General features: G+C 44.1%; 1 long non-coding RNA gene and 1 pseudogene across 1 annotated transcript; both read left to right on the top strand.

Annotated features, from left to right (window-relative positions):
- The first annotated feature begins 5,764 nt into the window (after positions 1-5,764).
- Positions 5,765-8,855, top strand: LOC130682715 (uncharacterized). Its single transcript, XR_008996007.1, has 3 exons — positions 5,765-5,915; positions 6,815-6,935; positions 8,530-8,855. It is a non-coding gene; the product is annotated as an uncharacterized LOC130682715 (long non-coding RNA).
- Positions 8,856-29,032: 20,177 nt separating this feature from the next.
- On the top strand, positions 29,033-66,614 carry LOC118929535 (sulfotransferase 1C4-like; annotated as a pseudogene).
- Positions 66,615-72,089: the final 5,475 nt, after the last annotated feature.

The following is a 72,089-nucleotide window of genomic DNA, read 5'->3' as shown; positions in this document are numbered from 1 at the left end:
TTGTAGGTTAAGAGATCCTTTAGGTGATGTGGGGACAGAATGGTAAGGGGTGCCCCGAATGTCAGTTTATGAGCTTCTTTCTGCAAGAGCTGTCCAGCGGCTAATGCCCATAGGCAGGAGGCCCATCCCCGAACTGTGGGGTCTAATTGCTTGGAAAGATAAGCTAATGGGGCAAAGGATGGGCCATAATGTTGGCCTAGGACTCCTAGAGCTTGACTGGACCTCTCATGAATATATAATGAGAAGGGCTTCAACAAATCAGGAAGATGGAGAGCTGGGGCTTCCACAAGGGTTTGACGGAGCTTAATTAAGGAGTGTCGGGGTGAGGAGGATAATGGTTCTTCAGGGGAGCCCTTGCTGAGGTCGTATAGGGGTCTTGTCAACAGGGAGAAGTTAGGGATCCATGCTCTAAAATACCCAGCCAGGCCTAGAAAGGAAAGGATTTCTGTCTTGGTTTTGGGAATGGGCAGGTCAGAGAGGAGCCGTTTTCTGTCTAAGGTAATACACTTTCTTTGTTGAGATAGAAGAAAAACGAGGTAAGTGACAGAGGGGGAAGAGATTTGAGCTTTGATAGGGGATACCCGGTAACCTCTGGAAGCTAGAAGGTTAAGTAGGGAGGCAGTGTCAAGTTGAGACTGTTCCCATGAGGTACTACAGAGTAGAAGATCATCCACATATTGTAATAAGGTGGACTCAGAGTGATCATGATGAAACTGTTTGAGGTCCTGAGCTAGGACCTGTCCAAAAATATGGGGACTATCTCGGAAGCCTTGTGGCAAAACTGTCCAAGTGAGTTGTTCAGAATGTCTTGTGTATGGGTCCATCCAGGTGAAGGTGAAAAAATCTTGGGAGGAGGGGTCCAGAGGGATAGAAAAAAATGCATCCTTGAGATCTAGGACTGAGAAGTGGGAGGATGAGGCAGGGATCTGCGATAAAAGGGTGTATGGATTTGGGACTAAGGGATGGATAGGGACGATGGCCATGTTGATGAGGCGAAGGTCTTGGACAAGGCGGAAAGATCTGTTGGTTTTGTTAACAGCTAATATGGGGGTATTAAACGGGGAGTGAGTGGGTCTGAGGTAATTTTTGTTTAAAAGATCTTGAATGATGGGTTGGAGGCCTATGAGGGCTGAAGTGGTTAGGGGGTATTGGGCCTGACAGATATACTGAGAGGGGTCACGTAATTTGATAGAGGCAGGAGGACATAGAGCCACGGAGGGGCTTGTAATGTCCCAAACTTTGGGATTTACAGGATGTATGAGGGCAGAACTGGAGCTTTCATTGGGTAGAGGGGTGTCGTCGGCTATGAGGGCCATTAGAAAGGGAGTACTGGGGGCTGTGGGAGTGGATATAGTTATGGAAACATGGAGGAGAGAAAGGATGTCCTGTCCTAGTAAGGGGATGGGACACTGGGGCATAACCAGGAAGGAGTGGGAGAAAGGTATGGGATTGTCCTGGATTGTGCATAAAAGGGGGGCGGGGTTTAATGGGAAAATCTGTTTACCTCCTACCCCGACTATAGGAGTAATGGCAGGCGTGGCAGGGCCCCGGTATTCTCGCAAGACTGAGAAGGTGGCTCCTGTATCTAGGAGGAAGGAGATGGGGCGACCGTCTACTATTGAAGTAACCCTGGGCTCCTGTTTGGTGATGGAAATGGTCAGACGAGAAGCTCCTGGGCCCCATCAATCTTCTTCTGCCAGCCCCACTACGGCGGGCTTAGGATGGGGGTTGTTTGTCCAGCCTCCCCTTTGGGTGGCTGGGCAATCAGACCTCCAGTGGCCCTTTTTGTGGCATCTGGGGCATGGGGTGGTAGGAGATCTGGGGTAGGGGCACGCCCTTGACCAATGTCCTTCTTTTCCGCACTTGAAACAAGCTCCTGGGGGGGGCTTCTTTGTAGAGGGGCGCCCAGGTTGTGGTTTTATCAGCTGGGCCAACATTTGGCAATTGGCCTGATCAGCCTTTTGTTTACGGCTTTCTTTCTCCTCCTCCCGGTTATGGAAGACTTTAAAGGCCACTGTTAGGATCTCAGTCTGTGGGGTAGCGGGGCCCTGTTCTAACTTTTTGAATTTAGCTTTAATGTCGGGGTAGCTTTGAGCTAGGAAGTATGTCATAAGGACATGTCTCCCGTCAGGCGTTTCTGGGTCCAGGCTGGTATACTGTAATAGGGCTTGAGTGAGTCTGTCTAAGAACTCGGAGGGAGTTTCCTCCCTCCTTTGAATTATGTCTTGGAGCTTTTGAAAATTGACTACTTTACAAGCTGCCTTTTTCAGACCTGCTATTAAGCAGCAGGCGAAGATATCTCGAGAGTGGAGACCCATGGCGGTGGGGGACTGAAGGGTTCTGGCTCAGTCTGTGGGGGAGAAACAGGTGATGGGGGCAAAGACGGAGGAGGCTCCTGGGACTTAGTTAGAGGGGGGCTGAAAGGCTCAGGCTTGATCTGCAGGGGGGTGAGGTGGGGGAGGAGATGGTGGTGGAGGAAGGGGGAGGGGCTGTTGTAGGAGAGGAGGGGGAAGGGAGTGAATGGGAGGCTTCTGCGGGGGAGAGACGGCTTGCAGGCTAGGAGAACTTGGGGGGAGGGGGGAGGAGGCGGAAAGCTTTGGTATAGGGAATCTCCTTCCATTTTTTCAGGCGCTGGCAGTAAAGAGATCGCGAGTGATGTTGGGATCAAGAGCTCCCCCTGCGGGCCATTGGTTGTTATTGTCTAGGGGGTATGTCGGCCAATCTTGGGAGCAGTATTTGCAGAGAAGTTTTGGTTTTATATCAGGCGTCAGGGAGAGGGTGGCTAGATGCTTGAGCAGGCATTCAAGAGGTGAACTTCCAGGGAGGGATGAGGAGGCTCCCATGGCTAAAGGACAGAGAAGGAGACAAACAGGGGAAGACGAACGGAGATCCTCGGACTGGGAGCAGACCGCAAGGAGACAAAGGGCGTCCCCGATGGTCCTTGGGGGTCTGCGGAAACGCGTATACGAGTCGGTTTCTTAGGAAGTGTGGGTCGTCACCCAGACTTCTCTAAGAAGGCAGAGTGCCGGAGTCCGAGGGACCCAGTACTAGGAGTTTTCGGCGGAAGGAACGGAAGGGGGGGGGGATGGGAGTGTTCTCATCCGCAAAGGAGTCACCTCGTTTATGGCTGTTGGAGGAGGGGCCTGAGGGTCCGCCGCAGCTGTGAAGGCCTAAGGAGGGGAGAATTCCCTCCTCGTCCCCGAGCATCAGGGCCTTGCCGGACGATCACGGTAATGGCGCTGCGATAGCTCAGGGAAGAGTGGCCCGCTCCGGGGGAAAACTTACCCAAAGGCCAAAGAGGAGTGGTGAGTGTGAGGAGCCAGCGCCGGAAAAAGAGGATGAGGGCAAGCTGCTGCTGGTGTCGGGGGGAAGACAGGGCCCAGTTGGGGTGTCCCGTCTCCCGGGTTTCGGCACCGATGAAAGGAAGGAGTGACACACAGCAGCAATTCACCGGAGAATTCCGCTTTATTAGGGAAAGGTGCTGGGTTATATAGGAAGGGGCATGAGCTGTTTGAGGTGTCACTTCTATGGGGCTGGTGGCTATTGGCTAGGTGCTGGGATTGGGAGGGGGGTAAGGGGTGATTGGGCTTCAGGTGGCACCAGCAGGAACCAAGGACCCGGAAGAGAAGCAGGAAGTTCGCCATCTTATGGGTGGGGGCCCTTCAGGCTCCCCTCTGAATGAGATGATTCCTCCAGAGTTACTGCAAAGGTGTGGACAAAGCCACGGCGAGGCCCTCTCTGCAGACACTGCGGCCTCACCTTCCTGCCCGGCTCAGGAAGCAACTACAAGGTAAAACAGCCACCAGTCCTGGGGACAGGAGGGACAGTAAGTCTCCTTCAAGCAAATCCTCCACCCAACCCAGGGTGGCTCACCGTGCTCACTCCTCACTGTGTGCAGCACCCACTGCTTATCAGCACCAAAAGGTAAGTTGGCACACTCAGCAGGATGTCCACCAGGATGGTGCCAAACAAGACGAGACGGCAAAGGCCAGACTGGGTTTTGGAGAGAACTCAAGGCAGAGAAGGCACGAGTGCCTACCCCACTGCCATAAGCTTGGCTCCTACAGGAAGGGGCGTCAATGGGAACCCAGGTCAGGGGCACTGGGGAGACTCACATAATGGAGCAGAGAGGAGAGGGCAAGGAAAACCCTGAAGATTGTTGGAAAGGGTGAACGGATGGAGTGGCGCTCTTGGGGGGCAGTGCATCCCTCTTCATGTCTGTGCCACAGCCTATCGTGTGAATAACACGCAGGTGGGGTCAGGTAACCAGCTCCTTTGGGTCGATTGTCCACCTGACTGAGGAGCCCACCCCTTACCCAGAGCTCCTTGGGGCCGCTTCTCAGAGTAGACAGCTGCAGGTGGACAGTGTCCACGAAGGGGAGCAAGTAAGGCAGGCCTACTCGAACTTCCTAGCCCAGGAAGACCTCTGGTCACATTGTGATACATGCAACTGGGGCACCAACTATCTATGATTAGTGCCAGTATGTGCCAACTTCATTTTTAAAAGGATCATGTCTAGTGTTTATTTCTTCAACCATTCTTTCCAAAGGAAAAAGTAAGATGGCTAAATAAACAAATTAAAATATAAAAACTTGAATACTGCATGGATTTTTAAAATCTCCATTATTCTGAAAAGGGCATTCTAGTTTCCCAGTTTGTAATGTAACAATACCTTGACTATAAGGATGCATTAGAGGACATCTGCTAGTGATAGGAAATGCATTACACCTGGCCCAGCCCACAGGCAGCTGTGCTGGGACCAGGTTGCTCTGGAAGGTCACTGCGGGCAGTCCGGTGCAGCCAGCCCCGAGGAAACGTGTTCTGAGCACCATCCCTGGGGTGAGAAACAAAGGGAAGGGCTAGGGGGGAGATGCCAGAAGAACAAACCTAATTGAGAGTCACCTGCCAGTTCAGATAGCAAGCAGAAAGCCCTTCTGGAAGCCCACAGGGTGTCCTGGTAAAAGCAGAAAATAAGAGGTTGGGGCAGCACCCACAGCCCAGGCACAGTCGTGGGGCCTGGAGCGGGTCTCAAGTCCAGGGTCTCGCTCCCGGGGAGCCCACAGCCAGGCGAGGCGCCCTTCCCACGGCTGCACCCCAGCTGTATCCCTGCCGCCCCCTACTTCCTTGTCACCTCGCTGGTCTACATCTCCCACCGGATGGTACATTCTCCTGCACTTGGTTCAGTGTCTCATTCAACACCTGAGTCTCCTTGCCTAATGCAGCCCCTGGCAAGTGGTGTGGCTCTGGTAAGTACGTTGCTGAATGAGCATAAAACCTGGGCGAGCGACTATAGGAAGGTAGGCATTTTCAGAGCGCAAATGCCCACTTTCAGCCCCAGCCAGTGGTGTGCGGAGGACGGAAGGGGCAGCTGCCCGGGAAGCAGGCACTGAGCACAGTAAGCCAACTGCAATTCTGCTTTTGATCAGCGCCTCCTCTGCAGCGCTCAGCAGGGTCTGGGAAATCCTCTGGGGCAGGGTGGGGAGACCTTCTAGTGGCTTGGTTACTATGCAGTTTTAATTACATGTATTTAGTTTTGATTTTAAAGCTGTTACTCAAAATCAGTAAACTATTTCCATGAATAAAACTTTGCACTTTCTAAACAAAAATTTCAGTTCACATTGTCTTTAAATTTTACTATTGAATTCCAAATACAAAAACTCCGATGAGTCACATAGAATGACAGGATTGAGAAACTCAGGTTCTGCTGTTTTGTCTCTACAATCGCTGTGCTGTCATTGTTTATTCTGAATCTGCTGCTATTTAAACAGGAATACTCCTTTATCACAGGGACAGAAAATATCCTTAAAGTGAGCTGGAAGGATTCTAAACAGATCGAAGCATCCCAGCAGCATCCTTGCGGGTCTGGATGGCTGACTCAGTGCCTGGGGATTCTCTGAATCAACTTCCACACAAAGGTGAGTAACGCAGGAACCAAACAGCAAAAATTTACATCCTAAAATGACAATCTGTGCGGGATTCAGACAACATTTTTACATAATAAAAAGGTGCTAATTTGAAATTGACTCTGTTCCTGAATTATTTGTTTTAAAACTCGTAACTTAATTATTTGTTTTAAAACTCGTAACTTAATTGTTTTAAATGTAAATTTAGATTATTAAATTTTAAAACAAATAACTATTTGTTTTAAAGCTCAAGAATGAATCAAGAAAATGAAACATTACATCAGTGATAGTCTGAATCGCACTTTTTGAAGACAGTTTTATTAAAATTGACTCATTCTGATTTTTTTTACTGGAATGAATCCATACACAAAAATGAATGAAAGAAATGTTTCACTGACTACATTTCTTCACTGACCATTATTACTGTTTCTATTCATGATAAATACCAAAAAAATTGTGTTGTATATGGAAGGGAAGTGATAAAAAATGGTTGTCTCCAAAGTTCACATATGGTCCCAACTCACTACGTCCTGGTTGGTTGGTTGGTTTAAATTCCTTCCTTTATCCTCACTAGCGAGGAACTCAACATACTGAGTTTTAGTATATCAAAGAATTTAAAATCTAATGCTCTGAGATTACATGGAGCTGCAGGTTTTTAAACCAAATCAAGTCTATGTCCAGGCCTCCAACAACCTAATGGAAATCACATGCCATCCAGAACTCATTACAGTAGAGTCAAGGATGAAAATCTGCCCTGCTGGTAAAACGTAGAGTTTCTGTAACTTGAACCAGGGGATTGGGTGATTAAGGAACAAGCTAAGCCAAAGAGGTCATAGCATGACCCTTCCCCTCTATGCCTACATGTGTCAGTATTCAGAAATGTATGATTTTAAGATGTTTTTTCTTCCTAGAAAGAGTTACAACTGTCACTCAGTCTTTATACGCTCAGAATGAAGGCCATCCACGTATCAGGCACTGCTGACCACTGGTGACACGGGGGGCGAGCCGTTCTCCCACGGGCTTCGTGGTCCGGTGAGTGAGAATGGTGCGGACCTGCACACAGGAACTGGAAGAGGAGTGCCATGAGGGAGCCCCCAGTTCTTTGACAAGACGTGGCTGTCAGGGCCCAGAGGTTGCCGGTGAGGTCTTGGGGTGACGCGAAGAGCAAAGGAGATGGGAGTCGTCACAGAGGTTGCTAAAAAGAAGCCACTTTATTCTGCATAAAGCTGTACTTTTTACACTACTATAGTGCTAATTCATGGTTACATAAATATTGAAGACACGCATGTGTGCTGCCTTCATGGCCAGGAGTCTGGCCTTCAAGGCCCTTATCTAGCTCCTTTCTCATGGGTACAAAACACTGTGTTTTCAAAGTTTCTTAAGGCCAGACATATCTGGGGTGAAGCAGCGGGCAGCTGTCCTTATAGAACAGTAGGGAAAGTGCGGGGTGGGGGCTTCCCTACAGTGGCGGGTCAGTGATTAGGGCTTCGGGGGTTCGCTTCCACGGAGGAGAGGTAGCCCTTCCAGGGTGGCAGAGAGAGGGAGAAGCAGAAGAGGTTCAGGGTGGAGAAGGTGGGTGTCTGTTGGAGGACTAGAAGGAAAGGCTGTGAGGGCACAGGGAGCTCCGGGGACAGCCAACAAGAAGGGACAGTGGGTGACCACCACGGGCCTGATGGTTGTACAAGGACATTAGTCTTTATCCTGGGAGCAGTGAGCAGTAGTGCAGCCTTTAAGAAGGAAGGCGAGTCCCACAGACCAGCACCAGCAGGGCTGGAGTGGAGCAGAGGGCAGCTGGCTGAGGAGGCCGGGGAGTGCCGCTGGCAGGGAGGCTTCCAGGGTAAAGGGAGGGAGTTGCTCCACCTTTAGCCTCCAGCGTGCTGTTTACAAAACGGGGAGGTTCAGTGTAAGATGGACTTGTGCAACACTCAGTTCCTTGTAGAGCATTTTTCATTTTAATTGGCAAACATTTCTCCAGGATATATGACACTATTTCCAACTGAAGATGAATGGAACAGAAGAGAATGAAGGCCTGGCTTGTCAGCGGTCCCCTTTTGCGAGCCCAGATCCCGGAGGGGGGGACTGTGTGCTCAGTCACATTTTCCCTGCACGGCTATTTCTCGTATTCAGCAGTACACCTGACCCAAGGGATTCACTTAGTCAGGCGGATGATGGGTGCAGGACTTAACTGGCTCGGGCAGGCTGCTGCAGGACACAGGCTCAAGACTGGGGTCCTGCTGGCCAGGGTGCTGCTGGGCTGCTTGGAGCACTTGCCTGGGCTGTTTCCTCTGTTCTGTTGCATTGGTGACATTGTCAAGGGGCCGGAAAAGAGGCCTGTGGGCCGCTCAGCCTGTCTTTGCCATCCCCTGCCTCCCCTCCCCAGCCCACCTGTCCCTCTGCTCCTTGTCCCAAAATAACAGACTGCTGGCTGGATGCTCACTGGAGGTGAGGGTGCTCAAAACACACCAGAAATGTAGATCAGATTGTCGACAGGATACCATGGTGTGACTGCAGGTGGGGCTGAGGATTCCTTTATACAGAAAGAAAAAGGGGAGGAGGAGAATGAGGGAGGGAGGGAAGATGAAAAGACACAACTACCCAACCCTTGTGACCCATCGAACTCTTTCAGGTCCTTTGATCCAGTTATGGAGAAAGTCAGAAAACAGCACAGCCCAGGCACAAGCACATGTGTCTCCCGGTCGCCTAGAGAGCCACCTCAGCCTTAACATGCAGAGGGCATCGCCCGTGTGCTCACACCACAGCGTGACAGAACCCGCACTGAGGCTGTCATCCACAGCGCTGCACACTGAATCCCATGCCAACTGCCCCCCTGGAAGGGTTTCCTTCCCTCCAGCTGGCAGCCAGACTCTTCCCCAAATAAGATGAGCTTGAACCTTGTTTTACAGCTGCGTTTCTGAAAATCTCTGGTGAAACAGAAATAAAATGCTTTTCCCTCTCTTTTTTCATTTTTTTAAATTTTATTTTAGAATGCCATTTCCCAATAGCCCCAGAGAAGAAAGGCCAGATTCAGCACCCCAAAGCAGATCATGTGGGGGAATTTTGTTGAAAACCATGTATACCTTTTGGGATGAAATCCAGTGCTTCCAGGTCTGCTGATCTCACAGCCACACATCCTAAAGCAGGTGTGTAAAACTGCAGGTGTGGGAAGCCAAACAGCACACCTAGGAGCCAAGCCTTCTCAGTGCCCACCTCACACCCGGGGATAGTGCTTGCATGCACATCACCCCAATGTCCTGCTTACTGCCCAAGGCAGACAGAGCAGCAGCTGGACGGTCCTAGGCAAGCCTCACCAAACGCCGAATCACTGGCACACATATGTGCTCACACACACCCATGTACACACATGCCTCTACATCTGTGCACACATGCACACGTGTGTGGGTTTGGTCTTCTTCATGGGATCAGGAGTTGCCCCTGGAATGTGTCAGTGGAGAAGTACCCCACATTGAGAGCTGGGTTAGAAAAGTGAACAGAAGTGACCCCAGAGCACAGCCAGTAGGCGAAGCCATAGGAGGGGCTGAGAGGGCTGGAGGGAAGGGGGACTGAGAAAGAGGCCCTCTCGTGGAGACGGGGAACATGGACCAGCATTGATCTAAGCTCACAATGAAGGGGAGGGACCTGGAGGAAGGGCTTTGAGAACATCATCAGGAGTTGAGCTGTGATGGACAGAGTCTCAGCTGGAAGACCTTCCAAGGCAGGACAGGGGATGGAAGGGGATGGAGTGGTGAGGAGGGAATCTAGGTGAAGAGAGGCCAGTGAACAGCCTGGTTGGAGCTCTGATGTGGGGCAGCATCTCTCCACAACCACAGCCATGGCAGACGAGGTGAGATGAGTAGGAAGGCTCCTTCATCCTCCAGCAAACAAAACCACAATAGAATATATTCAAATTGTTTCTTAAACAGACATAAATAAAATCAAAATTAATTTTCAGGTTTGGAAAAGGTCAATGCAATGTGTTCCCCCAGATCATTAAATCTCATCTTCCCATTGATGCTGCCATCCATTTAAGAAAAAAGTCTACAAGGTAGAAGCAAAAAAAAAATGTGCTGTTTTATGAAAATTAAACTGCCCACTTAATTGAAATGATCCTGAATTTGTGGAAATTGAGCTCTTTTGATCCTGAAATTGAGGTCTTTTGATTTTTGTAACAGCTAAGAAATTTTTGCTGCGAAACTATTAATCTTGTAAGCAAAATTTCAGAAGGAATGTTTAACCCAGCTACAACACACAGGATTAAATGATATTGAAGTACTCTTCTATGCTGAGTGTTCCTACACAGATTAGTGTCTCCACGTGTTTACTGATACTTGGTGGTGCATGGAGCAATGCCTGTTGCTAACATTTGTGAACACCTAGACTCTTTTAAATCAAACTGGTCAAGACCTCATCTTGGAAAGATTAATTAGCAGCTATCCTAACTCATCAATTGTACTTTAGCATAAAACGTCATTATTGCTTTGAGAAGTAATTCTTTCAGAAGTGATTACTTTCAGAACTAATTCTGAAACCACATTTGCCCTTTAGCCTGTAGGTCCTTCCTCCCCACTAGTTCGGTCTGCGAGGTTTTCCTGTGGTGACTCCTTGTTAAAGAACCCCCGGGAATGGCCTTGGGCACTGGGCTACTGGCTAGTTATAGCTCACAGCACACATATGATGGAATTTAAATCCTCTTGACCATTAGGCCACTGGGCAACCCCAAGTCCAAGTCACAGTGAGACAGGGACCGTGGGTGTAGTCAGAGTAGGGTGAGGGTCTCTGGAAAAAGACCCCTACCAAAACTCTGTATTAAACAATTAAGCAAAATCAGAGTCACATTAATTCTCTAAAGTTAAATACCAAACTAGGAATATAGCATTCTTCAGTGAGAATAGTTAAGACTAAAAAGCCAGGAGTAACTCAGCCTGGAATGTTTGAACATCCCCCAGATAAGAAAGTAGCTCAGCATAGCCCATGTCTTCATTGTGTCAATTAAATGAGGCTATTGTAAAATTTACTTCCACCCACTAAAAGGCCCAGCTTATCTTCTTTAACTTTTCCCAGATGCTGCTTTTCCTCCTCCAGCCTCTAATCAATATATAACCTTGGCAATTAATATAGCAAGCAGGCCCAGTCAAAAACAACATAGTAGAAACAGGAAAGATTCCATCTTAAAGATTGTATTGTAAAACCCAAGGTTCTTAATAAACAGACAATAACTCAGCCCACCTTGGGAGCAGGACAGGCAGTCTTGATTAATGTGCTCCCAAACCAAGAGGCTGCTATTCTGGGAAAGAATCAGAGCAGTAAATTTCTTGTGTTAACTCTGTAAAATAATCCAGAAGACTGTTAAGAAACTTAGTGTCTCTTCAAAGATAAACATTTGGGAACCATTTAACAGGTGTACATCCCTAGCCCTTTGTCTCTCAGCCGTCTATAGATCCTGTAGACAATGCACCACCCAGGCTCTCTTGTCCTCTCCTGGCATGAGCCAGGAGCTCTGTCCTCTCACTGTGTCTCTAAATAAAAGCCTCTCCCTGGCTCTCCTACCTTGGGTGTTTCCTAAATTCGTTCTTCTACTCAGTAAACAAGAACCCCGGCATCAACAGTATTCAGAAATGTGAGTCACAGTAGCTTCCATGGCTGGTGGAGAAACTGGTCCTTTCCTTATTTCATGGAAGGGGAAATTAAATAGAAGCAACCAATAGAAACTATTTCTAAAAATTATCATGAGCTGGATATGGAGGAGCAGCCCCCTTTCCCCAGGGAGAGCCTAGTGGTCTGAGATCAAAGCCACTAGAGCTGTTCATTAAAAAGACTTCAAAGGAATGCCCCCCGCCGCCCCTCCACCCTGGATCAGACCATCTTCACAAGCTCTGGGACCCTTAACGACATGGGAGTGCTGGCAATGACTGGAGAGGATACATCCTTGTCCTGGTAGGTCCCTGGTCAGAGGCCCCTTGAGTAGGACAGAGATGGAGAAGGGATGGTGACTTGCTGTGGGACCTGCCCAAGTTCAGTGTTGCAAGGAAGCCCCAGAAATGACCTTTCCTTCTGAACTGTTTGTGAAGCACACCCCAGAGCAAGTCTTTGAGACTGAAGACCCCTGTTCCAGGTCACAGCAGCCCCAGACAAGCACCCCGATGTCTGCAGGCCAGGACGTGGGCTCTCTGCAGTGGCACACATACTAGCTAGCCTGCATGTCCCTCAGGTCAGCTGGGCTCTCTTCCTACCCTTGACCCCTCATCTGCACAGCAGCACTTCCCCACTGGCTTCACCACCCCAGGGCCTAAACCGCAATCCTTGGTCAGATCAAACGAGTGCCAGCAAGAAAGGAATGTGTTAAAGCAAGAGTAGAAAAGAATGTCAGCAGCCATGCAGGACCCTTGTCCCATTTCCCAGCTCTACCTCAGATAAATATATGATGAATGAATAAATGAATGTAGGAAGCTGAGAGCAGGGGAGTGAATCACAGAGGGAGCAGTCAGTAGGAGAGAGGACAAGAAAGAAGGAAGAAGAAAGGTCTCAGCCTTGGCAAGGAGATGGGCACCACTCACCCCTGCACAGCGCCGCGTGGCTCAGGCCAGTGTGGAGCAGAGGGGCCATGGGACATCCTGCTGACTACACGACTGGAGTTGAAGCAGGAAAGCCCGCAGGAGCTCACCAGTAAAAGGATAGGGCAGCGTTAGCCACAGAGGCTGTCTGAACCTGCGAAGATCTCTTAAATTCTTGTAATTTTTAAGTTGCTTTAATGAACAGCAAATGGCCATTAAAATCCTTACAGGAAAAGCATCCATGTTCTGACCTTTCAGGACCAAGTGCTGGGAGTGATGCCGGGGTTCTTGTTTGCCGAGTCAAAAAATGAACTTAGCAAACACCCAAGGTAGGAGAGTCAGGGAGAGGCTTTTATTTAGAGAAACAGTGAGAGGACAGAGCTCCTAGCTCATGCCAGGAGGGAACAAGAGAGCCCGGGCTGGTGCATTGTCTAGGGAATTTATAGGCAGTTGAGGATTTGGGGGAACTGATAAAGGGCATAGGATGTTTGTGCTTGATGAGACATTAACTCCCATTTAGCATGCTAAAGTCTGTAATCACACGGTCAGGACATGTGTAAAGGATCTTACACATGATTACAAACGATTAGCATAACAAAAACATGGATTACTTTCCTTTATCTGGGGAGTATCAACTGATCTCACTGAAGAATGACTCTAGAACTTCATGTTTAACACAGAGTTTTGGTAGGGGGTTTCCTTGCATGCAGTTACATTGATCTGACTAAATATCCTTGCTTTTTCCGGAGGCCCTCGCCCTATTCTGTCGAAGCCCATGATCCCCGTCTTGTTAAGACGCGAGGGCCTGTCACCCTGGGCATGTGGCCCAGGGACCAGCTCCAGCCCTGCTGCAGGGCTGCCGAGCAGCAGGGTGCCGCCTTGGCGGGTCACCTTACCTCTCCCACCTTACTTTCTGCCCCTGGGAAGCTGGGCCAGCAATCATACCTGTTGTCATACTGTGACTTACATATTTGGTCTTTGTAGCATTCCTGACACAGAGGCACTAAAACCCTTGGGATTTCCTAAGTGATAGGAGCTCAAGGTCTTTTTGTATGTTAACGAGGTGGCTTTGGGAAAGCCCCTAGGTAACCTGAGGATGGGGGCTGGTTACCAGGGAGCCAACCGTGTGATTAGGGACGTGGAACCTTCAACCCCATCCCCATCCTCTGGGGAAGGGTGAGGGCTGGAGATTGAGTTCAATCAGCAATGGCTAATGAGTTAGTCAGTCATGCCTGTGTAATGAAGCCCCTATTAGAATCCAAGAAGGCTGGGCTCAGAGAGCTTCTAGGTTTTGAACACATGGAGATTCAGGGAAAGTGGCTTTCTCAGCAGGGAAGCTCCATGCTGCTTCCTCTGCATCTCCAGCTGGCTGCTTCTGACTTATATCCTTTTATAACAAACTGGTGATCTTTTAAGTAAAATATATGTCTGAGTTATGTGAGCCACTCTAGCAGGTCAAATCCAGGGAGGAGGTCATGGAAACCTCCAGTCTATGGCCAGTGGGTCAGAAGCACAGGTGACAACATGGACCTGCAATCAGCATCTGATAGTGGGGGCAGTCTTGTGGGACTGAGCCCTTCACCTGTGGGGTCTGTGCTATCTCCAGGGAGAGAGTGTCAGAGTGGAGTTGAATCATAGGACACCCCACTGGTGTCAGAGAACTGCCTGGTGGCATGGAAAAAATACACATGGGTCAGAATTACACCTGTCTTATAAAATTCAAAGAATAAATGAGCTGATGCAGATTAGCTTGGGGAAATGCTCAGCTCTAAGTGCTTAGTATGCTTCGTCTGTTCTGGTTTGTTTCACCATAATTAGTACTAGTAGTAAGGGGAGTCATATTAGGATTACCAACACAAAGAGTTAAGTTGGCAACATTAAATTTAAAGAAGAAAGAAAATAGGTTAAGTTCTTGGATCCTATGACAGCCAAAAGGAAGTAAAGATCCAGGCCTAACAACAGCCCTAGGAACTGGTCAGAAGTTTCAGTATTAGCCTGAAGCAAACAAAATGATATTCTATTTACTAAACAAATTTACTAAACTTGCACAAACCAGGAAGAAGAGCATTAAAATATTTCCTGAACCAAATTGCTCCTTGAAGTCTGCTAGAGGCCTTGTGATTTACAGCTCCCTGTGGAAATGCTCTTGTCACTTGCAGACTAGCAATGGAGCAAATAATGGGATTTGCTTTCTCCCACCTCCAGTTCACCTGCTGTTGCAGGTGATCCATGTACAAGGAATGCCAAGGACAGCACAAGTCCAACTGTCACTTCCATGGGATGACTACATCCCTGCCAGCCATGGGACATGCAGTCAGCACTGTGAATGGAGAGGGGCCCAGGGCAGGCCACCCAAACATGTGACACAATGGCATATTGATCAGTGTGGACTAAAGCCACTTAAGAAACAGCCAGGGCCAGATGGATTTACCTCAGAATTTTATCAGACATACAGGGAAGACAATACCCATTCTCCTTAAAGTTTTCCAAGAAATAGAAGAGGAGGGGGTACTCCCAAACTCATTCTATGAAGCTAACATCACCCTAATACCAAAACCAGGCAAAGACACCACCAAAAAAGAAAACTACAGACCAATATCCCTGATGAACGTAGATGCAAAAATACTCAACAAAATTTTAGCAAACCGAATTCAAAAATACATCAAAACGATTGTACACCATGACCAAGTGGGATTCATCCCAGGGATGCAAGGATGGCACAACATTCGAAAGTCCATCAATATCATCCACCACATCAACAAAAAGAAAGACAAAAACCACATGATCATCTCCATAGATGCTGAAAAAGCATTTGACAAAGTTCAACATCCATTCATGATAAAAACTCTCAGCAAAATGGGAATAGAGGGCAAGTACCTCAACATAATAAAGGCCATCTATGAAAAACCCACAGCCAACATTATATTGAACAGAGAGAAGCTGAAAGCATTTCCGCTGAGATCAGGAACTAGACAGGGATGCCCACTCTACCCACTGTTATTTAACATAGTACTGGAGGTCCTAGCCATGGCAATCAGACAAAACAAAAAAATAAAAGGAATCCAGATTGGCAAAGAAGAAGTTAAACTGTCACTATTTGCAGATGACATGATACTGTACATAAAAAACCCTAAATACTCCACCCCAGAACTGCTAGAACTGATATCGGAATACAGCAAAATTGCAGGATACAAAATCAACACACAGAAATCTGTGGCTTTCCTATACACCAACAATGAACCAACAGAAAGAGAAATCAGGAAAACAACTCCATTCACAATTGCATCAAAAAAAATAAAATACCTAGGAATAAACCTAACCAAAGAAGTGAAAGACTTATATTCTGAAAACTACAAGTCACTCTTAAAAGAAATTAAAGGGGACACTAACAGATGGAAACGCATCCCATGCTCATGGCTAGGAAGAATTAATATCGTCAAAATGGCCATCCTGCCCAAAGCAATATACAGATTTGATGCAATCCCTATGAAACTACCAGCAACATTCTTCAATGAACTGGAACAAATAATTCAAAAATTCATATGGAAACACCAAAGACCCTGAAAAGCCAAAGCAATCCTGAGAAAGAAGAATAAAGTAGGGGGGATCTCACTCCCCAACTTCAAGCTCTATTATAAAGCCATAGTAATCAAGACAATTTGGTACTGGCACAAGAACAGAGCCACAGACCAATGGAACAGACTAGACAATCCAGACATTAACCCAGACATATATGGTCAATTAATATTTGATAAAGGAGCCATGGACATACAATGGCGAAATGACAGTCTCTTCAACAGATGGTGCTGGCAAAACTGGACAGCTACATGTAGGAGAATGAAACTGGACCATTGTCTAACCCCATATACAAAAGTAAACTCAAAATGGATCAAAGACCTGAATGTAAGTCACGAAACCATTAAACTCTTGGAAGAAAACATAGGCAAAAACCTCTTAGACATAAACATGAGTGACCTCTTCTTGAACATATCTCCCTGGGCAAGGAAAACAACAGCAAAAATGAACAAGTGAGACTATATTAAGCTGAAAAGCTTCTGTACAGCAAAAGACACCATCAATAGAACAAAAAGGAACCCTACAGTATGGGAGAATATATTTGAAAATGACACATCCGATAAAGGCTTGACGTCCAGAATATATAAAGAGCTCACATGCCTCAACAAACAAAAAACAAATAACCCAATTAAAAAATGGGCAAAGGAACTGAACAGACAGTTCTCCAAAAAAGAAATACAGATGGCCAACAGACACATGAAAAGATGCTCCACATCGCTAATTATCAGAGAAATGCAAATTAAAACTACAATGAGGTATCACCTCACACCAGTAAGGATGGCTGCCATCCAAAAGACAAACAACAACAAATGTTGGCGAGGCTGTGGAGAAAGGGGAACCCTCCTACACTGCTGGTGGGAATGTAAACTTGTTCAACCATTGTGGAAAGCAGTATGGAGGTACATCAAAATGCTCAAAACAGACATACCATTTGACCCAGGAATTGCACTCCTAGGAATTTACCCTAAGAATGCAGCAATCAAGTATGAGAAAGACCAATGTACCCCTATGTTTATCGCAGCACTATTTACAATAGCCAAGAATTGGAAGCAACCTAAATGTCCATCTATAGATGAATGGATAAAGAAGATGTGGTACATATACACAATGGAATACTACTCAGCTATAAGAAAAGGGCAAATCCAACCATTTGCAGCAACATGGATGGAGCTGGAGGGCATTATGCTCAGTGAAACAAGCCAAGCAGAGAAAGAGAAATACCAAATGATTTCACTCATCTGTGGAATATAAGAACAAAGGAAAAACTGAAGGAACAAAACAGCAACAGAATCACAGAACTCAAGAATGGACTAACAGGTACCAAAGGGAAAGGGACTGGGGAGGATGGGTGGGTAGGGAGGGATAAGGGGGGGGAGAAAAAGAGGGGTATTAAGATTAGCATCCATAGCGGGGTGGGAGAAAGGGGAGGGCTGTACAACACAGAGAAGACAAGTAGTGATTCTACAACAGTTTGCTACGCTGATGGACAGTGACTGTAAAGGAGTATATAGGGAGGACCTGGTATAGGGGAGAGCCTAGTAAACAAAGTATTCGTCATGTAAGTGTAGATTAATGATTAAAAAAAAAAAAAAAAGCAGTTCCTGTGTGGTGACCTCCAATGAGTTCTACACAATGATATAAAGGGCATATAAAAGTGTAGACAAAGGGTCTGTTTGTGTTTATACAGAGGATCAAAGCCTAATTTGGCTACCCCAAAAATGAACTAAGATACGATATGAAAAAGAACTTCCAACATCAGCACTCTCGGGAAGACTCATGACAGAAGATGATCAGCAAAAAAAAAAAAAAAACCCCAACAAAGATCCACGCACTGCCACAGGTGTAGATGCACTCATCCCACCAGTTCCTGGACTTGCCATGGGAATGAGGAAGGAGATATCTAAGCTGGCCTGTGCATACAGTAAAACAACAAATTGGACTGGATCTATACTGTTGGAACTCAACCAAGAATTAGGAGAAGTGCAAATTGTAGCACTCCAAAATCTTACAACCACAGACTATTTACTGTTTAAAGAACGTATGGGATGTGAACAGTCCCCAGGAATGGGTTGTTCTAATTTATCTGAATTCTCTCAGACTGTTCAAAGTTCAGTTGGACAATATCCACCATATCATAGATAAGTTTTCACAAATGCCTAAGGTGCCTAACTGGTTTTCTTGGTTTCACTGGAGATGGCTGGTAATTACAGGTATGCTTTGGTTATGTAACTATATTCCTATTATGTTAATGTGTGTGCACAATTTAATTAGTAGTTTAAAACCTATCCATGCTGAAGTTACTCTACAAGAAGATATGTCAAAGAAATAATCAATCTTCCCAGGTTTTCTTCTGTCTGCTACTTCTATAGCTTTTCTTCTTCCTACCTAATCACAACCTTTAAATAGAACTGGTGCCACATGTCGAATTTACCGAGTATCATAATTCTTCCAAGTGGTAAAGACACCTCAAGACAAATGCTGGGCATAGAAGCCACAGGGCATAAATATGCAAAGAAGTAAAAAGCTAACCTTTTCAAACAATAAGGCTTCTCTCTCACTTACCAACTTAACATTTCCCTGTATGGCCCCGGAAGATGACTGGTTAGCCAGAGACGGGTAAGATTCCTCAAGGGAGGAACAACCTAAGACAGGCACAGTCGCAGGGGGCCATCTGGTGAGAAAATGGGGAGCAGCAGAGGTGAGGCTTAGAACCTCCCCCCTCATGTTCTGAGAGAAATCTTCTGCATACATGGATGTTTATTGCCCTCGTCTAGCTCGGATTAACACATAGTCTACAGGCACACACCTGATCATCTACATTTGCTCTCTTACAACACTAAACTCTGTTTTCTACCTTTATCTCGTATCTACCTACCACTTCAGCATTTTATTAAAAATAATAATAATAGAGAAATGTGGTATCCACATATAAATCAAGTTTAAAAATCAAATGAATATTCATATTTGAACTGACTGTTTATAGTTCATAATGCATGAACAAAACCGAAAGCTTCTGTGATGACTGCCCTTGCACTGTTCACCATGTAACTTATTCACTATGTAAGAATTTGTACTCCATGTAAGAACTTGTTCGTTATGCATCAGAAGATTGGAGACTGACGAAAATTAGGCTTGGGGTGGATTAATGATTGTGCATTGAGTATTGACCCCCCTATACAGAAATTTATTGTTGTTAACAACTATTTGATCAATAAATATGAGAGATGCCCTCACAAAAAAAAAAGTATATATATATATATATATATATATATATATATATATATATATATATAAACAGACTTCCAATTGTAAAATAAATAAGTAACCGGGCTGTAATGTATAGCATAAGGAATACAGTCAAAATATTGTAACAACTTGGTATGGTGATAGCTGGTACCTAGAATTATCATGTATATAAATGTTGAATCACTGTGTTGTACACCTGAAACTAATGTAATGTAATACTGTGTGTCAACTACCCTTCAATAAAAAAAAAAAAAAGAAAGAAAAAGAAACAGCCAGGGCAAGGAGCACACCCTGACCTCGTCTGTCTCCCTGAAGGCAGGACATAAACCTCGAATGCGGAAGGCGCCCACCCTGCCCCAGGAGGCAGAGAGACAGCCTTACTGCCAGTGAGGGAATTCAGGGCCCAGAAGGCTGTACAAACAGACCTTGTATTTTTATTAATTTACTGCTCCAGCCCAAATTCTGTTTAGAATTCCTTACTAATTGAGCTCCCAAACATGTTTTCTTTGTCCTGTCAATTCCTCACAGATTTATTGCTTCTTTGTCTAAAAGGATAAAAACTGACTGCTCAGTCATTTCTTTGGGCCTCAGTGTCATCCCTGGGCTTCTGTCTCATGCCGACTTGGCTCCTAGACCAGCTGGAAGAGCTCTGAGGGGTGAAGGGAAATGCCTCCTCCGTGGCTGGCACAGTCAGCAGGACAAACTCGAGCTGACCGTTTGCTTCTGCAAATTTGGCAACTGTGAGATCCTGAGACATCTGACATGCAGGCAGCAGAAGGTAAGATTTCTTACCGTCCCAGCCTTCCAGAGTCTCCGTCTGCAGAGGCTGGTGGAGCCAAGAAAGTGACAGCCCTTTCTTCTATATTTATAAATATTTAGATTGGCAGCACAAAACGTCTGTGGAACTAGCTCCCTAGGTCTAATGACATCTGACAAGTTTGGTTGGTTGACTGTTTTCTTGCTTTACTGATCCATTTCTTCTCAGAGATGGTCACTGTTTTCCTTTGTCCTTTGTGTCATTTGTCATAAGAGGAACTGTCAAAGGGCAGAACTTGGGTGCAGCCCCTAGAAGCCTGCTGTTGGAGCCAGCCTCACAGACTGCTCAGTCCTCAGATCTCAGCAGACCTGTCTAGACAGACTTGTTCTGGGTTAATGTGCATGTGAGGTATACGCTGTCACTAGGGCATCTTGGAAGCCAAAGCCACAGAATTGGTGGGCAGGGCAGAGCACCTAAAGGTTAGAGGGCTCACCACCTAGCTCAAAGATTCTGTGACAGGGTAAGTTGGTCACAGAACAGGTTAGATGGACCAACCTCAATAAAATCCCTGAAACAAGGCAAAAAAAAAATCACCACAGGGTCCCCAGCCATGCCTCCTAGGTGTCCGCTGGGCTCTGAGAGACTGAGGCTTAGCTGAAGCTGTGAACATGCATGTAAGAACCAGGTGAGGTTTCCTGTTTGTCTTGGTCTATGTCTTGAGAGCTTGGCTTTGTGACCAGTGAAAATACTCTCTCTGGTCTCCACCAGCCAGAAGGTTCACATGCCCATGTGCATCTGGCAGCCAAGTAGCCTGGGCTTTATGACAAGGGGTCACAGCAACGCTCTCTGTGCCCAGCTGGGCCAGCTCTCAGGGGCTTGTCACAGGGGTCCCAGCCCACAGAAAGCCTTGGCTTGGCCATCTCAACCTTAGTTGCTGTTAGTTCAAGTCTCATTGCAGTAGCACCTGCCCAGTGTCACAGATGAGCAGGTCTGTGACTGGAGGTGTCTCACGCTGTGGGAGATGGGAGACACCATATACACCACGTCATTCTTACCATCTATGCAACAAAGGCCTTTGTTTCTTAGACTATTTGGGGAGTGAACTTTTGGATCACAGGGGCCCACCATCTGTGCCCTCTCCAGGGTACCTCTGGCATCCATGGTAAAGATTCTACACCTGGGTCTTTCCATGAGAGGTTTATTGGACTGAGTCGCTATTAGAATAAATATACTAATGGAGATCCTACTTGTTAATGGCTGGATGACAGATCTTTTGTATTGGAAAAACTCCTTTATCTGAAAATGTTTTTAGAGAGCTCTCATTCCAAGCAGCTGCCTTCTTGGTATTTGTGGGAGGATCAAACTGAAAGGAAAATACAAAATAGTAGAACAGCTGGCCTCAGGAAATCCCTTATAAAATGAAAGAACAGAAGTCAGACTTAGGATAAAAATTAAAAACTAAGTCTGGCATAAACCTTTACCCAAAGCACCACTCTTATTCAGTATGTTGATGACTCTTTGCTTTGTAGTCAGACTTGGCAGGGCAGCTTCTAGATTCCCTCGTCTTCCAAAGGTCCCTGGCTGAATGAGGCCATAAAGTATAGGGATCTGAACTTCCATGGGTGCAAATAACTGTTGCCTCCTTAGGATCTAAATTGTCTCAGGGCATTCAAGCTTTATATCTCTCTCCCCAGAATGACACAACAGTCACATAACTTTCTAGGAGCAGCTGTTAGAACTTTGAAAGGAAGAAGAAAATTCTTCACCCAATATTCTCATGGGATCTTATGAAAACTCAGCAATGTCAACACTATGTTGAAAAGAAATGAGGTGAGAAGGATAAACTTGAAGAAACCTGGCCATGCACCTGCCCTGGGGAGCTCAGCCCCAGCACAGGGCACCATCACAGGCCAGAGTCAAGGCAGATCAGCCTCTCCCACATCTTCTTTCTTTCAGTGAGCATAGGTTTCCCATAGAACCATGTAAAGGAGCAAGAAAGAAAAAGACAAGCATGCATAAAATTCTCTTCTATGAGGAAATGAAGGAGGGGAGGCCAAGCACCTCCCCACTCATGGCACACAGATTAGCTAACAGGGAGGCCTCCAGGATGGAATATTCCCATGCATGACCTGTGCAATGATGCAGGACCCAGACAGGGATTCCCAGACCCCTGCCACCAGGAAAGCTGGTTGAACCATGGCCTTTGGAAGTCCAAGATTATAGTATTCTGTCCCCATCTGAAAAACAGGGAGGCAAGAATTATGCAAGCAGATTACAGCTTCTCTGGGCCTCAAATTGCCTTTGTTGAATTCTTACTTTGTTCTCAGAGAGGATTTGCTTCTTGCTTTACCAGATTCATGTAAGGTTATTACCTCAAAGTGCCTCCAATCCCATAAAACAGGTTTTTTTCTCCAACTGATGTTTTACCTGGCTCAGACACCACTGACTGACTTGTCCAGCTCCCTGTGGAAGATTCTCTGTCTTTGGTGCAGACAAATATTGCCTAATACTTGGATTACAAAAATCCCTGTCTAGATCATTTGACTGCTTTGTTCCCTCCAATTTCAAAAATTAAGAAACAAAAGTCATCTTCCTCTATGGTTTATGTTTCTCAGAGCATTCACCCTTCTTAGAAACTAAAATAAATATGCAAGGACACACTCATCAGCTAAGAGATATTCCACGTGGCATTGGCCAAATAACTTTGTGATGATGGGGCATCTAATACAGAATCACACTGTAGGTAAGAGGAAAAGATGGGGATGTGGTTGTTCAGAGCTGGAGGTGACTCACGCAGCCACGAGGGGAAGAATGAGGGTCCACATCTGGAGCAAGGAGGAGGGCTGGGGGGTGGAGCCAGAACACAACCTGGCCAGAGCTGGGTAGAAAGGGGCTGGGAAAAGCTCTAGATGCTTCCGGTGCTTTACTGGAAGACACCATGTTTCTGAAAGGAAAGTTACAGGGAAGAAGCTGGCTGGTGAGAAAAGCAGATGAAACAGAGAGAGAGAGGAAATCAAGATACTGTAATATCCCTGAATTTAAAGACAGCACCTCATGTTCTTTAGGAGTAAGGCCAACAATCTCACAAATATTGTGATGGAGCGAATTGAAAGAACTTCTTTCGGGTTTTGTTTCCTTGCTTTCCTTAATCCTGTCACCAAAATCCCCTCATGCCTTTCCCCCCACCCACCCCCACAGAACCCAGAACATGAATTCAAAATGTAGTAGAATCTGTGGGTAAGAAGTGAGATGAAGAGACTGCCAAAGGACTGTTCAGCACACTTCACATCGGCGTAGGAAACAGACCCCAGTGACTAGCTCCACATCACTCACCTTCCAGTATCGTGGGCCTCTCCACCTTTCTCACGTGAGAAAGGGCGCCACCCAGCCTGTGTGATGTCACTGCGAACAATGCTCTTCCGTAACTACTGTTTCAAGAAACAATACTAATGCATTCATTTAATTTTTAACTGTCACTACACTACCCATAATTCTGAGTTTTTCTAGAAATAGTATTCTGTAAATGAAAACACATTGTGATGTATACTTGTAATAAAAAGTCATGCTTTTTAGTTATATCTAAAATTCCACTTGTAGGAGAAAGCATTCAGAATAGACTTCCCACCCAGTCTCTCAGTTATGACTTCACTGTCTCCAGGGCCTGAGGGGGACAAGAAGAACCACTTCAAAGTGCTCAGGAGAAGCTCAGGGAGGATGAGAGAGAAGTGGCTGGCACTTCTCTGACTTCCATGTGGAACTCCAAAGAGGGGGACACAAAATTTAGGCTCCTCAAGGGCAATGTTGTGACCTTCCCTCATGTCTTTTATTTTCTCTATTACTGCTTTTCCCTTAGGAATGACTTTCTGAACTTGTTCAAATTGTTTAGGCACCAACTGGAAGTGATGTGCAGTTTTCCTTTCTACATGCACCTGGAAAATAAAATCATCTCCTAAATTAAAGGGCTGGTCTTGAAGGTCTACGACCCACACTGCGTAATTGTAACAAACAGAGTGGCTCAGCATATTACCTAGTAGGAATTCCAACGGACAAGGGTCAGTTGAAGTGGACTGGGACTTAACAATTTTGTCTTAAGTGTTTTTCTTCAGTGGTTTCCATTTGGTACATTTCCAGCCACCTAAGTCATGTTTAAGAGGGTATTTTGGAACTGTCTGCACCACCCATAGGTGTTCAGCCCTTCCCAGGAAAACCAACATGGTTCCTGATGAGAGCAACAGTGCACACATGCCCTCCAGAGATGGCCCACAGCTGGGAACCACCCCCTTTGCCCTGATGAATATGCATATATTTGCTTGACAAAAACCCATCCCTGACTTCTCCAGAGGAGACAGTCTTAGGGAGCTTGTCTCCTTTACTTGTCACAAGTAAATAAAGCTTCCTTTTAAGTCAACTCTTGCTTGAGTCTGATTATTTGGAAAACACCCCAGATGATGGTCCCATTGTGCCCAGTAACAGGGAGACTGGTTGTCTTGCCAATGGGTTTTAGCCCCAGGCAAATTCGCTATGGATTCAATGTGACCAAAGAAAATTGACAGCAGAACGCTCTTCATGGTACTCAGGTACCATGAAGGCAGCAACTCCAGAATGCAGAACGGCTGAAACTACTCAATTGTGGAAGCCAGGAGGGGGTGCAGACGGGACCTGGTCCCTGGGGAGAAGGCCCTGGTGGGGCTGCTTTCTGTGCCGCAGAAAGGGTTATACCCAACTTTATTTCCAGGTGGCAGGTCAGTCACTAGAATCCCATTCACTCAGAGCGAGTCAGCATGCAGCAAGCCAGCCTCTGCCTCTGGGCCTCTCTGTCCACACAGCCGTCCTCTTGGTCTCTCTGCACAGTCATCCCACACTGCTGTCCTCTGGGCCTCTGTCCTCGGCATTGCCACCACTCCAGCCTCTGCTCTGCTCTCCTGCAGTCTTGCAGCCCTGCCACCATGTCGTGTACAGAGTACTGGGCGGAGCTCTTTATCTAGAGTCAGCAGCCATGTATTGCCCACAGGTGTGCAGTGAGCTAGTCAACCAGGGCCAGGTGAGAATCCTGGCCACAGGAACTCTCATTTTATCCACACTGGTGATGGTCTCTAAAGCAGGGTATAAAGCTCCTGAGTTCAGCAGGGCACATCCTTCCATCCTCTGAAGCAGGCTAGATGGAGAACAGAGGAACTCAGGGTTCAAATCAGAAGGTATGGGACAACAGGATGCTTACAAAGTACAATGTAGCAGGTTGCTCAGGGTTCAAAACAACAGGTACAAAATAACTAGATGCTTGCAGACTGAGACATACCAGAATAAATTCCTGATGGTCTGCCTACCAAGTCAATTTCCTCCCAAGAAAACTATTTTCTCTTTCCTTCACCAGGCATGTGCAACCTAACCAGTTAGGTAAATTACCCATCCATGAATATTCACCCTACAGTTAATCAGACCCTTTTAAACCCCAACCACTACACCCCAGTGCTGCTCACCTGTTGAGCAGACCTGCACTCCCTCCTTGAGTGTGTGCTTTCACTTTAATAAACTGTTGGTTTATGCCTGCTTGACCTGCTCATGAGATCTTTCTCAATGAGAGTGATGAATGCTCTCCACAGTTAAGGTCAGCCTAGCCAGCAAGGAGACCTCCCTGGATTGGATTTCCCAACACCACCTTTACCTGGCCCTAATGAGACAGGGACTGTAGGTTTAGACAGAGTAGGGTGAGGGCCTTCAGAAAAATCAAGGCAAGATAATTGCAGTCAGCAATGTAACAATATGCAAGGAAACCCCCTATCAAAACTCCAATGTTAAACATTAAGCTCTAGAGTCATTCTTCACTGAAATCCATTAATATTCCCCAGATAAAGTAAAGTACCTCAGCATAGCCCATGCTTTTGTTATGCTAATCATTTGTGATCATGTGTAGGATTCACTTTAGCATGCTAAAAGGCCCAGGCCTATGTGCTGTTTTTTCACCTTCAATCCTGGCCAGGTGATTTGCAACCTGGGCAATTAATTTGGCAAGCATGCCCGGCCATAAACAACATAGTGAAAGCAAGAAAAATTCCATCTTAAAGATAAGATTGCCTTTTAAAACCCAGGAAGTTAAGAAGTACAGTCCTTAACAAACTCTTCAGCAAATAGACAATAATTCAGCCCACTTTGAGGGCAGGGCAGGCAGTCTTGGTTGATGTGCTCCCAGACCAAGGGGCTGCAATTCTGGGAAAGAATCTGCAGTAAATTTCTTGTGCTGACTTTGCAGAATTACCTGGAGGACTGATGAGAAAAGAGACTTAATGTCTCATCAAGGATGGACATTCTAAGACCACTTAACAGGTCCACACCCCTAGCCCTTTACCACATTCCTAAAAATCCCCAACCACCTATAAATCCCCCAGACAACACATCACTGTGGGCTCTCTTGTCCCTCCTGGAGTGAGCCAGGAACTCTGTCCTCTCACTTTATCTCTAAATAAAAGCATCTCCCTTGCTCTCCTACCTTGAGTGTTTGCAAATTTCATTCTCGAATTCTATGAACAAGGACCCCAACATCACTAACATTCCCAATAGGAGTATCTCTTTGAATGGTTGACTTCAGCTCAAGAATTCCCCAACAGCTTCTCTAGAAGTTTCTTAGAATTGGACCATGGTCTAAGGCTTTTCCCACTGACCTTCTCTCCCCTCCTCCAGGGGCACCACAATCTACGGCTCCTCCCCATTCCTCTTCCACAAGTACTGTCCCCAGTAATCTCTTATGTGCCAAGTGTCTGCTTCTCACTGGAAAACAGAGCCTTATCGTCCCTTTAAGAATGGCCATGATATTTCTGATGTACTGTTAAATGCAGATGTGCAAGGAAGCATGAGGTTGAGTTATCTGAAACTGGCAGGAAAGGAAAAGCACTCAGGTACCATGAAGGCAGCAACTCCAGAATGCAGAACGGCTGAAACTACTCAATTGTGGAAGCCAGGACGGGGTGCAGACGGGACCTGGTCCCTGGGGAGGAGGCCCTGGTGGGGCTGCTTTCTGTGCCGCAGGCTATGGCTCTGAGACCCTCCGGGCAGGGAACAAACCCACATCCCTGCCTGGCTGTTGAGTCTCCGTCTGGGCAGAGCCTCGGAGGGACCGGCAGCCAGTGGAGACGTGGATGGCAGTGCTGCAGCTCCTGCACCTCTGAGACAACCACAGAGCTGCCTACCTGGGCCTGAGGGGCAGTAACTTCAAAACCAGGCCAGCAGGTAGGTCTGACCATCTTTAATCTCAAAAGTCGCAATTTCATAAAGTTCCAACTGATGTATATGCCTCATGTCAAAAAAAGTGTGTGTGGGGGGATATGTAGACTCACCTAAAAGAAAGGACACAGTCACACAATATAATTAGCAGAGTGTCCTCTCTCCCTGCCTTCTGCTCTCCATCCCAGAGGGCCAGTCTTCTCTGAAGGTGACCCTAAGGGATGTCAGAGGGCTGCAGCAACGCTGAGGCTGAGAAACTACTGTTTACCAGAGGAAACACCTTTCTAATGGTTTGTCTGAGATTTGTAATTGGTGCCAGTACCCAGCATGCCTGAAGAAGATCCTAGAAAACAGGTGAACAGATGGACCCTCAAATCCCCTCCAGGTGACAGAGAGAAGAATCTCCTTGCCTGAGTGCATCAGTCTTGAGGCTGAGAGAAATTCTGGGAGTGGTGACACCCAGGGAAGCCTGACTCTCTGATACGGCACCACAGAGTGACCCAGAGACAAAGCTGGGTTCACCCCAAGTGTCTGCCAGCAGACAGCCACCGGAGCCAGAAGCTGAGAAATAAAAGGCTGCCATTCCTCCCAGGAGCAGAGAGAGAGAGAATCCCAGAATTAAAAGAGGCTTGTGCGACTCCTTCAGACAGGTGGCCAGGTGGCCCTTCTGAAATTAGTGAGCTGTATCTTATCTACATAGGGGGGAACTGCTGGGCAGCTTCTGCTCAAAATAAATATATTTATGACCCAGTTCAGATCCTAGGCATGCACCTGAGAGGATCGAGTGATGTGTCTACACACACCAAAGACATCAAAACAAGCTCACAGACGCTTTATTCATAATCACCAAAACCTGGGATCACCCCCTAGGTCCATCAGAAGAAGAGTGGGTAGGCAAATTGCAGAGTATTCCTTCTGTGATGTAGTGCACAGCCATGGAGATAAATGGTACAGGGCACGGCCACAGAAATACATGGTACAGTGCATGGTCATAGAAATAAATGCTGCAGAGGAAGAGGCAGGAGGCAGGTGATGCAAACATTTCCAGTCATGATGTGGGTAGTAGTTACATGGGTGTCCATATAACTGAAAATTCATCAAGAGGTAAACTTAAAATTTGTGGATTTTACTGTGTTAATTATGCCTTGATTTTTTTAAAAAACTCTGTCTGGTACTAGTCATCAAATAGTAGTCTAACCACCCTCACAGGAAACAAACCCTTGAGCAAATAGCAGCTGTCTAATCCAGCTGGGAAGCTGGGGCAGAATCCCAAGCTGATCTGTCCCCACCAGTGACATCCACACATGCCACAGTTCTTCTCAGTCTGCAGAAGGTGTTTCTCCAAGGATCATCAAGTCCAGAACACAGAATAACTACCTCCAGGTAAAGGGACACAGGAAGGAAGGGTGGTTCTGGAGACCAGACCTTCCCTCAGTGACACCTCTCAGTTCCCCATCCCTGCACAGCCACAGAACCAGGAAAAGGCCTTCTGGCCCCTCAGCTGACCTGCCTTCCCCTGGCCTTCCTTCCTTCCGGCAGCATGAGGTCAGGGCCCTTCCAGAGCCTACCTGTAGGGAAGACCTGTCCTGGCACAGACTGAAGGACCTTGCTCCCATCTTACTCAGGATGGCCGGAGCCATGCAAATGACCCCCTTCTGTTTGCCTGAACACACACACCTGTAACAAATGACTAGAGCTCTGTGCCCAAGGCACTCAAGGATACAAAACCCATGTGAATCCTACCTTTCACTTGCTTTCACTTTCCCCTGCTGGTACCTAAGGACAAGATGGAGGGAAGGGCTAATGCCAGGGTGCAGGAAACAAGGGAGTCAGGATGGACCTTGCTACTCCCTGGAGAAGTTTCCCAAATAGAGGGGATCACTCTACAGAAGGATCTTTGCCCCATCTGGGATAGAGTCTGGGGCTTCCAAGCCTGATGACCTGCTCATTGCTTCTTATCCCAAATCAAGTATGTCAATGGGCATGACAAGGGGAAATGGAACTCAGAGCATCTGTCAGCTCTTTTCAGGACAATGGGGTAAAGGTCAAGGGTGGAGGAAAGCGGTGTCCTCGTCTATAAATCAGACAGAATGGCCAAGGCCCTGAGATTATTCTACAAATCTATACAGTTTGAGGGTTAGAGAGGATAGTTGGTTTATTTAAAATCTATAACTAGCCAAAGCAGATTTTACAGGTCAAAACATCCAGGCTAATGATGTTTTTCTTTCATTCAACAGTAACTTATTAAGAATCTTCTGAGCACCAGAAACCAACACCAGACCTAGTGATAGAAAACATGTTCATCACCTTTGACCTGCTGGCATTGACAGTCCAGTCTGGAGAAGGACATTAAATCATTATCTAGCATGTGATGAGTGCTACGATGAAACACAGAGGGAATCATGAGACCCCTGGTGGGTCCTCATTTAGACGGAGGAAAGCAGAGTGAAGAAACTGAACTACGGTGATTATTATGCAAGGAGTTTGTTAGTCAGCTAGGGCTGCCTCACCGAGCACCACAAACTGGGCAGCTTAAACAGCAGAAATTTATTGTCTCACAGTTCCGGAGGCTGGAGGTCAGAAAGGGTCGATCCTTCTGCGGCTGGGAGGGATGCCCTGTTCCAGGCCTCGCTCCTCGGCTTGTGCCCCGCTGCCCCAGCACTCAAGGGGCACTCTCCCTGTATGCACATCAAATGTCCCCTTTTTATAAGAACACCACACAAATCGGATTAGGTCCCACCATAATACCATCATTTTAACTTTATTGCTTCTCTAAAGACTGTTACTCCAAATAAGGTCACATAAGGTTCCAATCTCCCATCTTCCACTTCCCTCTGTCAGCCTGTCATGATTCTAATTTATGATTTTCACTCTCAAACCAGTCCCTTTTCCAGCCGGGTCGTAGGTCAGTTTCCCAGGAGTCAGACTCTGAGTTGGAAATACTTGTGTGGGAGGTTAACAGGGAGTGCTCTGGGGATCACATCCTCCAGAGAGGAAGGGAGGGAAGCGGGATGGAGTCGAGGGAGAAGCTGAACTTGAACTCAGTCCAGGCAAAGCCTCATGCAATCCCAGGGGAGGCTGTGAAGCTGACACAGCACTTCAGAGCTGATGCCATCCCAGCTGGGGTGAGAAGACGGGATTGTCAGCCCATCATGGGGTGCAAGCACCCTCAGGAAAGGGATGTGACCTCGGTGCAGGAGAGGGGTCCATAGCTGGGGCTGTCAGCAGCACCCCATGCCTGGGAGAATAACCCTTTCCATTCAGAAGGGAAATCTGGGCAGCTTATGCCTCCTCCTTTACGGCCCTGCATCTAATGCTGTGGGGCATAACTGCAGCCACAGCTAGCCTGAGCCATGTCACAGCTTCCTGAGATGCCATTCAGGTCAACACCCATATCTGGAAAGTGCCAGCTAGCAGGTAAAGTCCATGGAAAGGTAAATACATCTGACTGCACCAGGAGTCAGGCAGTAGTGTGATTCTGGGAGCATGGGCAGGCGGGATCCAAGTCTCCTGGGGCTGGTGTGGGTAGTTACTGGTGCGCATGAGTCACAGTGTGAGGGCCCCTGTCAACAGGCTGGGGTGCAGAGCAAGTCTGGAGTGTGAGTGAGGCAGGAAGGTGGGTGGCCTGGACCGACCACTGAGGGAGCCAGGTCTCCTGAGATGCTCACAGCATCTACAAGATCAAGGCCAGATCTGGGGATGGAGTCTGCAGGTAGAGGGCATCCACCTTGGAAGAGAGGAAATGGGGCCGGCCTCTGTGGCGGTCAGGGCTCTCTGCTGCTCCCAAGCAGCTTGGACCCGGCAGAGCCACTGCCTGTGGGGTCAGGACAACAAACTGACAAGAAGGCAACAGAAGTTTCCAGAATGAAATTAGTTCTGATTCCAGGAGGGCAGAAGGGAAAGCTGGCTTTAGTGCAGAGGGGAGCACAGTGTAGCAGGGTTGCCGTGGGGCAGCACCCAGGGACCACCTCCGAGACCCTGGGGAAGGGGAACCGGGATCATGGGAACTGGCTCCTTGCCTCAAAGGCCTCCCCCTACCCTGCACAGGGCAGCCTCACTGCACTGGCCCCAGCCGTCCAGGTGGAAGAGCACCAGCATGGTCAGAAAATGAAGATGCTTGATGTTCACTTAGTGTCCTCTGTAAGCTGGGCTCTGCCTAAATTCTAATTCTCAAAACTATAGGAGAACAACTGATGGCTCAGTGATTTTACATAATTTACCCCCAAACCACTCAATTCATACATTCCAGAGATAGGGTTGGAGTCCATCTGATTCCAGATCCCCACACCCATCCAAACCATGCTTCCTCCCAGCAAAACAAGACCAGGTCAGCCAAGTGTCCCAGAAGCCAGACAGGGAGAGATTTCCTGGGAGGCTAAACACTGTCGAGGTCAAGGGGGCTTGGTGCTGAGAGGAACCGCCCAGAGTCAGGAGGGACATGGTAGGTGAGACCTTAGGGAGAAACAAATATTACCTCCAGAGGTAGCAAAGGTCATTTTTCCATTTAAAAGCAATTCAGCTTTCTTGTAGAAGTTATGGTATTATGACATGGAAGCTCTGTCTTTTAAATAGGAAGTCATTCAATCTGGATTTCTTTGGATTTTTTTATGGATTATTTGGAATTCTTGCTTTTCCATCCTTTTCATATTACTGGCATTGGATCAATTTCATGGTTCTAAAAAAGGTAACCTATAAATAAATAACAACATTATTTATTAGCAGCCAGGGTTTAATAGTCAAAATGAATGTTTGGGGATTTTTGTAGCTTTCTTCAGATGGAAATTTTTTAAATTAATGCTTATTGTTATGCATAATGATTATTTGTATTATCATCATCTAAAAATATGAATGCATATTCATATTTTTTAAATAATATCACTGGAATATAATAATCAGTTCCTCCGATCTTTATTCCACTTTCAGGAACTACTTGGATACAGGAGATTGTAGACCTGATACAGAACGAGGGAGACACTGAGAAGAGCAGACAAGCTCCCATCCACCTTTGACAGCCTTTCTTGGAGTGGGAGAGACCAGAAAACACTGGTAAGTCTCTAATTTTAAAATCATAACCTTCACATAAAAATGGACAATTAGGATTGAAGAACTCAAAAACCTAATATACTGGAAAAAAACAAAACTTCCCTTTGGTCTCTAATTCTAAATACTGCATGAAACTTATCTTTTCTTGTGCAAATCTAGGTGGGTCCCTTCACTTAACACTTATTTAGCCCTAATGCTTAATAGAGAGGTATTATCTACTGAGCGATGTGTTGTGAGTTAAGGTGTCAAGGAATATCTACCTGGTCCTCTCCAGCAGAGTCTCAGCTTTCCCGTGCAAGAGCCCAGTGCCAACTTCAAGAAGCCTGGCACCACGGACCCTCGTGTCCAATGTTAGAGTTTGCAATGCACTTTCCATGGAAAAAAATAATAAATTGTATAGTCATAGTTAAGATTTTTATAGCACACACCATGTGTCAGGCTTTATTCTAAACATTTTCCATGTACTAATGAAGTTAGTCTTCACAACATGTTTGTGAGGTGGCTACTATTTTATACCCATGTTACAGATGAAGAAACTGAGACCAGAGAGGTTATGATTTGCTCAAGGTCTACAATAGGTAACTGAGCCATGATTTGAACTCAGGAATTCTGTTTCTAAAGTCTGTGCTCTAAGCCACTAAGCTTCATCGTCGTGTTTGTGTGTGCCTGTGTATGTATCTGTATGTGTCTGTGTGTGTATCCACGTGTGTATCTCCTGCATGAGCTCACACCACTCACCACATGACAGACCAATAGGTGTTGGGGCAAGAAAAGCGATTTTAGAGCTCCAACTGACTGAGTAGGTGGTGGACTGATGTCCTAAGGAAGCACCTTGCCTTAGGGAAGAAGGACCAGAAGGGTGTTGAGGTCAGGAGGTGACAACTGACCTCAGACATCCAGATGTCAGCGAGGGCCAGAGGAGGGCAGTCAAATGCCCTGTCCGTGGTTAGTTGGCTCCAGCCATTTTGCTGACGTGGGCCTGGCTGTGATGTTCCTGTAAGTCCTTAGCAATCCAGCTGTCATTTTTGTACATAATTCTTTATCTCCTCAGGGAGGCAAGTTTCAGATGAGGGACTGCTTGCATCATTCCTAAGCCATGAGCAAGATTCCTTCTGATGGTTAATGAGCCCCCGTGCAGGGCTGCAGGGCTGAGCAGAGGCTTTATACCCACAGATGAAGCACCAAAGGAGGCAGAGACAATATGGAGGCAGAGATGCCAAGTTTTCCTTCAGTTACAGGTTGGAGTTAAATAGCCTGTGGTGGACCAGCATGGGAACAGGAACCTGGTCATTTTTAATAATGCTGTTTCTACAGGATCTGTTCTAATCTGAAAAAGACTGATTTATAAACTCATCTTGGGAAAATGAATTAACAAATGAATGCTCATCATCTTGTTTTCTTTTTTTTCCTTTTTTGGGTAAGCCTAACATGTTTTCAAAACTGCCCTGTCTGTGTCACACCAGAGTGCCTGGGGAAAGTGGCATGTGTGAGAGTTAGAAACAGTGGGGCAGATTTTGAGATGAGTTCTAGGCTACACTATGTATCTGAGTCTGATCTCAGGAGCCATCTGCCAACGTGTCTTTGGGAGTCCTCAGGACCTCTACAACAGCCCTCACTCATCGCCTTGTTTGCATGGTGATTCAGCACAGAAGGAGGCACGTTCTGGGGGTTCAGGAGAAGCACGGTACAGCCTAAGCCCTGCCCTGTGCCCACTGCCCTCATCTGCTTCTGTGTCTCCACTCCTGATACTAAGTGGTACTACTGTATTCTTAGAGGCTGATGGGGTGGGCAATGGAGGGGGCTCTGTCTTAAATAAGACACCAAGTGAAGGCCAATGTATCAAAGATTTTAACACAAAATGCAACATAAGTACTAAGAACTAAAAATCCCAGAGACAAATGTCTTTTATCTAGAAGTGACAATGGCCTAACCATGACATAAAACCCAGAAACCATAAGTGAAACAAACTGACAAAATTAACTGCATAAAAGAAAAACTTCTCAAAAATTAAAGAATAAGCCAGAACAATTTTTCAGGAATTGACCTGGCTAATACAATGCCCTCCCCAAGGATCTTGAAAACTCATCTTCCTGTGTAACTACTGCCTCCATCCTTCCGGGAGAAAAACTGTAAGGTAAGTTTGAGACAGAAAATATTCAGAGATGGATTTTCCCCATAAGCATATTGATTGCATCAGAACCATTGTCTCGTCACCACCACACTGACTCTGCCAGGAGCACCAAAGGGGAGCCTCTGGGCGCTGTGATCGTCTTCCGTGCCCCCAGTCCCTTGTTGATGAGGACGGGCTCAGTGTGCACCTACACCGAGGAAAGGGAGAGGACAGCCTGCTCTTAGCCTCAGTCCTGAGCATCCTCAGCCCCTCAGTCCTGAGCAGTGCAAGGATGAGCACATACAGTTCAGACATGTTACACAAGCAGTCCAGGAATAAATGCCTGGAGGGTGAGAGAGGTGGGCTGCCAGTCCATATCTTCTTGACCTGCAGGCACATGATCTTTCCCCTGCTCTATGCTGCCTACTCCATGCCTACTACATGTACTCCTACCACGGTAATTTCCAAGCTGACCAGTGCTGGCCCGCTCCTGGTCAGTAGTATTTATTTAAGGAAGCAGAAGATGGCACTGGAGGAATCTTAGAAACAACATGTAGCATTATACTCCACGTTTTTTCACTCTCAATTAAACTGCCTCTTTCAATCATCTAAGGGTGTCTACAAGTTCTATTCATTCTGAGAGATGATTAAAAAAAAAGGTGAGTTGGTCAAAATTTTGTAAACATCAAAATTATTTTCCATATTGATGCAACTTCACATGCATCTTGAGTTGGTCAGTAAGGAATTCATTTCAGCTTTCTGGGAGTCCTCAGAGACCTTTGCTGCCCGTAGTCTAAGGAAGCACTCACCTACAGGCAGCATCTGCAGATGGCCCGGGCGCTGTGCCAGAGCAGCCCCTGGCCTTCCCTTCCATGGACAACCTTGTCAGTAGCTGCCCCTCCTAAACCCCTGCTTCTCTCGAGTGTATCCAGGGCCTTCATCGCCCTACCATGCTGACCCCAGTAGGTCTCGTGTGTCTAGACACCAGGAGAAGAAAAAATGGCTGAAGACAAATGTCAATATGTTGCTAGTGTAGGCAGAGCCAGGCCTGCACTGCGGTAACAGTGACAATCCGAGCACCATAATGAATGGGTGAAGCTGTCCCAGGAGCAGGAATGTAGGAGTACAGGACTTGGTGTCAAGGAGGGCTGGCGAGGGTGACAGGGGAGTAAACAGGAGCTTGCCAAGTGCCAAGGAAAAGAAGGGCACTCCCATCACCAGGAAAGCAGAAGCTAAGGCTCTTGCACTTGAGAAAATACATGCATGACTGAAAGGTGGGCAGAAACAGAGGCAAGGGCCTCATTGCCCTGCTAAGATGTTTGGGCTTTATGCTGTGGGTCCCACTGGCGACTTTAAACACAGAAGTGAAATAACCCATTTGCATTTTAGAAAGCTCCCTTGAGGACATGGTGGTGTGCGGGAGCCATCAGAACTGGGCAAGACTGGAAGCTGGATGTGAACAAGGAAACGGTGGCAGTCATCCAGGGCAGGAGCTGGGAAGACCAGAAGTGAGGCAGAAGCAGAGGCAGGCGGAGAACATCAAACATTTGGAATAGAGCGAATCTGCACGCTGGGTCAGGAACCGGCCATGGGAGAGGTGGAACAGTGGCTTCTAGTATGATTTTGTGATTGTGATTGTGGTGCGGGTGGTTCCCTCAACTGAAAGAGGGAAGGAAAGCAGAAGAGTCAGTCAGTCTGTAGGCAAGTGGGACTTTGAGCCTGTTGAATCTGAAATGCCTGTAAGACAGCCAGGGAGAGGTGCAGACCTAAATCACCTGTCCATAGCCTAGGACAGAGGCATGTATGAGGGACTAATCTGTGCGTTGTCAATATTTGAAATTTAAAGCAATGGAAAAAGACAACAAAAAAGCAGGAAAAGTAACCAAAATGAGGTCAAGCGTAGGCCCCCGACAGAGCCCTAAAGAAAACCAACATGCAAATCGAAGGTTTGAACTTTAGTGACCACAAACCCCACTGAAAATCTGAAGCCATGTCTCCATTTCTGACAAAGTACTATTGTGCATACTATTTCAGGGAGAGTGTTGGTTCACAACCTTCCTGGACACTTCCCAGGCATGATCTGAAACCAGCCCTGTACAAAGAAGGCAAAGAGGAGGGCTGCTCCAGGGTGGTAGGTGGCAGGTTTACTCAGCAGGGGAACTGTCATGGGCACCCCAAGACAAGCAGACCTCTGCACCCACCCACCAAATCTTAAAGTTTACAGAGAAACCTTCCCTGGGTTCATCACATACACTCCCCACAGGCTCATCACCACATCACTGGCTCAAGGCTGCATCATGGGGCCTCTCTGGGAGCAGAGAAAGCAGATGAAAGATACATTCCAAAAACAGGGGAGGGAGGAAGGAGCCTGTTTGCCAGGGTCCAGCTCACTGGTCAGCCAGGGTCATGTCCTCTCATTCGCCAGTTTAAGATCTGCTGATTTAAGAAAAGAATGGCAGTTTTAAGCAGGCACTGAAAAAGGATAGCCAGAAAGATTGCTGGAGAGCCACAAATGAAGGGCTGCTGCAGAAGGAGGGGCCTTGGAGCTGGTTGGGCAGAACCACGCACGGTCTTGTTCACCAGGTCAGAGCTGAGAGCTTGATCCTAACAGCCATGTACACACACTGAGAAGTTTTATACAGGGGAGCAACTTGATCAGATCTGCATCTCCACAAGATTGCACTGGCCACCTGGATGATGAGAGGAAGAGAACAAAGTTGTGTTCATGGCCTTTAGGACTTGGTTCCTATAGACACACGCAGATGTCATGCACATTGCCAATTTCTACCTCCTTCTTTCATTTATGCCCTGTTTCTTCCATTTCTCCTCACCCCCTTAGTTGACCTATGGGGCAAGGAATGCCAAGGACACCATGGTGTCCTACTTCTATTTCAAAGGATCAACAAAGTACTCCCTGCCCCAGGAAGCTGGGATGCGTACTTTGAAGCATTCATGGTAGGCAAAGGTAAGCCAGGAGAACAGAACCAAGCAAACTGAAAGGGTGGGGGATGCAGGCAACGTGCCTGAGACGTGGGTGGCCCTGGCTGGCTCTCATCGGAGGTCAGCGGATCTGCTTCCAATGATGACACATCATCCACTGAGTGAAGATAAGCAGTACCGCAGGGAAGCTGGCAATAAGAAAAGGTTCCAGCTGCTTTAATTTTTGAAGCAAGGTGATAATATCCAGAATTATAGGGAATGAGACCAAGGCTCAGTCAGTCTGAGTGAACTCTAATTCCCTGCTGGTGAGAGTAGGGCTGGAATCTGAACACAGGCAGTTCTGGTTCAGCTCAAACCCGTGTGCTTGGCACCATGTCAAGCCCGCCCAGCAGCAGGCACGTTCAGCCAGAGAGAAGGGTTCTGTCCGTGAGCAGGTTTTCCAGCCACAGCAGTCACATTGGTGCTGCGGTGGCCCATGGCCTGTGGCACTTTGGGACCACAAACGAGTCACCACAAGTTTCTTAGAGTTTTTCTTAATCTCAGATACTACTAGAGGTTAGATCTAACTTCAAATACTTTTAATGCCTCAACGCTTCTCCTAAAGAATATTTAAAAAGTGATTAAATTATTGAAGCTGAGTAAGGGTTTGTGGAGGTTCATTCTATTATTCTCTCTATTCTCATGTAGACCTGAATGGTTTCATATTAAAAAGATTTTTTGAAAGTTAAAAAAAGTAATTTAAGCAAACCTTTTTAAGATTACACCTTTTGGGAGGTACAGTGTAACATCCACTTGGTTTATACTGTGAAACTGAATTGGCAGCTTTACATGATTAAAACCTAAACAAATATTCACACTAAGTCACTTGATTATTCAAGCTCAAAAATGTATAACTGAGTTAACTTTCATTAATCATTAATTTTGTCCTGTGGAGAATAACTGCCCTCCACAGCTCTCCTGTACTGAAGTCCTCCTCTAAAATAATTGTGAACAAACTTAATAAAGGATTTCTTTCCGTTAGTTAACAGTCCGCCAGTCAAGTATGGAAGTACAATGCCTTTAATTCCATTTGGATTTTCGCGATCCTAAGAGACAAAAATTACTATTACAGTTTGTTCCTTGTGAGATACATTTTGAGAATGATCTGTTTGTCTCCTGAGGTGTTACTGCTTTGCTGTCTTCAATAAATCTTGTTGTGGATGTTCTGACACTGACGTCACAAAGAGTAGCCATAAGAGAGGGGCTGATCGGGCAAGCTGAGAGCACGGGGGGTTGCGACAGGGTCGATGATGTCAACTTCATCCAGCAGCTACTCTTCACCAGACACTAGTTATCGTGCTGTGTCCCAGGCACTACGAGACCAATGCTAAATATGTGGTAGGTCACTGGATCATGAATGATTCTTCTCATCTTAAAAAATACAGTTAAATAACAACTGACGCTGCCGTCCCTGCCCCACTGCTGCCCCCTTTCATTCACCCCACTGACTTGGGAGGCCGACTCACACTTGCTCTCCTCAGCTTCTCGTCCGTTCTCCCGCTGCACCACAGCAATGTGCCCAGACCGGTGACCTCCACGTTCCTGAACCCAGTGGCGGTGCCCCATCCTCATGTCGTCTCCCCCAGCTGGCCACTCTCCCTTCACTGAAATGCCCCGGGCAGAGGCCCCCAGGACACCACCCTTGCCTGGCCTTGCTCTCTCTCTGACTGCTGCCCTGAGTATCCTTGGCTGGCTTCTCCTTGCCTCCTGGACCCTGAGCCTGGCTCCTCTCTTGTTTCCTCCTGCAGTCACTCCTCGGGCAATTCCAGTCACTGCACAGCTCCAGATGGCATCCATCTGCTGGTAACTCCCAGATCTGCCCCAAGTCCCAGCCTCGCCGGGTGCTCCAGACTCAGTGACTCTGCTGCCACGTGGCTGTCAGACGAGGCTGCACACATCCCAGTCCAAAGCCCCATCTTTCCTCCGGGCCTGGCCTCAGCAGGCTTCCAGCACTTGGTTACCTGCGGCTCTTCCCTCCTCAGCTCCTGAACCCAGCCTGAGCCACTCTCACACACCCGTCCAGTCCATCAGCACCCCTGCCGACCCTGCCTTCCAGATGTACCCAAGTCTTGCCAACCCTCCACGCTTCTCCTGCTCCCCTGGGCCACACTGCTGCTGTACCTTCCCAGATAAACAAAGAGCCCCTGCCCTTGCCACACAGAAACCAGGGGATACTGTGGAAAGGGAAGGCAGGCCGCAGCGCTCCTGTGCTTGAAGCTCCTCCCTCAGAGGACACCAGGGCCCTTCCTGGAACCACCAGGCCCCCGGGGCTGGGCCTCCAGCCTCCCCCCATCCCCTTACCCTCCTCTCACCCAGCCCTTGTCCCGCTGGCCTCCTTGCCATTTGCTCCACCCAGGGATGCAACTTCCTTCTCTGTCTCAGGATTTCACTCAGTGCCACCTTCCAAGAGTCCTTCCCCGGCCAGTCAGTGGACAGACTGGCCTCCTGCGTAAGCCCAGCACTTCCTTGCTCTTACCCACCTCATGTTATGATCGAGTACACTGCACAGTTCACATCCTCACCTTCTCTGCCCTGTGGCCTGCACATCCACAGTCTTTCCCACCTGTCTTGTCCACTGCTCTATCCCCAAGGCCTTGAACAGTGCTGAGCACACAGTAGGCTCCGTGGAATAAATCAGTACATCTTAATGTGAGGCAGAAAGACAGAAATGAGCAGGATGGGAGGGAGAAAGGGCCCCCCAAAGATGACTCAGGGAGTTTATCAGATAGAACCAGAGAGCCAGAAATGGCTCTGAGAGTTAATCAGATGAAGCCACAGGTCCAAGAGTAACTCAGGAAATGTCCAGGGTCCCCCCAGATAAGAAACATCACAGACACAGGAACGGCACAGGCCTTGTCCCCATTTCACCAAACAGAACAAGCCTAGAGAGCTGACAGCTGTCAATCAAGGCCCTCTCTGCCCTGCCAGAACCACATAAAAGAAGCCTCAGAATGAGCACCCAGGCCTACCTGTCTCACCTTAGGTGGGCCCGCTCTGCTGTTCTCTGCTGAATGCATTAAAACTTACTGGCTTTCTTGACTTTGGTCTGTCGTCTCACTAGATCTGACTTCCCTGCAACCCTGAGCCAAGTCCTTTCCTTCCTAACATTAACACTATCTAGGGAGGTAGTTACTATTACTCATCGTCTTTTAGAGACAAGGATTTAAACAAAAACTGAGGCTCAGAGAGGTTAAGTAAAGGGCACAAGGGCACACAGCTGTGTCAGAGCTGGGATTTGAACCCAGCCTGAGAGTAATCCCTCCAGCTTCCAGAGGAAAAAAAGTCCAGAAAATGGGTGTAAGAGGTGTGGACGCCAATTCTCCTGCCCTAGATGGCGCCATCCCGCCCATTTCTGTCTTTCTGCCTAACCACACCTTCCACTTGTATTCTCAGGAAACAACCACTTTGGCCTCTGGCTTTTCCTGCTCTCACCTGCTCACGGCCCAGACCTCTCTGTGTCTCCCTTTCAGTGACATGGGCGTCCTGGTTTGACCACATGAAAGGCTGATGGAGGAAGAAAGGCTGTCATCCCATTCTCTATCTTTTCTCTGAAGAAATGATTAATGTAAGAAATTTACTTGAATCTAGACCTCACAGTATTTTTTTCTCAGAATTAAAGATCCATGATAGAAATGAAGTGTAAGAACTTAATGTCAGTCTCTCCCTGCTTCTGACCCACAGACAAGGGAGGAGATGGGATGAGGTGTCAGAGACCTGAAAGGACCAGCCAGGGGACTCAAGGCGTAACAGTGCAAGAGTGGTGCTGAGAGGACTCCTCTCATATTTATTGATCAAATGGTTGTTAACAACAATAAAATTCTGTACAGGGGACTCAATACACAATCATTCATCAACCCCAAGCCTAACTCTCAACAGTCTCCAGTCTGCTGAAGCATAAACAAGTTCTTACATAGGGAACAAGTTCTTACATGGTGAACAAGCAAGGGCAGTCATATCAGAGAAACTGTTTCAGTTTTGATCACGCATCATAAACTACAAACTATCAAGTCAGATATGATCATTCATTTGATTTTTATACTTTACATGTGAATCTCACACTTATGCAAAATATTTTGCATGCTAACTTGAGCCTCTCCAACCGCCCTGTAGTAGAGCCCCAACCACGGCCCAGGTGCCTCCTTCAGGGTCTCTACCTCCCCACTCATTTGTGCTGACATCTGAGGAGAAGAATCAGGAATCTGAGCCAGAAAGAACTAGTGAGCAAGGAGAGCACTGTTCCTTTTGCTTCCCGACATTATTCAGGTTTTGTCACTGTGAATAAGCATTCCCCCACAGCCCGTGTAACCCAGGTCTCCCAGTCTATGTGAAGTCAGCCTGCAGCCCTGGCCCACACGCAGCCCCCTGGGCGGGTTCTCCGAGCCTCGGTGATGGACGTCAGTAGCCCCACGTGCCCCTCACCAGCCTTCCTCTCACCCCTCCGGGGAAGACAGAGGCATCGCTCCTTTCCGTCTGCTTGGCTTAGGTCAGAGGCCCCCCCGGGGCCAGCACAGCCACCGCCTCCCCCAGCCCTGTGCCTGAGTGAGGAGTGCAGGAGCTGCCAGGGGGATGGGGCAGCTGGGCCCCCCAGGGCACCCCCACACCGACCTGGACCCTTTTCCTTGGCCTTCGGGTGAGGTAGAGCCTGTCTCGGGGTGTGGGAGGTGCTCCTGAGGCCCATGTGCAAACAGCTTCCCCAACAGGCCCCGGAGCACCATGTGCAGAACAGCTTTCCAGCAGGTGGCTGGGGGCCGCACACACTGGTGTCTCTCTGATCACGGGGGTAAGCAGCTCTTGTTTATTCTGACAGCCAGCCACCTGTTCTGCCAAACAGCGCCTTGCCTGCCACTTGGAGAAGTGAAGAATAGTAGGTTTCCCAGAAGAAGCCCTCCTCAGGGTGTGCCTTAGACTACGCTACCGCAGGAGGGAACACCCAGTGCTTATTGATTAGACAGCAGAAATCTACATATCATCATATGCATAACTTGCTAGAGTTAATTTTAAACATAAGCAAACAGGCTTTTTAAATGCTGGTTTTAAGTGTTTTAACCATTATTTCCATGCTTAGTTCTCCAAGATTTGATGAACTGTTGTTACATTTTTTTCCTTGATAAAAAAAAGCTAGTACATGTCTTCTGCTCTCCCCTACAGGATCCAAAACGTGAAATTAGAAAAGTGATGGAATTCCTGGGGAAAAACGTGAAAGAAGAGATTTTAGACAAGATTGTCTATAACACTTCATTTGATGTAATGAGAAAGAACCCTATGACCAACTACATAAGCAGCAGTAAAATGAATCACGGACTTTCTCCATTCATGAGAAAAGGTGATATGTCTTCCCTGTGATAGTAGGAAAAACATTATCAATTCATAAATAGTTTTCTAACCTTCCAGCTCCATGAGTCACTACATACAGCGTCTGCTGCAGGAAGTCCCTGAAGCCGCATCCAAGAGCTCGCCCATAGGATGCGGGATCCACAACCAGAGGCCCACTGGGAGCTCTACACATGGTTCCCTGTCCCTTTTGAAGCACGTGAGCATATAGAGGTTTCTGAGAAGAAACTTGTATAATTCTGCTTAATTCAGAGCCTCAAAAACCCTTTCTCAAGCAAAGTCGTTCATGTCAGGGAAGCTATATGGAAGACAGTGGCAAAGGTCATTGGCCTTAGCGGGTAGGGCCTTAGAAGTCACTTAGCCAATATCACTTCACAGAGAGTAACCATGAGGTCTCAGTGGGTCACTGAGCCCAGTCAGAACCAGGACCTTCAGCCAAAGCCCAGATACATCCTGTGCTATCACACTGCTGACTCCTCAATGGAGACAAAAGTTGTAGTACTTTCAGGGAAAAAAAACTATTCTAGTAGCATTTATTTGATAAAATAAGCAAAAACCTAAGGCTCAAAGAAGAAATTTTCTAATTTGATCATTGATTAACCTAATTTTCTTTTTTTATTGAAAAAGTTTATAGTCTATTTGTTCATATATACATATTTATATGCACAGCAACATAATATACATGCTGGAGTTTTTCAGAGGTTTTTGAGAGGGTTTTTCCAGCTTTATTTAGGCATGATTGAAAAATAACGATTATACACATTTAAGGTATACAACATGATGTTCTGATATGCATAAACACTGGGAAATGATCACAACAATCAACCTAATTGACATTTTCATCACCCATAGAGTTGCCCTTTTTGGTGGGGGAGTGAGAACACTTGAGATCTGCTACCTTAGCAAATTTCAAGTATCACCATGCTGCACATTAGGTCTCCAGAATGTATTCACCTTATGACTGAAAGTTTCACCCTTTGACCAACATCCCTTTTGCCCAAACCTGGAGCCCCTGGTGACCACTATTCTACTGTGTGATAGGAATTCAACTTGTTTTTAGATTCCACATGTAAGCGAAATCATACAATTATCTTCCTGTGTCCAGCTTCATCCATGTCACCAATTCATGCATGTCACAAATGCCAGGATTTCCTTCCTTGTTAAGGCTAAATTATATTCTACTATTCATACCACATTTTCTGCGTCCATTTACCTGTCAAAGGATATTGGCTCTTGTGGATAATGCTGTAATGAACATAGCAGTGCAAATATTTCTTTGAGAGTGATTTTATTTTCTTTGGATAAAATCCAGAAGTGGGATTGCTGGGTCAAATGGTAGCTCTATTTTTAATTTTTGGAGGCATCTCCATATTTTCCATAATGACTGTACCAATTTATATTCCCACAAATAGTACACAAGAGTTCCTTTTTCTCCACATCCTCAATACTTGTTGTCTTAACTTGTTGGTAATAGCCACCCTATCAGGTATGAGGTGGTATCTCATACTCTTGATTTGCATTTCCCTGATGAGTACTGAGGTTGACCATCTTGTCATTGGCCTATTGGCCATGTGTCTCCTTAAGAAAAGTACCTATTCAAATCCCTTGCCCATTTCTTTACATGGTTTACTTGGTTTTTTGTTTAGTTTTTTTTTTTTGCTGATTGTGGTTTATCAGTTCCTTATAAACATTTGGTTCCAAATATTTTCTTTCATTCCATACAGTGACTTTCATTGTGTTGATGGTTCCCTTTGCTGTACTTAGAAGGCTTTTGGTCGGATATCATCCCACTTGCTGATTTATACTTTGGTTGCCTGTGCTTTCGGTGTCAGATCCAAAAAATCATTGCCAAAACCAGTGTCAAGGAGCTTTTCCCTAGTTATCTTCTAGGAGTTTACAGTTTCGAGGCCTTATGAATAAGCCTTTAGGAGTTGATTTTTATCTATAGCATAACATGAGGGTCCAGCTTCATTCTTTTGCACATACCTATCCTATTTTCCCAGCAACATTTATTAAAGAGATGACCCATTCCCCACTATATATTCTTGGCTCCTTTATTGAAAATTCATTGACCATAAATATGTGATCATATGTGTACCTCCAAAGACCTTCTGGGCTTTCTAGTTAGTTCCCCTGATCTATGTGTCTGTTTTTATGCCACTGTTTTAATGCCTTTATAATATGATTTGAAATCAGGAAGTGTGATGTCTCCACCTTCCTTCTTGATCAGATTAAATAGCTGTAGCTATTTGGGGTCTCTGGTAATTCTATACAATTTTAGGATTGTATTTTCTATTCTGTGAAAAATGCCATTGAATTCTTTTTTTTTCTTCACTTTTTATTGTAATATTTTAATATGCTGAGAAAAGTCCTGTTACATTTAAAATTCTTTTTTTTTTTTACCAATGTAATATTAATATACACTCTAATGAAGGTTCCACATGAAAAACAATGTGGTTACTACAGTCACCCATATTATCAAGTCCCCCCCATACACCATTGCAGTCACTGTCCGTCAGTGTAGTAAAATGCCACAGTCATTATTTGCCTTCTCTGTGCTACACTGTCTTCCCCATGATCCACCCCACACCATGTGCACCAATCATAATATCCCTCAGTTCCCCTCTCTGTACCTCCCCACCTAGCCTACCCCCTTACCCCCTCACACTCCCACACCCCTCCACTTTGGTAACTGCTAGTACCTTCTTGGAGTCTGTGAGTCTGCTGCTATTTTGTTCCTTCAGTTTTGCTTCATTGTTATACTCCACAAACAAGGGAAATCATTAAGTACCTGTCTTTCTCCGCCTGGATTATTTCACTGAGCATAATGTCCTCCAGCTCCATCCATGTTGTTGCAAGTGGTAGGATTCGTTTCTTTCTTATGGCTGAATAATATTCCATTGTGTATATGTACCACACCTTCTTTATCCATTCATCTACTGATGGACACTTAGGTTGCTTCCATATCTTGGCTGTTGTAAATAGTGCTACAATAAACATAGGGGTACATACATCTTTTTGAATCTGAGAACTTGTATTCTTTGAGTAAATTCCTAGGAATGGAATTCCTGGGTCAAATGGTATTTCTGTTTTTAGTTTTTGAGGAACCTCCATATTGCTTTCCACAATGGTTGAACTAGCTTACATTCCCACCAGCAGTGTAGGAGGGTTCCCCTTTCTCTACATCCTCACCAGCATTGGTTGTTAGTCTTTTGGATGTTGGCCATCCTAACTGGTATGAGGTGATATCTCATTGTGCTTTTAATTTGCATTTCCCTGATAATTAGCAATATGGAGTATCTTTTCATGTGCCTGTTAGCCATCTGAATTTCTTCTCCAGAGAATTGTCTGTTCATATACTCTGCTCATTTTTTAATTGGGTTATTTGCTTTTTGGGTGTTGACACATGTGAATTGTTTATATATTTTGGATGCTAACCCCTTGTTGGATATGTCATTTACAAATATATTCTCCCATACTGTTCGATGCCTTTTGCTATGCTGATGGTGTCCTTTGCCATACAGAAGCTTTTTAGTTTGATATAGTGCCATGTGTTCATTTTTGCTTTTGTTTCCTCTGCTCCAGGAGATGCGTTCAGGAAGAAGTTGCTCATGTTTATATTCAGGAGTTTTTGACTATGTTTTCTTCTAAGAGTTTTATAGTTTCATGACTTACATTCAGGTCTTTGATCCATTTTGAGTTTACTTTTGTGTATGGGGTTAAACAATAATCCAGTTTCATTCTCTTGCATGTAGCTGCCCAGTTTTGCCAACAGCAGTTGTTGAAGAGGCTGTCATTTCCCCATTTTATATCCATGGCTTCTTTATTGTATATTATCTGACCATATATGTTTGGGTTTATATCTGGGCTCTGTAGTCTGTTCCATTGGTCTATGGGTCTGTTCTGCCACTACCAAATTGTCTTGATTACTGTGTGCTGGGAGCCATGCTACTCAAGCTGTGTAGCGAAGCTCAGGCTGGAAGAAGACCCCCGTAAGGCAGGGGCCTTTGCAGCTGGCTCCCTCTATTACCCACCTTGATTTTGTTATTTTCCATTATACTATTGGCTTTGTTTTTACTTGCATTGTTGCCAAAGACTAAGCTAACCTTTGCTAAACAGCACAGAAATGATGAGAACATAAACTTCCCAAAAGCTTTTCAGGACAGTGCTCCTGAAGAATAGAACACGCAGGGCCAAATGGTGATCTTAGCATAAAGTACCAAAACCTGCTATTAGTCAAACATTGACCACCCCATTTCCACCGAGAATGCCCCACTTGTTTACAATGCTAGTGAAACTAGTGATGGAAAGTTTTATAGAAATAGAGTCATGAGAAAATATTGAATAGAATAACCCTGTTGACACTTAATTAATCATCTCATGTTTTCTTCCCTCTACTACTTCTATAGTTTGTTTTTCTTCTTTCCTAATCACAGCCCTTTACTAGAATTTATGCCTCAGCTTTACTAGAATTTGTGCCTCATACATAAAATTACCAAATACCATAATTTTCCAGAAAGTAAAGATACCTCAAAACAAGTGCTGGGCATAGAAGCCACAGAGCATAAATCTGCAAAGAAGTGAAAAACTAACCTTTTCAAAGAATATTACTTCTCTCTCACCAGCTTTACATCTCCCTGTATGGCCCCGTAAGATGGCTGGTTAGCCAGAGACAGGTAAGATTCCTCAAGGGAGGAACAACCTAAGACAGGCACAGTCACAGGGAGGCCATCAGGTGAGAAAATGGGGGCCAACAGAGGTGAGGCTTAGAACCTCAACCCCCCAGTTTTGAGAGAAATCTTCTACACCTGTGTATGTTTTGTTGCCCTTGTTCAGCTTGGATTAAGACCTGGTCTGTAGGCACAAACCTGATCATCTACACCTGCCTTCTTACAGTTCTAAATCATGCTTTCTATCTATATCTTGCATTTACCTACTACATTAACATTTTATTAGATTCACATATAAAGTATAAAAATCAAATGAATAATCATACATTATATTGACGTGATTGTTTATAGTTTAAGGTTTGTAGTTAAAAAAGAAACAGTTTCTATGATATGAATGCCCTTGTATTGTTCACCATGTAAGAACTTGTTTAGTCTCTGCAGTAGTGGAGTCATGGAGACTTGTGTAGCATATGTTAGGGAGATTTTAGTATCCACACAGAAGAAAGAAAAATGTAGATAAGAAGAAGAAATTTAGTTTGCTGCCTACTGTGCCCTATAAAGGGGTATAAGGTAAAGATATGAATTTATGATTTTAGATTGATTATAAATTTATTAAAGCCTCTAAGAATATTTTTGTGGGAAAGAATCCTAGCTAACTGTGGCACTAGGTGACCTGTATTTTACCCTGAGCTGATAAACTCCATAGTCACTGCTACATACTGCAGGCTCCTACGGTCACATGCACTACCTAGAAACTGTGTTGCATAGAAATGTAAAACACAATAGAGTACATGTTAATAAGAAAAGTTCCAGTCAAAGAACAGAAAAACAATCACCTGTCTAACGCTTGACCAACCATGAATAGATTAGAAAGTAAAAGAAAGAAAAAAGCTTGCCTATACTTATTAACCAACTGCCTATACTAATTAATCATCAGAAAAATAAAAAATAATCATATCCTTGTGCAAAATAGTATAAATAAAGCTGTCATCGACACTTTGTCAAGAGACCACCTCCATCTGACTCCGTGTCCTGTCTCTCCATGCACCGACTCCGTCTCATCCTTTTGGGCTTCACCGCCGCCCCCCCCTGCTGGAGCTGGACTCCGGCAACTGTGGCTTTGTAGTAGAGCTTGAAGTTGGGGAGCATTATCCCCCCAGCTTTATTATTCCTTCTCAAGACTGATTTGACTATTTGGGGTCTTTTGTTGTTCCATAAGAATTTTAGAACTATTTGTTCCAGTTTGTTGAAGAATGCTGTTAGTGTATTGATAGGTATTGCATTGAATCTGTAGATTGCTTCAGGCAGAATGGCCATTTTGACAGTATTAACTCTTCCTATCCATGAGCACAGGATGTATTTCCATTTATGGGTGTCTTCTTTAATTGCTCTCATGAGTGTCTTGTAGTTTTCAGAGTATAGGTTTTTCACTTCCTTGGTTAGGTTTATTCCTAGGTATTTTATTCTTTTTGGTGCAATTGTGAATAGAATTCCTTTCTGATTTCTCTCTCTGCTAATTCATCATTAGTGTATAAGAATGCAACAGATTTCTGTGTATTAATTTTGTATCCTGCAATTTTGCTGAATTCAGATATTAGATCTAGTAATTTTGGAGTGGATTCTTTAGAGTTTTTTGTGTACAATATTATATCACTGCTAACAGGGACATTCTAACTTCTTCTTTACCAATCTGGATACCTTTTATTTCTTTGTGTTGTCTGATTGCTGTGGCTAGGACCTCTACAACTATGGTGAATAAAAGTGGAGAATGTGGACATCCTTGTCTTGTTCCTGATCTTAAAGGAAAAGATTTCAGCTTCTCACTCTTAAGTATGATGTTGGCTGTGGGTTTGTCATGTATGGCCTTTATTGTGCTGAGGTACTTGCCCTCTATACCCATTTTGTTGAGAATTTTTATCATGAATGGATGTTGAATTTTGTTGAATGCTTTTTCAGCATCTATGGAGATGATTGTGTGGTTTTTGTCCTTCTATTGCTGATGTAGTGGATGATGTTGATGGATTTTCTAATGTACCATCCGTGCATCCCTGGAATAAATCCCACTTGATCATGATGGATGATATTTTTATGTACTTTTGAATTCAGCTTCCTAATATTTTATTGAGTATTCTTGCATCTATGTTCATCAGGGATATTGATCTGTAGTTTTCTTTTTGTGTGTGATGTCTTTGCTTGGTTTTGATATTAGAGTGATGCTGGCCTCATAGAAAGAGTTTGGAAGTATTCCCTCTTCTACTTTCTGGAAAACTTTATGGAGGATGGGAATTAGGGCTTCACTAAATGTTTGATAAAATTCTTTGGTGAAGCCATATGATCCAGGAGTTTTGCTCTTAGGTAGTTTTTTGATTACCAGTTCAATTTCATGGCTGGTAATTGGTCTGTTCACATTTTCTGTTTCTTTCTGGGTCTGCCTTGGAAGGTTATATTTTTCTAGAAAGTTGTCCATTTCTTCTAGGTTATCCAGTTTGTTAGTATATAATTTTTCATAGTATTCCCTAATAATTCTTTGTATTTCTGTGGTGTCCATAGTGATTTTTCCTTTCTCATTTCTGATTCTGTTTATGTGTTTAGACTCTCTTTTTTTCTTGATAAGTCTGGCTAGGGGTTTATCTATTATGTTTATTTTCTCGAAGAACCAGCTCCTGTTTTCATGGATTCTTCCTATTGTTCTATTCTTCTTGATTTTATTTATTTCTGCTCTAATCTTTATTATGTTCCTCCTTCTACTGACTTTGGGCCTCATTTGTTCTTCTTTTTCTAGTTTCATTAATTGTGAGTTTAGACTTTTCATATGGGATTGTTCTTCTTTCCTGATAAGGCCTGTATGGCAATATACTTCCCTCTTAGCATGGCCTTTGCTGCAGCCCACAGATTTTGCAATGTTGAATTATTGTGGTCATTTGTCTCCATATATTGCTTAATCTCTGTTTTAATTAGCCATTGATCCATTCGTTATTTAGGAGCATGTTGTGAAGCCTCTATGTGTTTGTGGGCTTTTTCATTTTTTGGCATAATTTATTTCCAGTTTCATACCTTTGTGGTCTGAGAAGCTGATTGGTACAATTTCAATCTTTTTGAATTTACCAAGGCTCTTTTTGTGGCCTAGTATATGATCTCTTCTTGAAAACGTTCCATGTGCACTTCAGAAGAATGTGTATCCTGCTGCTTTTGGGTGTAGATTTCTGTAGATGTCTGTTAGGTCCATCTTTTCTAATGTGTTGTTCAATGCCTCTGTCTCCTTACTTATTTTCTGTCTGGCTAATCTGTCCTTTGGAGTGAGTGGAGTATTGAAATCTCCTAGAATGAATGCATTACATTCTATTTCCCCTTTTGATTCTGTTAGTATTTGTTTCACATATGTAGGAGCTCCTATGTTGGATGCATAGATACTTATAACAGTTATATCCTCTTGTTTGATTGACCCCTTTATCATTATGTAATGTCCTTCTTTGTCTCTTGTGTCTTTCTTTGTTTTGAAGTCTATTTTGTTTGATACAGGTACTGCAAATCCTGCTTTTTTCTCCCTATTAGTTGCATGAACTATCTTTTTCCATCCCTTCTCTTTTAGTCTGTGTATGTCTTTGTGTTTGAAGTGATTCTCTTGTAGGCAGTATATAGATGGGTCTTGTGTTTTTATCCATTCAGTGACTCTCTGTCTTTTGATTGGTGCATTCAGACCGTTTACATTTAGGGTGACTATCGATAGTTATGTACTTATTGCCATTGCAGGCCTTAGATTTATGGTTACCAAAGGTTCAAAGGTAACTCCTTGCTATCTAAGAGTCTAACTCAACTCACGTAATATGCTATTACAAACACAATATAAAAGTTATTCTTTTTCTCCTCCTTTTTCTTCCTCCTCCACTCTATATATTATGTATTGTATTCTGTACTCTTTGTCTATCCCTTGATTAGCTTTGGGGTAGTTAATTTAATTTTGCCTTTTCTTAGTAATTAACTGTTCTACTTTCTTTACTGTGGTTTTATTACCTCTGGTGACAGCTATTTAGCTTTAGGAACACTTCCATCTGTAGCAGTCCCTCCAATATACAACGTAGAGACAGTTTGTGAGAGGTAAATTCTCTCAGCTTTTGCTTATCGGGAAATTGTTTAATCCCTCCTTCAAATTTAAATGATAATCTTGCTGGATAGAGTATTCTTAGTTCAAGGCCCTTCTGCTTCATTGCTTTAAATATATCATGCCAGTCCCTTCTGACCTATAAGGTTTCTGTTGAGAAGTCTGAAGTGATCTTTTTTCTCTCTCTGGCTGCTTTTAATAGTCTGTCCTTATCCTTGGTCTTTGCCATTTCAATTATTATATGTCTTGGTGTTGTTTTCCTTGGGTCCCTTGTGTTGAGAGATCTGTGCACCTCCATGGCCTGAGAGACTATCTCCTTCCCCAGATTGGGGAAGTTTTCAGTAATTACCTCCTCAAAAACACTTTCTATCTCTTCTTCTTCTTCTCCTGGTACCCCTATAATATGAATATTGTTCCATTTGAACTGGTCACACAGTTCTCTCAATACTTTTTCATTTGTAGAGATCCCTTTTTCTCTCTGTACCTCAGCTTCTTTGTATTCCTCTTCTCTAATTTCTATTTCACTTATTGTCTCCTCCACCGTATCTAATCTGCTTTTAAATGCCTCCATTATATTCCATAATGATTGGGTCTCCAACTGGAATTCATTCCTGAGATCTTGAATATTTTTCTGTACCTCCATGAGCATGTTTATGATTTTTATTTTGAAATGTCTTTCAGGAAGATTGAGGAGTTCCATTTCACTTGACCATTTTTCTGGTGTTTGTGGGATTTTGGTTTGAACCAGGTTCCTTTGACATTTCATATTGTTATGTGGCACCTTCTAGTGCCCAGAAGCTCTACTCTTGAGCTGCTTAGCCCCTGGAGCAATGTCAGGGGTTGCAGGGGACCATGCCAGTGCCTGGGAGTAGGAAAGAGCTATTTCCTGCTTCCTGGCTATTGTGCCTGTCTCCACTGCCAGAACCAGTGGGCCAAACACACATTTGTAATCCTCTATGCTTTGCATTTGTAGCTGCTGTAGGCAGATCTTCCCTCTGGCCGGCCTGACACCAGGACAGGGCTGCCAGTTTGCAAGCCAGGTGCGGGCCAGCTGGGATGAAGGTGCAGCAGGCTGCTTGTCATGGTGGGGTCCTTGGAACTGTGTAGTCAGCCAGGGGGATGGAGTTCCTGAAGCTGCTGGGCAAAGTGCACCCAGACAATTTTGTCCACCTCTCCTTCCTCCTGAGCAGCAAGCTCTGTGCAATCCTTGCACTTTTAGTAGCCCTGTTGCTGTTAGGAAGTCTCTCAGACTGCCCACCTTTCCTTTGTCCCAGAGCAGCCAGATGTGGATCCCTGTTTTCCACAAGTGGCTGGAGTCTCAGTCTCTCCAAGTATTCTGCCTGTCTTAGTTTTCCAACCGCACTAATCACCAGAGCACCATGCAATGTAGGTTCCTGCTCCCAGAGCAGATCTCCAGGGCTAGGTGTTCAGCTGTCCCAAGCCTCCACTCCCTCCTCACTCCATTTATCTTCCTCCCTCTGGTGAGCTGGGGTGGGGTAAGGGCTTGGGTCCTTCTGGATCACAGTTTTGGTACGTTACCCTGTTCCATGAGGTCTGTTCTTTTCTCCAGGTATATGCAGTCTGGCGCAACTTTCTTTCCTGTTGCTCTATCAGGATTAGTTGTATTAATTATATTTTCATATTGTATGTGGTTTTGGGAGGAGGTCTTTGTCTCACCTCTCACACCACCATCTTAAATCACATTTGCCATTAGATTCTAATACGGATTACATTGAATCTGTAGAGAGCCTTGGTTGGTATGGACATTTTAACAATATTAATTCTTCTAATCCATGAATACAGGCTATTTTTCCATTTGTGTCTTCTTCACCTTCTTAAATTAATATTGTTTTCAGTGTATAGATCTTTCACCTCCTTGGCTATGTTTATTCCTAAGTATTTTATTCTTTTTTATGCTACTACGATGGGATTTTTTTCATAAGTTTTTGTTCAGATAGTTCACAGTTGGTGTGAACATAAAATGCAGAAGATTTTTGTGCATTTGTGTCCTGCAACTTTACTTAACAGTTTTTGTAGGGTGCGCATATTCTACACATATAATCCTCTCATATGCAAACACTGATAATTTTACTTTTACCTTTACATTTTGGATGCCTTTTCTTTTTCTTGCCTAACTTCTCTGCCTAGGACTTTAAGAATTATGTTGAATAAAGTGGCAGGTATGAGCAACCTCACTTTGTTCCTGATCTTAGAGGAAAGCTTTCAGCTTTTCTACACTGAACATGATGTTAGCTGTGGACTAGTCTTATATGACCCTGCTTATGTTGAGGTACATTCTTTCTATATCTAATTTGTTGAGTGTTTTTGTCATGAACAAATGCTAGATTTTGATAAATGCTTTTTATGCATCTATTGGAATGATCATATGGTTTTTATCTTTCATTTAATTAATGTGGTAATTTGTGTATGTTGAACCATTCTTGCATTTCAGAGATAAATCCCACTTCATTTTGATTTGTGATTCCTTTAATGAACAGTTGGATTTGATTTGCTAATATTTTGTTGAAGATTTTTGTGTATCTGTGTTCATCAGGGATATCAGCCTATAGTTTTCCTTTCTCATAGTGTCCTTTTCTGGCGTTGGTATCTGGGTAATGCTGTCCTCATAAAAACAGACTGGGAGCGTTCCCTCTTTGATTTTTTGGAAGAGTTTTAGAAGAATACATATTAATTATTTAAATGTTTGGTAGAATTCACTAGTGACACCATCTGGTCTTGGAATTTTACTTGTTGGGAAATTTTTTATTACTCATTCATTACTTACCCATTACTGGTTTGTTCAGATATTCTATCTCTTTTCTTTATTTTTTAGATATAATTAATCTACAATTACATGAGGAACATTATGTTTACTAGACTCCGCCCATCACCCAGTCCTCCCCACAAACCCAATTACAGTCACTGTCCATCAGCATAGTAAGCTGCTATAGAATCACTACTTGTCTTCTCTGTGTTGCGCAGCCCTCCCAGTGCCCCCCACACACATTATACATGCTATTTGTAATGCCCCCTTTCTTTCCCCACCCCCCTTATCCCTCCCTTCCCACCCATCCTCCCCAGTCCCTTTCCTTTGGTAACTGTTAGTCCATTCTTGGGTTCTGTATTACTGCTGTTGTTTTGTTCCTTCAGTTTTTTCTTTGTTCTTAAACTCCACATACAAGTGAAATCATTTGGTACTTGTCTTTCTCTGCCTGGCTTATTTCACCGAGCATAATACCCTCTAGCTCCATCCATGTTGTTGCAAAAGGTAGGATTTGTTTTCTTCTTATGGCTGAATAATATTCCATTGTGTATATGCACCACCTCTTCTTTATCCATTCATATACTGATGGATACTTAGGTTGCTTCCATTTCTTGGCTATTGTAAATAGTGCTGTGATAAACATAAGGGTGCATATGTCTTTTTCAAACTGGGCTGCTGCATTCCTAGGGTAAATTCCTAGAAGTGGAATTCCTGGGTCAAATGGTATTTCTATTTTGAGCTTTTTGAAGAACCTCCATACTGCTTTTCACAATGGTTGACCTAGTTTACATTCCCACCAGCAGTGTAGAAGGGTTCCTGTTTTTCCACAATCTCTCCAACATTTGTTGTTTTTTGTCTTTTGGATGCTGACGATCCTTACTGGTGTGAGATGATATCTCATTGTGGTTTTAATTTGCATTTCTCTGATGATTAGCGATGTGGAGCATCTTTCCATGTGTCTGTTGGCCATCTGAATTTCGTCTTTGGAGAACTGTCTGTTCAGCTCCTCTGTCCATTTTTTAACTGGATTTTTTGCTTTATGTTTGTTGAGCTGCATGAACTCTTTATATATTTTGGATGTCAATCTTTATCAGATCTTTCATTTATGAATATATTCTCCCATACTATAGGAAGCCTCTTTGTTCTCTTGGTGGTGTCCTTTGCTGTACAGAAGCTTTTCAGCTTGATATAGTCCAACTTGTTCATTTTTGCTTTTGTTTCCTTGCCCGGGGAGATATGTTCATGAAGAAGTCACTCATGTTTATGTCCAAGAGATTTTTGCCATGTTTTCCTCCAAGAGTTCTATGATTTCATGACTTACTCAGGTCAGGTCTTTGATCAATTTCTAATTTACTTTTGTGTATGGGGTTAGACAATGATCCAGTCTCATTCTCTTGCATGTAGCTGTCCAGTTTTGCCAACACCAGCTGTTGATGAGGCTGTCATTTCCCCATTGTATGTCCATGGTTCCTTTATCATATATTAATTGACCATATATGCTTGGGTTAATATCTGGACTCTCTATTCTGTTCCACTGGTCTGTGGCTCTGTTCTTGTGCCAGTACCAAATTGTCTTCATTACTGTGGCTTTGTAGCACAGCTTGAAGTTGGGAAGCAAGATGCCCCCTGCTTTATTCTTCCCTCTAGGATTACTTTGGCTATTTGGGGTCTTTTGTGGTTCCATATGAATTTTAAAACTATTTGTTCCAGTTCACTGAAGAATGTTGTTGGCATTTTGATAGGCATTGCATTGAATCTGTAGATCGCTTTAGGCAGGATTGCTATTTTGACAATATTAATTCTTCCTAGACAAGAACATGGGATGAATTTCCATTTGTTAGTGTCCTCTTTAATTTCTCTTCAGAGTGTCTTATTGTTTTCAGGGTATAGGTTTTTCACTTCCTTGGTTTGGCTTATTCCCAGGTATTTTATTCTTTTTGATGCAATTGTGAATGGAATGGTTTTCCTGTTTTCTCTTTCTGTTAATTCATCATTAGTATATAAGAAAACAACAGATTTCTGTGTATTAATTTTGTATCCTGCAACTTTGCTGAATTCAGATATTAGTTCTAGTACTTTTGGAATGGAGTCTATAGGGTTTGTTATGTACAATATCATGTCATCTGCAAATAGTGACAGTTTGACCTCCTCTTTACCAATCTGGATTCCTTGTATTTCTTTGTTTTGTCTGATTGCCGTGGCTAGGACCTCCACTACCATATTGAATAACAGTGGGGAGAGTGGGCATCCCTGTCTTGTTCCCGATCTTAAAGGAAAAGCTTTCAGCTTCTTGCTGTTAAGTATGATGTCTGTGGGTTTGTCATATATGGCCTTTATTGTGTTGAGGTACTTGCCCTGTATACCCATTTTGTTGAGAGTTTTTATCATGAATGGATGTCAAATTTTGTCAAATGCTCTTTCAGCATCTATGGAAATGATCATGTGGTTTCTTCTTTTTGTTGATGTGGTGGATAATGTGGATGGATTTTCAAATGTTGTACCATCCTTGCATCCCTGAGATGAATCCCACTTGGTCATGCTGTATGATCCTCTTGATGTATTTTCTAATTCAGTTTGCTAATATTTTGTTCAGTATTTTTGTATCTATGTTCATCAGGGATATTGGTCTGTAATTTTATTTTTCTGTGGGGCCTTTGCCTGGTTTTGATATTAGAGTGATGCTGGCTTCATAGAATGAGTTTGGAAGTATTTCCTCCTCTTCTATTTTTTGGAAAACTTTAAGGAGAATGGGTATTATGTCTTCTCCATACATCTGATAAAATTCAGCGGTGGATCCATCTGGTCCAGAGGTTTTGTTCTTGGGTAATTTTTTGATTACTGCTTCAATTTTGTTGCTAGTAATTGGTCTGTTAAGATTTTGTGTTTCTTCCTTGTTCAGTTTTGGAAGGTTGTATTTTTCTAGGAAGTTATCCATTTCTTCTAGGTTTTGCAGCCTCTTAGCATATAGATTTTCATAGTATTCTCTAATAAATTTTTGTATTTCTGTGGGGTCTGTCATGATTTTTCCATTCTTATTTCTGATTCTGTTGATGTGTGTAGATTCTCTTTTTCTCTTAATAAGCCTGACAAGGACCTTTCTATTTTGTTTATTTTTTCAAAGAACATCTCTTGGTTTCATTGATTTTTTTTTTCTATTATTTTATTCTTCTCAATTTTATTTATTTCTTCTCTGATCTTTATTGTGTCTCTCCTTCTGCTGACTTTGGGCCTCATTTGTTCTTTTTCCAGTTTCAATAACTGACTTTAGTCTATTTGTTTGGGAATGTTCTTCCTTCTTTAGAAAGGCCTGGTTTACCTTATACTTTCCTCTTAGAACTGCCTTCGCTGTGTCTGACAGAAGTTGGGGCTTTATGCTGTTGGTGTCATTTGTCTCCATATATTACTTGATTTCTGTTTTAAGTTGGTGATTGATCCATTGATTATTTAGAAGCATGTTGTTAAGCTTCCATGTGTTTGTGGGCCTTTTTGTTTTCTTTGTACAACATATTTCTAGTTTTATGCCTTTGTGGTCTGAAAAGTCGGTTGGTAGAATTTCATTTTTTTTGAGTTTACTGAGGCTTTTTGTGGCCTAGTATGTGATCTCTTCTGGAGAATGTTCCATGTGCACTTGAGAAGAATGTATATCCTGCTGCTTTTGGGTGTAGAGTTCTGTAGATGTCTGTTAAGTCCATCTGTTCTAGTGTGTTGTTCAGTGCCTCTGTGTCCTTACTTATTTTCTATCTGGTGGATCTGTCCTTTGGAGTGAGTGGCGTGTTGAAGTCTTCCAAAATGAATGCATTGCATTCTATTTCCTCCTTTAATTCTGTTAGTATTTGTTTCACATATGTTAGTGCTCCTGTATCAGGTGCATATATATTTATAATAGTTATATCCTCTTGTTGGGCTGACCCCTTTATCATTATGTAATATCCTTCTTTATCTCTTGTTACTTTCTTTGTTTTGAAGTCTATTTTGTCTGATACAATCACTACAACACCTGCTTTTTTCTCCGTATTGTTTGCATGAAATATCTTTTTCCATCCCTTGACTTTTAGTCTGTGTATGTCTTTGGGTTTGAGGTGAGTCTCTTGTAAGCAGCATATAGATGGTTCTTGCTTTTTTTCCATTCTGTTGCTCTGTGTCTTTTGATTGGTGCATTCAGCCCGTTTACATTTAGGGTGATTATTGAAAGATATGTACTTACTGCCATTGCAGGCTTTAGATTCATGGTTACCAAAGGTTCAAGGTTAGTTTCTTTACTATCTGACTGTCTAACTTAACTTGCTTATTAAGCTATTATAAGCACACTCTGATGATTCTTTATTTCTCTCCCTTCTTATTCCTCCTCCTCCATTCTTTATATGTTAGGTGTTTTATTCTGTGTTCTTTTGTGTTTCCTTTGACTACTTCTGTGGGTAGTTGATTTTATTTTTTGCCTTTAGTTAGTATTTGGTTGGTCTGCTTTCTTTGCTGTGATTTTATTTTCTCTGGTGACATCTATTTAGCCTTAGGAGTGCTTCTATCTAGAGCAGTCCCTCTAAAATACCCTGTAGAGGTGGTTTGTGGCAGGCAAATTCCCTCAACTTTTGCTTGTCAGGGAATTGTTTAATCCCTTCTTCATATTTAAATGGTAATCGTACTGGATACAGTATTCTTGGTTCAAGGCCCTTCTGTTTCATTGCATTAAATATATAATGCCATTCTCTTCTGGCCTGTAAGGTTTCTGTTGAGAAGTCTGATGATAACCTAATGGGTTTTCCTTTGTAGGTGACCTTTTTTCTCTCTCTGGCTGCCTTTAATATTCTGTCCTTGTCTTTGATCTTTGCCATTTTAATTATTATATGTCTTGGTGTTTTCCTCCTTGGGTCCCTTGTGTTGGGAGTTCTGTGGGCCTCCATGGTCTGAGAGACTATTTCCTCCCACAGTTTGGGGAAGTTTTCAGCAATTATTCCTTCAATGAAATTTTCTATCCCTTTTTCTCTCTCTTCTTCTTCTGGTATCCCTATAATAAGGATATTGTTCCTTTTGGATTGGTCACACAGTTCTCTTAATATTCTTTCATTCCTGGAGGTCCTTTTATCTCGCTCTGCCTCAGCTTCTCTGTGTTCCTTTTCTCTGATTTCTATTTCATTAACAGCCTATTGAACCTCATCCAGTCTGCTCTTAAGTCCTTCCAGAGATTGTTTTATTTTTGTACTCACTCTCCCAACTTTATCCTATAACTCTTGCATATTTCTCTGCAGATCCATCAACATGGTTATAACCTTTATTTTGAATTCTTCTTCAGGAAGATTGATTAAATCTATCTCCCCAGGCCCTCTCTCAGGGGTTGTCTGGGTAATTCTTGACTGGACCAAATTCTTCTGCCTTTTCATGGTGATAGAGTTAGCTGTAGGCAGGTAGCGCATGTATCAGCTGGGAGAACGAAGTCCTTTCCTGCTTGCTGGATGCCTTTCCCTTCTCTGCTGCCTGTGTCAATTACCTGCACTCCTAGAGCAGCCTCCAGATTAATCCCCTAAGCTGCTGTGGGTTCAGTTTCTGTCATGGTAATGCAGAGCCCTGAGGGGAGAGGCAGGCGTGCTGGGCGTGCTATCCTGCTAGAGTGGCAGCCCCACCAGGCAGTTGGGTTTTGCCCAGGTGGCTGGTCACTGGGAGGAGATTCTGGGCAGCTGCTGGGAGTGCAGCTGCTCCCAGGCCACTCCACCGCCACCGCCGCGTGCTTTTGCAGGCTGCTCCAGGGCCCCTCTGGCGCTGCCGCCTCCAGCAGGTGCAGGCCACTCCCAGGCCACTCACCCACTGCTGCCACTGCTCACATGGGCCATTCCTGGGCCCCTCTGGTGCCACCACCACCAGCACTCACGGCCGCTCCCTGCCGCGTGTGCACGCATCCGTTTTCCCTCTACTGGGCCAGTGTGTCAGGATCTGTGCCAGCTGGGGGAATGACTGGCAGGCTGCTTATCGCCATGAGGGGCTTCAGAGATGCACTGCCACCCAGGGGGTTAAGTCACCTAGAGTTCCCTGGAATTCCCAGCTGCTGGGCTGAGTGTACCAAGACGCTTCTGTTCAGCTGTGAGTCCCCAGTACTTTTAAGACTTTCAAAAAGCAGTCGCTTTTCTTTTGTCCCAGGGGCACCAGTTGCAGGGACCTGCTCACAGGTTTTGCTTTTCCATTTCTCTAATATCTAGCACACCATGCACCATGTGTCCATGCTCCTGGTGCGGATGGCTAGGGCTGGGTATTTAGCAGTCCTGGGCTCCCTCTCCCTCCCCACACCGACTCCTTTCTTCCCGCCGGGGAGCTGGGATGGGGGGGATGCTCAGGTCCCGCAGGGCTATGGCTTGTATCTTACCCCCTTCATGTGATGCTGAGTTCTTGCAGATGTAGATGTATCCTGGCTGTTGTACTGTATCCACTGGTCTCTCTTTTAGGAATAGTTGTATTTGTTGTATTTTCCAAAATATATATGTTTTTAGGAGCAGATTTCCACTGAACTACTCATGCTTGTCTCCTCCCCAGATATTCTATTTCTTGATGATTCAGTCTTGTTAAGATGAATGCTTCCAGGAATTTATCCATTTCTTCTAGATTATCCAATGTATTTGTGTGTAATTGTTCATAGTAGTCTCTTATAATGCTTTGTATTTCTATGGTATCCATTGTGATGGCTCCTCTTTCATTTATGCTTTTATTTTAATCTTCTCTTTTCTTAGGTGGTCTAGCTAAAGGTTTATCAATTTTGTTTATCTTTTCAAAAAACCAACTTGATTCATTGATATTTTCTACTGGTTTTGTAGTTTCTATTTCATTTATTTCTATTCTATCCTTTGTTATCTACTTCCTCCTGATAACTTTGCCCTTGTTTTTTCTCTCTAGTTCCTAGAGGTATAAAGTTAGGTTTTTAAATCTGAAATCTTTGTTTCCTTATGTAGGCATTTATCACTATAAACTTCCTTCTTGGAAGTACTCTTCACAGCATCCTGTATGTTTTCAGTATGTTGTGTTTCCACTTTCATTTGTCTTAAGATATGTTTTATTTCCCTTTAGATTTCTTCTTAGACCGTTCAAAGGAGTATACTCTAAAATCCACCTATGTGTGAATTTCCCAGTTTTCACTACCATTGTTTTCTAGTGGTTGGAAAAGATACTTGATATGATTTCTATCTTCTTAAATTTGTTAAGAAATATTTTGTGACCTAACATATAACTATCCCAGAGAATGTTCCATGTGCACTTAGTAAGAATATGCATTCTCCCACTGTTGAATAGAATGTTCTGCATATGTCTCTTAAGCCCTTTTAGTCTAAAGTATAGTTCATGTCAAATGTTTTTCTGGATAAATAATCTATCCATTGTTAAAAGTGGGATATTTAATTCCCCTACTATTACTGTTTTGCCATCTATTTCTCACTTCAGATCTGTTAGTATGTGCTTTGTACATTTAGGTGCTCTGGTGTTGGACATACATATATTTACAATTGCTATACCCTCTTGATGAATCGATCCCTTTATCATTATATAATGACTTTCTTTGTCTTCTGTGACAGTTTTTGACTTAAAGTCTATTTTTTCTAGATATAGCTACCTCTGTTCTCTTTGTTTTCATTCATTTGGAATATCTTTTTTTTGTCCCTTCACTTTCAGCTTAATCTTTAAAGCTGAAGTGTGTCTCCTGTAGGCAGCATACAGTCAGGTCTTGCCTTTTTATCCACTCAGCCACTCTGTCTTTTGATTAGAGAATTTAAACTATTTACATTTAAAGAAATTGATATGTAAGGACTTTTTAATATTTTTACATCATTTTCTGGCTCTTCTCTCATTTGTTCCTTTCTTCCTTTTTTGGTGTTTTCGTTTGTGGTTTGGTGGTTTTTGTAAAGTTAAGCTTTGATTCCTTTCTCTTTATCTTTTGCACATCTACTATACATTTTTATTTTGGGGTTCCCATGAGGCTTACATCTTATAGATATAACAGTCTATTTTAAGCTGACAACAACTTTGACTGCATACAAGACTTAACCCTTTTACTCCTTTCCACCCATTTTGTTTTTTGATGTTACAATTCACATCGTTTGATAATATATATATAGGTCTCAACAAATTACTATAGCTATAGTTGTTTTAATACATTTTCTTTTAACCTTTGTACTAGATTTAAAAGTGATTCACACAACGGAATTACGGTCTCATGTATTGTGAATTTCACTACAAACTAAGCTTTACCAGTGAGTTTTCACTTTCATGTTTTCACATCACTAGTGTCTTTTGGTTCAGCTTGAAGATCTCCCTTTAGCATTTCTTGTATGGCAGGTCTAGTGGTGACTGATCCCTCAGCTTTTGTTTGTCTGAGAAAGTGCTTTGTCTCCATACCTGAAGGAGAGCTTTACCAAAGAAAGTATTCTTGGTTGACAGGTGTTATTTTAATTTTAGTACTTTGGATATATCACCTTCTTCTCTCTTGACCTGTTAAGATTTGTGGTGAGAAATCTGTTCACAGCCTTGTGGAGGTTCCCTCATTTATGAAGTCTCTTTTCTCTTCTTACTTTCAAATTTCTCTGTCTTTGATGTTTGACAGTGTGTTTACAATATGTCTCAGTGAGGACCTCTTTGGGTTGAACCTGTGTGAGTGCCTTTGATGTCCCTGGATGTCCACATCTCTCCCTAGATTTGGGAACTTACAGCCAGTATATCTTTAATAAGCTTTTTTCCCTTTCTCTCCCTCTTCTCCTTCTGTCATTCCAATGATTTGTATATGAGTTCTCTTGATAGTGTCCCATAAATTCCATAGCTTTTTTTACTCTTTTTCTTTTTGTTCTCTCTGTATGGGTGATTTCAAATGACTTGCCCTTGACTTTGCATTCACAGATTCTTCTGCTTGATGAAATTTGCTGCTGAATTTTCTGTCACATTCTTTCATTTCATTCACTGTATACTTCAGCTTCAGAATTTCTGTTTTTTCTTTTGTATGTTTCCCATCTCATTGTCTATGTTCTTGTTTTGTTCATGTACTGTTTTCTTGATTTCCTTGAGTTGTCCATTCTCCCTGGTAGCTCACTAAGCTTCCTTAAAATAATTATTTTGACTTCTTTATTCAGCAACTCATACATCTCCATTTTTGGAGGGTTGATTAATGGGAAAGTATTGTGTTCCTATGGTTGGGTCATGTTCCCTTGAGTTCTCATGTTTCTTGTAATCTGTTTTGATGGCTGCACATTTAATGGAGTAATCACCTCTTTCAGACTTCGTGGTTTGGTTTCAGTGGGGAAAGACCTTCACCTATGGGTAGATATGAGGCTGCTGGCTAAGTGGGGTTCAGCAATCCAGTTTGGGGGAAGACACAGCAGATGGTCTCTGTGCAGTTCCATCAGTTGAGGTCAGCATCAGGTTGCAGAGGTCTTTGGAGGTTCTGACTTGCAGGTTTTCACAGCAGCAGAATAGACTATTAGGGTCTTCACTGGCAACGCCTGCCGGGGTCCTCCTGATCTCTTTTTTCTCAAACAGTGGGAGTTATGGCCAAGGAGATTCCCTCTTAGCATTAGATCTGGCTTGAAGGTACAATTTCAGTGGTGGTGGCACAACTGTCTGATGGGTAAGACCTCATGGAGCCACCATGGAACCAGGCTCCAGCACGTGGGAGCTCACAGAGCTACAGTGGCTCCAGGGTCCTGGCCACTGTGGCAGTAGCTCTGGTGTCCTAGGTGTGGGTGCAGCCAAACTGTTGCAGAGCCAGAATGAGTGCAGGCTTGTGCAAAACAACCACAGCTCTGGGACCCAGGGTGCAAACACACTGCAGTGTGTGTTTTGGGTTTTTTGGTGTGGAAACTTGCAGAGGGGCCGTGGATCCAGAGTCTGGAGTGAAGACACATGCAAAAAGTGATCAAGGGACCACTTTTATTCCAGAGTGGGCATGCCTGGAGTGGCTGGAGCTTTGGGGTTCAGGGCATGCATGGAGTTGGGGTAAGTGGAAGCCAGGGTCCCAGGGCACACAGCAGTGTCCTCCTCTCTAATGGATCTGCAGTGATGGCTGTTGGGTGATGGCTATTGGTACCGCAGTGGAGAAAGCTGCCAAGTCCTCTGCAGAGCAGGCTGCTGGCATCCCTCCTGACAAACACTACAGTGTCCCTCACTGTGAAAGCTGCAGGGTTGAGGTACTCAGTGGCAGAGGCTGCTGGGGTCCTCTGCAGAACAGGCAACTGGAGACAATGGCACTCAGTGTGTCTGATACTGAAGCCCCCTCCCCCATTTCTTGTTACTAGCCATCAGCTCTGCCGATCTCCCCAGCAATCCTTTCTTTGTGGTTACTCTTCTGGTTCTGCTCCACTGTGTTGCTTCAGGTTCTCAATTAGATTCTTTCAAACCTTTCAGGGTTATTCCATGGATAGCTGTCTAATATTTTTTTGAGGTGAGAATGAAGGCTCTGACTCCACCATTTTGATGATGTCACTCAGTTACCTAATTTTATTGTAAACCAATTGATAAACAATATAGTCATATAATTTTTACCCCTAGAAAACTAAGAAAATTCACATTTCACACATGAAAATTACATCACACATCTTAAAGAGTCTAAGTGAATCAAAAACATTGACCAATTGAAGAAAAATAGCTTTCTATGGAGTCTCTGACCACTTTTATTTATTGAAGCTAAAAAAATATTTGAATACTGTATTGTGTAAGCATGAAACAAAGTCAAACAACCCTACTGTTCCTTCATATTCTATTTCTTTAATTATATGTAACAGCAATAATTTAAATTGGAAAGGAGCTTTCTCAGCTGTGTTCAGCTAGGAGTTTTGCCTGAACTAGAGACAAAAATAGGAGAAGCAGATAATGCTCTGAAGATACAGCCACTCACATCAGCCCTACAAGGACCTCTAAAGAGAGGTTAGGAAAATCCAATCCAGCTAACTTAAACAGAATGTTACATGTACTGAAGGTTCAGAAAATACTGGTAAATCAGAGAGCTCAAGAGTGTGATGCAGAGAATCACAGAAGTCGCAGTCTAGATTTCAGCCCTCCCCCAAGTGCTTCAGAACAAAGCCTTCTGTTTACAAAAGCCCTGCCTGTGAAATGGAGTCATCTTACCTACAGCTTCATTTCTCACCCAAAGTCAGGGGGACAGGATGTAATGTCTATGTAAGGGATTTAAGTATTCAGAGGAGAGGGATTATCTGAGTGCAAAATAGTCATGTTTCATGAAAATGTCATTGAATATGCTATACATTACTTTTCTCAGGAGCCGTGGGAGATTGGAAAAATCACTTCACTGAAGCTCAGAACAAGAAATGTAATGAAGACTATGAGAAAAATATGACTGATACCTCTCTGTCATTCTGCAGGGAACTCTAAAAAGCAGAGCAAAGAAACAACATGTATTCTCTCACCAACCTCTGTAAGGTAGAAGAGAAACCTGTTTCCAAGTACCACTAGTGGTTTGTGTGATTTGATGTGAGGGTTTTTAATGATCTGGACGTTCCTTAGTCTTGAATTTCTCATTGCTTCTTGGATTAACTCCAATGTGACTTTAGTTATCTAGTATCAATATTCAGTATTTTCCTTCTCTCTCCACGAATTTTTAGTGTTTAAGTGAATTTCAATATATCAACAGGTAATATATAATACATATTTAATCATTTGTTCTTTCTATGTATCCTCTTTCCATCTTTGGTGATAATTTTCTTTGAGTTAAAGCATTTCTTTCAAAAGTTTCAGCCCTCCCCCAAGTGCTTCAGAACAAAGCTTTCTGTTTACAAAAACCCTGCTTGTGAAATGGAGTCATCTTACCTACAGCTTCATTTCTCACCCAAAGTCAGGGGGGCAGGATGTAATGACTATGTAAGGGATTTAAGTATTCAGATCTAACTCAATAAAAATGCCAGCTCACCCATGTGATAACAGACATGATATTTCAAGGGCCTCATTCATGCTGGGTAACAGCATAAGAAGATGATGAAAACAAGCTTCCTTCCCTCAAGGGAGCCGCAGCCTCATAGTAGGGCAAAGGCCACCAGCATTGCCAAGTGGGTTGTGATACGCACTGATGCAGACCGAAAGGCGCAGCAGGGTCATGGAGGAGGAAAGCAAAGCCCCCCAGAGTGGAGCCCCAGAAAGACTGAGGGAAGTAGGGACATGAGGCCTTGGGTATTTCACCACAGTTCACTGCCTGGTCACAAAACACACATTTGGCACAGCAGTCCTGTATCCCCACCACCCAAAAGGATCCATCCCCCTTGGACCCAAAAGTCCAAGGTGTCCTACTTAATAATTTACTTCTAAAACTCCAGGGCCACATATCAGAGGTTTCCCAAGATGCTGAAATCCTTCAAGACCCTATGGAATAAGTCTCCTCCAATGGCCAGAGGAGGAGACAGTGGTGGAATATCAGAAGAGAGGGCAGGGCTCTAACACCCCTGACTCCTGCCTCCTCTAGGGTCCAGAGTCCTTTTCCATAACAGATACTAGTTGATTCTAAATGAATAAACCCAGACATGAGTCACTTATGCTCAAAATTTGGGGATTCAAATGCTGTGGTTAATACCTTGAATTAGCAGAAAAGACAGAAATAGGAGGAACAGTATATTTTACTTTTAAGTGTCCATTTTTTCCTTTATAGGTGGGCTAACAACCTGTCTTAGGCAGGTTCCCTAGAAGCAGAAATTCACGGGCACTATGATTTACTAAGGGGTGAAGGAAGGGAAAAGAGCCACCCAAGAATACAATTTCAGGGGGAAAAACCCAGGGTGGAGGGATGGAGGAGAGGGAGAGAAGCTGTTGATGTCCTGCTTTGAGGAAGTATGTAAGGCTGGGCACTCCCAGCGTGGGGAATAGGGCTCATGGCTTTGACTCCCCGGCCAACTTGAGGCAGAGCAGCAGAGGGCGCAACGCTGAGCCATGCACTTAAGGCCCTGCGAGGCAGCACCCAAGGCATTTGGGCGGAGGGCCAACGACTGCTAGGACCAGGTGTGCCCAGAGAAGATGAGGTGCGAGGCGAACTGTGGGCAGAAAGGACAAGCACGTTAGTGCATGTGAAAAGAAATGGGACTTTCTGCACTAGCTGAGCCTGTAATTAAGTACATGATAAGCCACGTACAGGAACACAGGAACAACATCAGAGACATGTGAGAGTGTGTAAGTTCGGTGGTGCCGGTCCCAGATTCCAGAGGGACACCATCCTATGTTCATCAGCATCCTTCAGCCGTGGGCTCACTGGAATGCTCACTGACCCCAAGAACCATGAATACTCTCTGGTGAATCCAGGAAACTTTCTGTTGCCATTGTCCCATTTTCTCCTGTCTCCCACTGAAACTCCCCCTTTGCCTGGCAGGAGTCGCTGCCAATCCTGCAGGCATGTTCCCAGGAACGGGCCTGTAACCTGCACTCCCTCCCACAGTACTTACTCCCATATGACATCCAAAATGTGTGATAAATGCGAGTGAGGCTGGGTGGGAGGCTTCTCCCACTGCATTAGTAGAATCAGGGTTTGCGCCTGAGGAGGGTGGAGGTAGGTCCAAGGCTGCATTGTGGGGTAGGGCCCCGGGGCAGCACTTGGTACCCTCACCAGGCAGCAGACTCAGAGCCCAAGCCCAAGGCCAGGGCCACAGAGATGGCCCAGCTGGGGATGAGGGGCGACATCATTACCCTGGTGGTGGCAGTCACCTACTCTGAGGAAGGCTGGGTGAGGACACCAGAGCCCACCTGCAGCAATATGGCCCCTTGACTCTAAAAGAAAACTGAGTGACTACAGGGGGCCTGTGGCTTACTGGATCAAGGCAATGTCTTAATATAGGCCAGGAGAGTTACTGCTACTTGAGCAGCGTTTGAATGCTAGGAGCAAAATGGTTTAACCCAGTAATGTAGTGAGAAATGAAGCATATGACTAATATGAACCCAACTGGAGCTTCTACACATCAACGCAGAGTTGAGATTCAATTCAGTAAACAAGGGTGTCTCCAATGGCTTCTATACAAGTTGGTAACTCACCTGTGTGTAGAACTTTTGAAAAAACTGTGGTAAAATCTCATGAAGTGACATCTACTAATCCACTTCCAACGCAAGGAAATTGATGTACAATTCCTCACTTGAAGTCCAATTCTTTCTTCTGGTGTCTTCTCGAAATAAATGATTAATCAATCATTAAAGCTGCCTCTAAGTGAAGCAGATGCCTGGTTTCCCAGGTGCCTAACAGCTTTTCAACAGTCTTCATTAAAATCAAAGAAGGAAAAGCATTCCATTGGTAAGGCAAGTAAGAGCAGGCACACTCCCAGTGATCTGTCTTCCCAGAACCTTCCATGTGGTCATCCTCTGTGTACAAACAGCAGTGCCATGCTCGGGGAACACAAGACCACGATGACAAAAACCAAGAAATCAACAAAGATGGACTTGCTGAGCACAGCGTGAGCCGTGGTAGAAAACGTGCCAAGGCTGTGCAGTGCAACTGCCAGGGAACGGATTAACTTCAGTTTTGACTTCCTGTCACCTACCAAGTGTAGTGCTGACTTCAAACACAACACACAGTCATCCACATGCCTACGGTCCCTGGCAGCGGGAAACTCATTTGTCCTGGAACAAGTAAGTATCGTACCCTCACTCTTAAGAATAACCAGGAATAAAAGGTGATAAAAGTGGATGGGAAACTGATTTCCTTATTATAGATCTGCTGTTATTTCCTATAAATAATGCCAAATAAAGAGAAAATGAGTGTCACTGAGAAATGTATAAACTTTTTAATGGATTATATGCTTTTGTCAAAAATGAGTAACTTACTAATATTTATGTTATAATTCTGCACCTAATGCTGTTTTTAAAAAGAGTTTATAGAATTCATTCTTTGATAACCTAGCACTTGCTTTAAAATGTTACTATGTCAGCCACATCAAGATGAAGAGTGTAGCTTGTAACCTTCACAGATGATGCACTGCTCTAAGACAAACATGTGTTACCTGTAAGAGACAGCAAGTGGAATGAGAAAATGAAGCCGACTGGCCGAATGACTATGCGGGATGCCAAGGGCTGTGCCTAACCCAGGAGCAGAGTCCGGCTAACCACTGGGCTCTTGCACCCAAACTTTCTGTTTTGTTCTGTTTTTATCAGGAAAAGCTGAAAATCTAGGGTTTTTTGTGAAAATGTCCAAGGTTTTAATGTTGGTAATTTTAAATAAAGGCCAAAAATATTCCTGATGACCTGATCTGGCCATGGGCTGCCAACTTGTAAAATAAAAAATAGACAATTGATAGAGGCAAATAATAGATAAAGAAACACAGAATAATGATAGATAAGAACTTTATCTTCTCCAACGTATTTACAAATATATTTTATTTGGCTAGGATGGAAATAACTAAAAAGCAGTAGGCTTTCTATATTTCTAAGTGAATCTGTTATATATTTTGCTATGTAAATTCCCAAGGTTTATTTATATAACATTATTCTTATCTTAAGGCTTTACAAATAAACTGTTTCACAAATACATACGAGGGAATGACCTAAGGGATGGCAGAATGGCTAGGGACCATTCAGTTAAATTCTAAAATGTCCACATTGGCCAGTAAATTTGGAGACATATTATTGGAGCCATAATCCCAAATCACTGCTGCGTGTTTCAGATTAATGCCATGTCTTCCCCAAGGAGCTGACAACTCATTTCCCTGCATAACTGTTATCTCCCTTGTTGTGGGAGAACAAGTGCAGGATACGTTTGGGAGCAGAATACCGAGATTATCTGGGAAAGAATTTCAGAATCCCTGTAAGCGTTCAGACCCACTGTCTATCCAGCCCCATGTTCAGGCTGTGAGTGAACCAAGGGTAGCCTCTCTACAACTTAGCACCCCGAGATTTCCTCACTCACTTGCCACACAGCAAGCACCGCAAATCAGTGGTACCTGAACATTTCCTAGAATAAGTATCACCCTGCTCAGTCCTTCAGTTAATGAGGTCTACGGCTTTATTACCCAGCTCAAATCACACAGAAGCAAAAGTAAAGGGTCCCTGGAGATCATTTGCTTCAATCTCCTCACTTCCATTTAAAAAGCCCTAAAACTACCAATTCCAAACTTTAAGTGATTCAGATTTATCATAATATTCTAAGATCCAAGGAATAAATTTTAGTTCACCCCATGTTTCTGCTTCATTATTTTGTAAAAAATAAAATATAACCCAATGTTTCAAATATCATATCAGCCATTTTTCCAAATGGAGTCCTAATTTTTGTGCTTACTTTCTATTTTATTGAGGAAATGATATTCACTGTTTGAAAATCCTAGGTGGCCATTTAGTACCTTCCACTATACTTGTGATCTGACAATACCAGAGAGCCCGCAGAAGGGCGAGGAGGGGCGCGTGCTCCACTAGCGGTGCTCCTGTCTGAGAACCATCGGGCACTCTCAACGCGGTTGTTCTGCGTTTAGAAGAGCGATGGTCCATCACACTGCAAACAGCACCAGACTGTCAACTCTGCCAGCTGGAGCCCATGGGAGGGGCAGAATCAGTTGCTGCAGTAGTTGCTGCATCTCCTCGGCATGTCTTTCTATATGGATATGGGATTAAGACATAGAAAGAATGAGAACAGGGGAAACAGCACAGTGCTCACAGCTGATATCATTAAGCCCTGCCCCTTCCCAGGATGTCGATCTAATGTACCAGTTCCAATAACCCAGCATAGTCCCATTAGCTTTTGGTACTACATTAATATTTTACCTTTCTGACCTAAAATGTGGTATTCATCACCCAAAAAAGTACGTTAGAATTCGACTCATTTTGAAGCAATCTGCAATAGAGTGTTTCAAAACCTCCTCAAAGTACAGAAAAACTAAACTTCCACTCCTGTTTCTAAGAGCAAATTCACAGCAGGCTTCCTGTTATTTTTTTTGTCATATCCTCTGTAGTGTAACAATTAGCACTGCTTATTTCATCAACTCTGAATTTAGAAAGTGCATTCCTAAGCCATAAGTGACTTCTATTTTTAGTTATGTAATATCTACCAATAAAATTTAAGGTGAGAGCACTGAAACCCCTGCTTTGGAGTAATTCAATGATATCAGGCAAGATCATACACTTAATATATTATTTAATATTTAGTATTTATTCCATGGTGTTCAATTATTTGTTTCCACTGCTGCCTCCCATACAACCTCATGAGCCTCACAAAAGCAGCAACACTAACATTTCTTCCTGTCTCTTCATTACCTTAAAACATACTTCATACACTGAGTAAGCCCTGAATAACTTTGAGGGTAAATGCGAGAGTTATAGTCATATCTGTTCATCCTGTTGCTCTCAAAACAGATGCAAAGCACACTGAATACACTGTTCTTTTGTGTGTGCCTTTTCCATTTTGCAGTTTCTTGCTCTGAAGCCAACCTTTTTCTATTTAAATCCCAGCTCTGCCACTTAGGGGTTGCTCTCTGCTCTAGTGTTGTGTCTTCTGTAAAAGGGGAATTTAATATCTACTTCAAGCAGATGTGGAGAATAAGTAAGATATTACAAGAAAATAGTTTAAAACAATGCCTGGCATATCATAAGCCTTCTATAAATAAAGGCAATTAGCACAGAGAGAGGATTCAGAAGCTCTTCTGATCTCTCACTTACTTGTCTAGGTCAGAGTTACAGAATTTCCCAGCCAATGCTTCCTCATGTGTTTTAGGGACCTAATAATAGTTTTTCTCCCTTTCTCACTCAGATGTTACAAGAAAATAAACTCTTGAAACACTTTAAATCTCCAGAATATTTTTCTATTATCATTAACTACAAAGTGTTTAGACTTTTAAGTAACGTTTTTATTATCAAATAATACATACTTACTATGGAAAATTCCAGAAGGGTATTCAATTATATGTCATCCTTCCTCCCATAGATAACTTTT

This window comes from Manis pentadactyla, chromosome 2 (genome assembly GCF_030020395.1).
Source record: "Manis pentadactyla isolate mManPen7 chromosome 2, mManPen7.hap1, whole genome shotgun sequence".
Classification (NCBI taxonomy): Eukaryota; Metazoa; Chordata; class Mammalia; order Pholidota; family Manidae; genus Manis; species Manis pentadactyla.
This window is presented reverse-complemented; position numbering and strand designations above follow the sequence as displayed.